We start from the raw sequence: 70,493 nt of genomic DNA on the forward strand, positions 1-70,493 counted from the left end.
GGGCAATGGCCATTTTAATGTCCTTTCAGATATCATTTCCATTGAAAGTAAAGCACTGTGTATGGATAATAACTAGATGTGCATTGGATAATGCAGCTGTCAGGCAACCACATTGCTTTTCTTTCAGTGTGATGCAAGTATGACTGAATAGACCTATGGTTATCTCCATCCACCTTCGTCTCCAATGAATCATGACCAAGAAACTATTCTCTTCAGCTGAATATGGAGGGAGCTTTTGCCCCAAAGTTGAGATTCGCAGTGCAACTGTCATAGAAAGACAGAGAGTTTTGCCTTGTCATTTGAGCAAAATGAATGCATTCCCTTTTCCATCCCCACAGATGGCCAATGAAGAGATATCATTTATGGATTATCATACATGACGTTGTTGGAATTCAGTTTGCAGGGGTCCTGAATTTTGGGGCCACACATTAATGAAGCTGATATAATATCTATCTACAAATATCTAAAAACAGGTCTGGAATGCTTTCTAATGAAATGTCAGCCAGCTGTTCTGGCTCTCCCACAATTTTCCAACTTTCCCCCACATCTGCATCTGAGCTGTGACCTCCCTCAAACCCCTGTTATAAATCTATGCTGTCTTCCTCTTCCTCCTCCCTGGAAGGGTCAGGATGGGGAGGCAGTCTCCACCATTCCTCCTCAGCCCAGTCCCTGACATCAACTAAACATCAGGAAGAACTTTCTGACAGTAAGAGCTGTTCGATATTGGAGGTGGAGGACTCTCCTTCATTGGTGGTTTTTAAGCAGAGGTTGGGTGACCATCTGTCATGTATGATTCAGTTGAGGTTCCTGCATTGCATCACAAGGGCTTGGACTAGATGACCCTTTGGATACCTTCCAACTCTATGATTCTATTATTTGCCTACTCAACAATAATTGGAGGGAACTATTTATTTATTTATTTATTTATTTATTTATTTAATATATTTATATCCTACCTTTCTCCCAAGTCAGGATTCTAAGTGGCTTATATCCTTTAAAAACAACATTACAAAATACAAAGTAATGAAAACAAACTAGTTTAAAAACAGTAATAAAAATGCATCAAGAAACATTTGAAAACCAGCAATTCAAAACACTTTGCCCTGACAGCAGCCTAGTAATCAGCCTCACCTGCACATTAATCCTCAAAGGCCTAACTGAATAGGAAGGTCTTAGTCTGCTAATGGAAGGATGACTCTCTCTCTCTCTTTCTCTTTCTCTCTCTCTCTCTCTCTCTCTCTCTCTCTCTCTCTCTCATGTTACCACCAACCATACTTCTGATGTTGATGGGACCAAGAGTAGGTGAATCTTAGCATGGGGCATTTAAATTTAAGGCAAATGAAGGTGAGGGTGTGATAAAGCTGTATAAAATTAAGTATGGTGTGGAGAAAGTAGCAGTTTGCTGTTAACAGTTAGCAGTTAGCAGGTTTGAATGATTGTGTAGGCCTTGTAGGCCTTACTGCTTCTTCTCAAGAACCTTTGTCTCATGACAATGTTGTCCCCGGAGAAGATGCTGAGTCTCAAACAGTTGTGGACCAAGCCTCATTTTTCTGCCCTCTCCCACTCCATCTAGGAATTCCCAAGACAAACAGATTTCAAGGACCAAAAGGGGTGTGATATTAATCACATTATTAATCCTGCATGATTGATATTATTTTTAAATATACAGCAGGCATGAAGTGGGTGGCACTAGATTGGGGCCACAGTATGCTTTACTACAACTAAACCAGAATGCGGTAGCTAGACTGGTGACCTGAGAGTGGCTGCCGAGACCACATAGCACTGGTCCTGAAAGACCTACATAGGCTCCTAGTAAGCTTCCGGGGGAAATTCAAAGTGTTGGTGCTGACCTTTAAAGCCCTAAACAGCAGATCTGTTTGGAGTTTCCATCAAAAATTTTTTTATTGCATTTATAACATTTCAGAAACACACACAAATCACACTAGTGATAATTTCTTTTCTATGTACTATTTCCAGTCAGTTTGCAAAACAGATTATTCATTTTATTTTGTTTTATGACATATTTTCAATTGATTCTGCCAAAATGAAATTATAATTTAACTGCATCCCAGAAGCATACTTGGATATCTTTGGAATGCTGTGCGCCAAGAATTGGGGTCCTCCTTGATCCTGCTTAGACACTGGTCATCCTGACTGGTCATTAAGGGTTGTATCCAACGCTATCTGTGCAAAAGCAGATCAGACTTCTGATAGCACAGTGGGACTTTACCATCTCCTCCTCAAAGTCTGCTTTGGATGGTTCCTCTGGAGGATATTTTGGGGGTTATGCAAGGGGAAAGAGAGGAAGGTTAAGTCACACTGTACAAATAGATGTCAATTCATGCAGTTACAGGTGGGTAGCCATGTTGGTCTGCCATATTCGAAATACCATAGTCGTAATACCCCTCCCCACTCCCTCACTATATTTAAGGATCTGGTGACTTCTGTTTCAGTGTATCTGAAGAAGTGTGCATGCACATGAAAGCTCATACCAAGAACAAACTCAGTTGGTCTCTAAGGTGCTACTGGAAAGAATTTTCTATTTTGTTTCAATTCATGCAGTGTTGGATTCTACCCTATGGACTCCATCTGTAAATACAATCATTTTAATAATTTTAATAAATTTGAATACATGCTTGGGTGTTTTGAGAGACTTGTTTCCTTCAGCCTTATTAAACTACCATCTTTCTCCTCAACCATCTTTCCTTTTTCCTCAGCAACCTGTCCACGGCTTCTTTCACCTGGTCATTCCTCAGGCAGTAGATCAAGGGGTTAAGAAAGGGTGTAATTGCCGTGTAGAAGAGTGTGACTGCCTTAGTGACTGCTGAATGAGTTTTTCCACTTGGAATCAAGTACATCGCTGCTACTGAGCCATAAAAAAGTGTGACCACAACTAGGTGAAAAGATAAGGTAGCAAAAGCTTTCCTACAAGTGTCTTGGTTAGAGGTTTTCATCAGGGTGAGAATCACAATGCCATAGAATAGTAGAACCAATAAGACATTAATTAAAAACAGAGCATGCATGAATATCTGGCAGACAAAGGGAACATTTCCGAGTGGAGGGCAGGCCAGGGACAAAATGGGCCCAGGATCACACAAAAAATGGTCAATGATGTTAGGTCCACAGAAGGACAACTTGGAGATCAAAATCACTGGGATAGGGTACCACATGAAACCAACAACCCAGCATGCACCTACCAGAGCAGAACAGGAATATTGGGACATAATTTGTGGGTAGCGAAGTGGGTGACAGATGGCCAAGTACCGGTCCAAAGCCATGGCTGAGAGGAAGAAGCATTCAGTGTTACCAAGTGAGAAGAAGATGTAGAACTGGAGGAAGCAGGCATGGAAGGAGATGAGCCCAGGAGGAGACACCAGGTCAAAGAGCATCCGGGGCACAGTGGTGGACACATAGCACATCTCCATCCAGGAGAAGTTGCTCAGCAGTATGTACATGGGGAGCTGAGCCAGGTGGTTATCTAGGAAGACCACTGCAATGATGGTGATGTTCTCAGCCATGGTGAGCATGTAGAGAATGGCAAAGAAGACAAGAAGCAAATATTGTTTCTGCTGTTCAACTTCGAATCCAAGCAAAATGAATTCCTGCACTGCAGTCCCATTGGCCATCTCTACCTGGAGTCAAATAATAGAATCACTATTGCACAGCATAAAGAGGTGTACAGTTGTTTAAATACCATTAGCTTACAATGAAAAAGAAAGGTTATACAGACTTGCTGTGGGACATTTCTTCTGCCTATCCTATGTTACAGTTCACAAGTGATTATTCACTAATATAACATAATGCACTTAAAATATAGTACTTTGAGGCTGTTTAATTCTGATATCCAAGAGTTTTGCAGTGAATAGCATCTCCCCAGTTTTGCTAAAGTCTCTCACCACTGAATCCAGAAATAACACCAATCTGATAGTGTGCCCAGCTTACTTAATTTTAAAATGACAAAGCAAGAGCAGCACAAAACCTTGATTTAAATAATATATTTGAGATTGATTGTACAATATACACGAGAAAGAGATTGTTCTTTGAATTATATCTTAGAACCAATCGCTGCTGCTGTTTTACAGAAGTTAGAGTTCATTCTACTGTTATGCATTCCCAAATGCCTTGCCCATCATTTTGATGAGAGAATAGCAGGTATTTGAGTTGCAGCTTCTACATTTGCTTCATTTACAAGTATACATGTGCAATGGAAACAAACAGGGTCCTGTAAGAATGCAAAACTGGAACTCCTGCTTCAAGTCCCCTGAAGAAGAAAACTAAACCACAAAAATGCTTCTTAAATTCAAACAACTAACTCCAACTCCACTCAGCACCCCTCTAACTACAATGAATATCACCTTCCAAAAGAGATATTTTCTAGCCATTAGAAGTGCATCTATTTCACCTATTTACAAGTTATCAGTCAAACAAAGGAGGCTTTCCAGCCATCAATTTAAGCAATGCAAATGAGGTTGCGGAGGAGGTCTTTATGAAGGTAAACAGTTGACTTAATAAAATCTGGGATCAAAAATCCAGTATGTAGCTTAGAATCATTGGCATGCCCCATGATCCTTTCTTCTTATTCTAAATTCTCACCACAATCATTTTGCAATGTTTTCTCGAAATTTCCTAGAAGAAGTCAGAGATACCCCCCACCCCGCGAGAAATGACATTCAAATCTACAGTTCCCACCCACGTTTCTATTTTGCTGGCAATGACTCCCATATGAAGATCCTTCCTGGGTCACATCAAAGGCCCACCTGGTCCAGCAGGTGGCTAACCAGTAGCCTAGGGGAAGCCCACAAGCACAACACAACTACAATAACACTCTCCATACCTCAGTAGGAGTCAAAATGGTGCTCTGTGATCCAGTAAAAACTCACTAGAAGTTCATGAAATGATTTGGGGGAAAAGGTTGTCAATAGGAGTTAAAACATTGACCCATAAAGTAGAGGTTAGTGTTTTCTGTACGTTTAGCTGGTAGTTGTCTTCCAGATGTTGTGAAGTACATAAAGAGCCATACTGCAGTTCTGGAGGAAATTAAAAGTCACCAGATGTATGTACATGCAGACTAGAATTCAAATGCCCTGATCAGTACCGACTACAGCTTTAATCAGAAACTGAAATGAATCTTGGGAATATCTCCTTCAGGAACAATATTCTAAATCAAAACAGCACCCTTTGGGATTGGGATGCAATGTAGTACCACAGGCTGCCTCCCTCCACTCTGGTATGATGCATGCCTCCTGTTTTCCAAAATACTGCCTCTTCCAAATGTTGCTCTTCTTAAAGAACAAATTGGATGGCCAAAGCTTGGAGCACATGAACCAGAGCCGGTGTGATGTATTGTTCTTAATATTATGGTCATTAATTTATAGAGTGCCAACAATTTTCTAAATTCTGCTTACTGATTGGAAACAATTTTGTCTCTGCCAGCAGGCTTCCAATTGAGAAGATGTGACACAAAAGGGGAAAGGGGATGAGGAGGGAAAAGGAAAACAGGCCAACTCAGTTACCAGTTCTAAAAAATCATGTAACTGGACATACTATAGCAACTTCATGTTACAGTACCAGCACCTTTTTTTCTAGAAGAAAAGCACTGCAATTAGCTAACTTTTTAGTTCCCATGGAACAACCAGCTCCTCTGGGCCATTACTCTAGGGTGTCATATATTGCAAAGAAGATCTGGTATATATTGTTACAAAAGTTCGGTGCACCTCCTTCTCTTTGTAGACAGTGGCATAGCAGGGTCAGGTGATACCTGGTGTGGAAATTTTTTGTCACCCACACATTGAAATTCCCCCTCCTTCCCTCCACCCCCCTGTCAAATGTAGATCCCGGCTTCTCCCCTTTCCTCCTTCCACCCCCCCCCCCTTGAAAGACAGCCACACAGGCAGCAATCTGGTGTAGATCACAGCTTCTCCCCCTTATTCCAGTCCAAGGCGATGTGTGCTCAGCCAGGCTGTCACGTGGCCTCCCTAAGGAGAGAAGGAGGAGAAGGAAAAGGAACTGTGACCAGGCTCAAGGGTTGGTGACGGTGTCCTGGAGGTTCGGGCTTGTGCTGACCTCTCCCCACCCTCAGCCTCAGCCTCCACCCCCACCCCGCTTCTCCTTTCCCACCAGGGCAACCGGCGGCAGCGGAAGGAGCATGGCAGCGTTGTTTGCCTGAAGCTGCTGCTTTCTTTCGATGGTCGGGAGCGGGCACTTTGAGCATTTTGTCACCCCCCTCGTGATGACACCTGGGGCGGCGCGCTACTACCACACCCATCTTCCTCCACTGCTGTTTGTTGAGTGGTAGCAAGAGTCCACGGGGCTCCAGGCACTCACCCAGGATCTGTGTTGCTTTGGAGAATTGAGACATGGTGGGAGACTGCAGTAGCTTTAAGAAATATGGTTTATTTACCTATTTACACCTTCAGTCTGCATGGAGGGACTCCAGATCTTATATCAAGTTCATTTCAAGAGGGGCTTATGCCCCATAGAAGTGCAGCCAGCCTTCAGCCAAGATAGATCCCTGTCTATTTCCCCCCCTTCTTTTTCCCAGCAACCCCTTCTCAAGACTCTCTTTTCCTGTTCCTTCAAACACACACCCCACCACCTTGGCATATTCTGTATCCCAGGCCAAAGGGTTCATCTCAGATGGCCCATCGACACCTTTTGTCATATTAACAGATTTGCTCTCCACTAGGCCAGCCAAGCTGGTTTGTTATGAGGAAAGTTCTGCAGGTAAAGGTTTTAATTAAACTTATGGGCCTTGACAATGTTTTATTTCCAAAAAGGAGTCAGTTTTCATGCATCTACAATTGCGGTGTGGTCCCCCCTTTCCATAAGCAATTGTTCATTCCAGAAACACCTTAACCAGAATCAGTTTTGTTTGAAGGAGAGGAATTCAGACATTTGTGCTATTTTGGCAATATTTGTTTTATTTCCATATATGCAAGTGAAGAATAAGTTGAGGCAAGCAGGGCACATGTTCTTCCCAAGCAGCAGAAACCCCGAGCGAGGCGCCCTGCACCACAAGGTCCATTCAGCCCACACTTCCCTCCCTGATGGACCTTTCTGAATCTCACTCTGCCACTGCTATTTCTTCCCACACTCCCACACACCTACACTACATCCTTTCAGGGTGGGGATTTGACAGAGGGACTTCCTGTAACATCATCAAAACCCTTAGAAGGTGTGGAGCTTAAGGGATTTGAGAGGACATGTTCTACCAATATTACTATGTTGATTGACTTAAATTAAAAGAGGGATGTGTGCACGTCTTGGGATAAATTAATTTGATCTGAGGTTGGTCAAAATGACTCTCGGGGTCCCTTCCAACTCCATGATTCTATGATCTCTTCAAAGGGCATGTTGCTTTGTTTAAACTTTATTTCCCACTCCTACCAGCATTTTTTATACCATGCCCTTTGTCATCAGCAGTCGTGACATTCTCCTTAGCAACTTGCCCAGAGCCTCCCTCACCTGATCATTCCTCAGACAGTAGATCAGGGGGTTCAGAAAAGGTGAAATAGCAGTGTAGAAGAGCGCGGCTGCTTTTCTGGCCCCTGCTTGGCTTTCTCCACGTGGAATTAAATACATAGCTCCCACAGTGCCGTAAAAGAGGGTCACCACCAAGAGGTGCATAGATATGGTGGAGAAGGACTTCTGACGGCTACCTTGGTCAGAGGACTTTATCAGGGTAAAAATGACTATGCCATATGATAACACAACAAATAATACATTGACTAAAAACAAAACATGTATGATGACCCGGCATATAAAGGGAACATTTCCAAGAGGAGGACAGGCCAAGGACAGAATTGGCACAGGATCACACACAAAATGGTCAATGATGTTAGGTCCGCAGAAGGTTAGCTTGGAGATCAAAGTAACTGGGAAAATATAGGCCAGAAAGCCAAGGACCCAACAAGAGGCCACCAGGGAATAGCAGGAATTTGGGGACATTATTTGTGGGTAGCGTAGTGGGTGGCAGATGGCCAAGTACCGGTCCAAAGCCATGGCTGAGAGGAAGAAGAATTCAGTGCTGCCAAGTGAGAAGAAGATGTAGAACTGGAGGAAGCAGGCATGGAAGGAGATGAGCCCAGGAGGAGACACCAGGTCAAAGAGCATATGGGGCATAGTTGTGGTCACATAACATATCTCAAGCCAGGAGAAGTTGCTCAGCAAGATATACATGGGGAGCTGAGCTAAGTGAGCATCCATGAAAACCACTGTGATAATGGTGATGTTCTCAACTAAAGTGATGATATAGAGGATGGTAAAAACAATGAGGAGCACTAATCGCTTCTCCTTCTCAACTCCAAATCCCAGCAAGATGAATTCCTGCACAGTGGTACCATTGACTATCTCCATCTGGAATCACATAACAGAAGCAGTATCATACACCATCAGAGAGGTATCGGTTTATTCACATACCATGAGCGTGTCTGCCTGTTTCCACCAACACACAAAGGGTAAACAGCTATGAAATTTAGGGAGTGCAGTAGGGCCTTTCCTTCCTCGCACCATGTGTATCAGATCACAAGTGAACAGTGTTCAGAAGCAATTATTTTTTCTCATTAACTATAAATTTAAAATGGAATAAGAGCAAATGCACTTAAAGCAGACAACTATGGGGAAATATAATTCAGAATAGTTATAGCAACTTTGCCATGAACAGCTTGTCCCCAAATGCACTGAATTCTTTCAACTGCCCTGCCACAAACACACAGTGAGAGAGAGAGAGGCAGGCTACTAAATCCAGAAATGGCATTGAGCCAAATCAGAGAGAGAGAGAGAGAGAGAGATACTTTACCTAAATCTGGTTAGGAGTGAAATATGTTAAGGGATGGGACATTGATGCCCTGAGACATTTTGCTGTTTGAAGAACATCAAATTCCCCCACCCATTATGCTAGGGTCAACACCTTTATTTTGTATATATTTTTATTAAATTTTCTGTTTTACAATTTAAACTACTCATTTTTACATCCTTAAGATATCAATGACTTCCCTTCTTCTCTTTCCACGGTTCATTTTACATATCATAAATCCCTGCATATTTTACAGAAACTATACCACTCAGTATTCCATTATAACACCCATCACAACTCATTTATGCTGTTGTATTTATCTTAATGCTGCCAGCATTTTCAGCTGTACACAGTTATTTCCCACATATTCAATAAACGTTTTCCAGCCTTCTCTAAAAACATGTTATTCTTGTTCCCTTATTCTATATCTGCAAGCTGTGCACATTCTGTCAATTTAAGCTGCCACTCTTCTTTGGTCAATCGTTTTCCATTTTTGGGCTAACAAAACATGGGCCACCATAGTGGCATACATAAATAACCCTAAATAAACCACAATCGGAAGGGGTGAGCTCCCATTGTTTGGTCCCAGCTCCTGCCCACCTGGTAGTTAGAAAGCACTTCAAAGTGCAAGTAGATAAATAGGTACCACTCCAGCGAGAAGGTAAACGGCGTTTCTGTGTGCTGCTCTCATTCACCAGAAGTGGATTAGTCATGCTGACCACGTGACCCAGAAGCTGTCTGCGGACAAATGCCAGCTCCCTTGGCCTATAGAGTGAGATGAGCGCGTAACCCCAGAGTCGTCCACAACTGAACCTAACAGTCAGGGATACCAATGTTTCAATGCCACTGATTATTTCTGGCTGCACTTTTAATCACTGACTGGCTCAACCCTTGGGAACACCTCTCTCAGGAACTAAGCTCTCTGCCAACACACAGTAGCATCTCTTGGGAGACACAATGCCACCCCACTTCTCCTCTCCTTGCTATGTTGCATAGATTCTACTGTGTGTTCTTTCTTTGTTCTGTATTAAGCTGTGCTGCTAATTCAAGTTGTGGTGTGGTCTCTCTTTCCATAAGCAAAGGTTCATTCCAGAACAGTTTTGTTTGCAAGTAAGGATATCAGATGACTATGTTGTTTTTTTACTTGTTTTATTTCCATATATAGAAGTGGAACATAAGTTGAGGCAAGCAGGACACTCATTTCAACCAAGCTACAGATCCACTACACATCCCTCCCTGTCTTCCATCCAGGAAGCATAGATAGATAATAAGAGTTCAAGGGCACAGCCAAGCCAGGCAGGGAGGGAGGGTATGAAGTAGGTATGGTGAAGGGCATGACCTTGGGAGAAGTGGTGTGACCTATCACAGAGTAGGGGGCATGGCATTTATAGAGTACCAACGATCAGAGATAAGGACCCAAAGGACCACATTTTGTCCCTGGGCTTCAGATTCCTCCATCTTGTTTTAGTCTGTGCAATCTGCCTTTCCTTATGGTTATAATGGAGTGTGATATTTACAACCGGCCGATGCTGTATATAATACAATGAACATGGTTTCACCAAGAGCAGAAGGCAAAACAAACAAAAAGCACGACCAGAGTACATTCCCCTGGTGTCTTCCTTGCCACGATAATGGATTTAAAGCATCCCCCTTCCTTGAAGAAAATGTTGTGGCTCTGGAAGATCCAGACTTTGGGCTGATCTAGTTGTCTTTCCCTTCTACTACGCCACCTCGGGGTCTCAAATTTCAGTAGTGCCCTGTGCAACCCCAAAATTCAGCACCCCTATCTCTCACCCTGAAGTTGAGGCTCCAGTACTTTGGCCACCTCATGAGAAGAGAAGACTCCCTGGAAAAGACCCAGATGTTGGGAAAGATGGAGGGCACAAGGAGAAGGGGACGACAGAGGATGAGATGGTTGGACAGTGTTCTCGAAGCTACTAACATGAGTTTGGCCAAACTGCGGGAGGCAGTGAAGGATAGGTGTGCCTGGCGTGCTCTGGTCCATGGGGTCACGAAGAGTCGGACACGACTGAACGACTGAACAACAACAACATCTCTCACCCTCCCTCCCAGTGGGATCTGAGACCTACTGAATATGCATTAACTTGACCCTCCTGTATCAGTTACCAGATTCTTTAGCAATTTTGCATGATGTGTTTAGTTTTTCCACAAGTCCAGAGATTATTGATCTACCTGCCCCTATGACTGTAGCTGAGAGAGTGTGCAATTTATAAACAACCACAGGGCCACTGTTGTATAAATATTCCCTACACCAAGACAAATTAGGGAACAGTCTTTGCTTGAGCCCTTTTCCCTGACATGCTGCTGTCTAAAAGATTGACATACGGAATTATCCTTCCCTTGGGAATTGAATTTGAAGCAAATAGAGGCTTTGTTCACACTCCCATTTACTGTGCACTCTGCTCCTTTCCACTGCTAGGTTTTTTACATGTTCACACAGCATTATACAAAATTGTATTCTGTACTTCGTTATAAAATACTGCTGTTTGATGCATTGTTTCTCAAACCAGCTTCAAACCCTTAAGCTGTTCCCAATTCATCTTAACTAAGGTGTGAACTCCTTTGCATAGGGTAAATACATCCCCACCCTATCAATGCCCCCTGGTGCATACACAAACAGAAACATATCTGACACTAATGAAGCCATGCTGATAATGGTAATGAATGCAACTCATAGATCTTGGGTTTTGTTTTCCTCTCTTACTGTAGTGATGATACTAAATAATGGCTAGCTGTTGGAAAATCCTTCTCCTTTCAGAGGGCCAAATTTGCCCCTTTTTGCTGCTTTGGTGCTACCTTGAAAAATGTGTGTGATGGCAAACACAATGTTACAGCCAGTCTCCATAGCCATGAAGTGAAAGGAAAGTTTACATCTTTACAGTGGCGGAGCTTCATGCTCCGGCACCGGGGGCGGCACCGAGGGCAGGAAGCAGGCAGGGGTGGGGCTGGCGTGCATTCTGGGGGTGGGGTGCACCACCCACAGGGGCGTGGCTGCATTCTGGGGGCGTGGCACGCCAAGATGGAACCCTATCGGGATCCCTCTGCCGGGAGCGTCCCGCCCCCTACGCCCCACCCTTCCTACGCCAGTGCATCTTTAGAAACAGGCAAGGAACAAACACAAATCAACAGTCAAGAGGCTCACACCTTCTGAAGAAATAAAAAGGTAATTAAGATAACGTTCTTGAAATTGCAGAATGGTAGAATATTGCAGCAGAGGAAAGTGAAAGTTTGCACTAAGCAATTAAGAATTCTAATTCATACACACACACACACACACACACACACAAACATATAAACATATTTGACATGTACACACGTAAATTGAATATCATTGGAAATGTAAAAACAAATGATATTTAAGGTTCAAATCTAATTATTTTTAGTGCGTGTATATTTGATTTGATGGAGCACACAAAAACCATTAGGAAATAATTTTAACTCTGATGGTTACCTCAAGTGTTTTAGGCCTAGCATTCTGGTTCCTAAAGGGGAAATGGAGTTTCTTGTGGTCCTGTTGACAAGTCTATGTAAAATAAAAATTAATTTTGATTTCTAGTCTCAGATGGATTTATTCTAGGCAACCCTGAGGTGTTTCTTGGCTTGAATCTTGAATGGACAATATAAAATATGGGGGAGGAAATGTTTCTGTCTTACTTAACTCTAAATATTTAAGTGTGGAGAGAGAGTTCTGAAAGACTCATTTTGTCCTACTTTTGTCTCAACACCTCATCTTATTACCTTTCTTTTCTGCAACCTGCCCATAGCCTCTTTCACTTGATTGTTCCTCAGACAGTAGATTAGAGGGTTAAGGAATGGTGTAATCGCTGTGTAGAAGACAGTCACTGCCTTCACAACCTCTGACTGACTTTCTCCACCTGGAATACAATACATCGCTCCTACTGTGCCATAGAAAAGTGTTGCCACCATTATATGAAAAGATATGGTGGAGAAGGCCTTCCTTCGACTGCCTTGGCTAGATGTGTTTATCAGATTAAGAATCACAAAGGCGTAGGACAGCACAACAAAAAAGACGTTGCCTAAAAACAGAGTATTAATGAAAATTTTGCAGACAAGAGAAATGTTCCCAAGAGGAGGGCAGGCCAAGGATAGAATTGGACCAAGATCACACATAAAATGGTCAATAACATTAGGACCACAGAAGGACAACTTTGAGATTAAAATAACTGGAATGATGTAGCCCAGGAAGCCTCCAGTCCAACATGCACCCACCAGGGCATAACAGGAATGTCGGGACATAAGTTGTGGGTAGCGCAGAGGATGACAGATGGCCAAATACCTATCCAAAGCCATGGCTGAGAGGAAGAAGGTTTCTGTGCAGCCAAATGAGAAGAAGAAGTAGAACTGAAGGAAGCACTCATGGAAAGAAATTACCCCATGATGGGATGCCAGGTCAAAGAGCATACGGGGCACAGTGGTAGATACATAGCACATCTCCATCCAGGAAAAGTTGCTGAGCAGGATGTACATGGGAAGCTGGGCCAAGTGGTTATCTAGGAACACCACTGTCATAATGGTGATATTCTCAGCCAAAGTGAGCATGTAAAGAATGGTGAAAAACACAAAGAGCAAAAATTGTTTCTGCGACTCCACTCTAAATCCCAGCAAAATGAATTCTTGGACTGTGGTTCCGTTGGCTATCTCCATCTGGAAACACACAACAGAAGAATTGTCACATACTGTAAGGAGGTATTAAAAGTTTGTGTACCCTTTTGGTTTCCCCTGAAAGACAAAGGCTTAAGTAGGCATGTCATCAAGTAGTGCAGTGTGATGTTCCTTCTCCACCTACATGTGGTACAGATCTTATGTGATTACTCCTCAAGAGCAACTATATTTCAGATTGACTCTAAATTATATCAAAAGTCTAACTCCCAAGAATGAATTTACAAAATGCTAATCTATTTCTTATCAGATTTCTGAGAGGGATTCTCCTTTGACCTGGGATGTGTTTCCATGGTAACTAGATATTAACTGCATTCCTTAAAATATAGATGGGAGAAACTGTCAATTTTGGTTTCTCCCTGTTTCTTTTTTTCAAACTTACACTCAGTTTTCCACATTTCCACATCAGTTTGTGATTATTATTTCTAAGTCCTCGTGAAAATTCATCAGCATTTTAGTGCTAACATTTCCTAATATATATTTTCTATCAATTGTTTCTTAGCATGCACATTTTTGCAAAGCAATTTCCCACAATATAATACATGTTTGTATCTTATTTCCACTAATATATCCATTTTATATGCACTTTACCTTGGTATACCCTGTATGTATTTTTCTACACATTACTTGTCCAGATTGAACTGCAAAATTTGGTTCATTAAAAGTTATCCCTTTAATGTACATTGAATTGAATTTCTCCCCATTCCTATCTGCTTCCCTGAAATCCTTAGGGATATCTAAAAGGGGGCATAAGGCAGAGCTTTCCCTGCCAACTAAGAATGGGGTAATCCTGGTGCCTTTGAAGGAAACGAAGGGATTAGCTTTCTTCCCACCCAACTTTCCATTATCTTGGTAATAGGCCCCATATCTGAACTTCCATAGGTCGCAGCATGTTTTCTTCATCCAGCAAACGGCTTACCCTAAGTCTGGTGTCAGAATCTTGTGGGAGAAATGCTGCTCTCTGAACCTTATATTGGCACTCATCTCTAGCATTGATGGAGCAAAGGACATAAAGACATACTGGTTTGGTGGAAGAAAGATTCAAGATGCATGTCCATGGGCCTGGAGGCAGACCAAAGCTTCAATGCCACTGATTAGTTCTGGCTCTGTTTTTAATCACTGACTGACACAACCCTTGGGAATATCTCTCTAAGGAACTAAGCTATTTCTCAACAAAGCATCTCTGGGAGATGCAATTCCACCTTATTCCCCCCTCTCCTCACTATGTTGCATGCATTCTTCTCTCTGTTTCTTCTTTGTTCTATATTAAGTTGTGTTAATTAAAGTTGTTGTTTGCTTCCTCTTTAACCAAGCAAAGAGGCATCTTGACTGGGACTCGTTTCCTTTGGGGGAGAGAACCCTACCAATTATTATGTTTTGGCAATGTCTACTTTACAAATGAAGGCAAGCAGGCATGTTGCCTACAAACCTTGCAAGGGTTTACTTGGTTGCCGTATTCAGGGAGGAATTTTCTCCTGCAAGCAAATCGGCTGGCTTGTACGCTTTTGCGTACCTCACAGCAACCTCCACAACTTTGGTGGATAAGGCATTGAGCTGGAACCTTAGTCAGATGGATATCCCATTAGAAAGGGATGTGGGTGGCACCGTAGTCTAAACCACTGAGCCTCTTGGGCTTGCTGATCAGAAGGTCAGCAGTTCGAATCACCGTGACGGGGTGAGTCCTGTTGCTCTGTCCCAGCTTCTGCCAACCTAGCAGTTCAAAAGCACGCCAGTGCAAGTAGATAAATAGGTAGCACTGTGGTGGGAAAGTTAATGGCATTTTCAGGCACTCTGGATTCCATCACAGTGTTCTGTTGCACCAGAAGTGGTTTAGTCATGCTGGCCACATGACTCAGAAAGCTGTCTGTGGACAAACGCCAGCTCCCTTGGCCTGAAAGCGAGATGAGCACCACAAGCCAATAGTCACCTTTGACTGGACTTAACTGTCTAGGGGGTCCTTTGCTTTTAGCTTTTTATCCTGTTAGAGGGGTCCAGGAGGGTTGTTTCTGTCTGGGGGTACACTGGGGGACCGATGGGCCAAAAACTTTCCCAATGGCAGCCTGTGCAGGGTTGTGACATCTATTCTATATTGGGGGTGAAGTCCCAGTGCAAGGTTGACTCCACCAGGTTCCTATCAGGTGGGCTGCTTGATGCTGGATACATGCCCAATGCGTTTTCCAAACTTATTCTTTCCTGTAACCAATAAAGTTGTGACCCAGTTCAACCAAATACCAGTCTCCTGTGTTGATTCTTTTGCCCCTCACTTCACCTGTTATGGCTGTTATGCCCTTGTGCTGGCAATCCAAGGATACATTCTAGCCAGACAAAAACATTCAAGAAGGGTATGAGACCATATAACACCGGTCCTGAAAGACTTTCATTGGCTCCTAGTATGTCTCCGAGCACAATTCAAAGTGTTGGTGTTGACCTTTAAACCCCTAAACGGCCTCAGCCCAGTGTCCCTGAAGGAGTGTCTTCACCCCCATCATTCAGCTTGGACACTGAGGTCCATCTCCAAGGGCCTTCTGGTGGTTCCCTCCCAGTGAGAAGTGAGGTTACAGGGAACCAGGCACAGGGCCTTCTTGGTGGCGGTGCCTGCCCTGTAGAACTCCCTTCCATCAGATATCAAGGAAATAAACAACTATATGACTTTCAGAAGACATCTGAAGGCAGCCCTGTTTAGGGAAGCTTTTAATGTTTGATGTTTTATTGTGTTTTTAATATTCTTTTGGAAGCTGCCTTGTTGTAGTAGTTGTTGAGAAGCAGGGGTGATGTAGGGTGAGCCCAGAGGGTAAGGGTTGTGGCTAAAGAAGAGTGTGGCCTACAGAGAGTACCAAGGACCATATAGCAGGTGTTCCTGAACTGTGGTCTGCAGACTATTGCAAACACTTCCCTCATTCCTTCACCCAGGGAGATTCATACTGATTCCCAGAGAATTGCTAGTGAAGGACTTGGGAAACAAGCAGTCACCAAAATGAAAAGTGGTATAAACACCACTGAGAAGCATTCTAATTATTCTTATTTTCATTGTTTTATTTTTTTCTGCCCCACTTTGATATTAAATATCAAACTTTATTACAAAAGTAAATATATATTACCCCCATGAATAATATTCCAGGATTCAGATTACATTTATTTAAAACACAATGTACCATACACATAGGATTAATAGTATTTTATTTAACATAATATTCAATCTACTATAATATATAAAATTAAATCTTTCATTTACAATATTCTTTACTTTCTATAATCTATAATCAAAACAAACAGCCCCATCAATTTGATCCACATTTCATTTTTCTTAATTCATGCATCCCTTTTTCAGTCAATTCTGTTTGCCCTTTAAAAAGACCATTAACTGAAAGTTGGCCTACCCAAAACATGTCCAGTTTTCTTTGACCTTTTATTACCTGAAGTCTATGATAGTCTTTCCAATACAGCCATTAGCCAAACTTTAGCAATGTTGAAGATTTATGTACTTAATTTTGTCTAATGTTGAGCTTTTCCTTCCCCTTCAGTTCTTTATCACTATATTCACTATATTCAAGTTCAGCAAGACCAGGATAGGAGCAATTTTTTATTTCTTGTTTTTGAGATTTCTGAAAAATCTTTCTTCCATTTTTTAAAACTTGCCACCACATGTTTAGGTAGTTGCCTATCATGTGTCACTCTCCGGCATATTGGAGAGGAGCCTGGGTTGAGGAAATCCAATTGCCTACATGTCAAATACCAAAAATGTGTTAATTTTAAGGATAACAGCCTTGCAAATGCTGATATTGATATGTAAGGTGTGGTCCATAACCTAGCCCTGTAAAACTCCCACCTGATCCTTTCTTGGTTTGGGAATGATCCAATATTTCTGTATCTCAATGGCTCACAAAAAGCTGTTCCAGCCAACCAATGACCTGATGCAGATTCATTGGTGCAAGGAGGCTTCATTATATTTTAAAGGTTTGCTCAAGTTTTCATTCACACTAAGTCAGATCATTGGTCCATGTAATACATTTGCTGGCAGCAGCTCCCCAGGATTTCAGGCGAGTGTCTCTCCCAGCTACATGGAGATGCCAGGGAATAAGGCTGAACCCCTTTGCATGCAAAAGATAGAACCCTTTCCCCTAAACAAAGTAGTAGTAATAAAATAACATGGACCACAAAATGACTGCTCTTCGTCTTGTTACAATTAATTTATTTATTGACTTCTAAACCACAGTCTCGAAACATTTTACACATGAGATAATTAAAAGCAGTTAAAAACACAAAACAACAAATAAGTCCACCCTCCGACCTTTGGCTTTTATTCCACATAAAATACCTCCCTTTCCCCTCCACTTTCCTACATCACCCTCTTTGTTCTCAACAACCGGAACAATGCTTCCTTCACCTGATCATTCCTGAGACAATAGATGAGGGGGTTGAGCATAGGGGCAAAAGCAGTATAGAAGAGAGCCATCACTTTAGCCTTGTCGCTGTGACTCTCTCCGCTGTGCCCTATATACATAGCTGCCACAGATCCATAAAAGAGTGTCACCACTGCTAGGTGGGAAGACACAGTAGAAAAACCCTTGATACCAGTGCTCTCATTGGATGTTTTCACCAGGGTGAATATTACACATGCATAGGAGACCACAACGAACAGGAAAGTAACCAGAATCACAGAAGAGCTGATAATGAAGCAGAAGAGGGGGACGTACCCCAGTGGAGGACAGGCCACAGCAAGGAGTTGACCAGAGTCACACACAAAGTGATCAAGTATATTGGAGCCACAGAAGGACAACCTGGAGATCAAAAGCACTGGTACAATGTAGCACAGGAAACCAAAAATCCAACATGCAGCCACCAGGACATAGCAGAAATCTGGGGACATAATTTGTGGGTAGCGCAGTGGGTGGCAGATGGCCAAGAACCGGTCCAAGGCCATGGCTGAAAGGAACAGGCATTCAGAAGTACCAAGGGAGAAATAGACGTAAAACTGGAGGAAGCAAGCATGGAAGGAGATGGCCCCACCTGGGAAGGACAAGTCAAAGAGCATCCGTGGTGCAGTGGAAGTCACATAACACATCTCCAGCCAGGAGAAGTTGCTCAGCAAGATGTACATGGGCAGGCGAGCCAGGCGAGCATCATGAACCACTATCATGATGATGATGAAGTTCTCGGCCAATGTGAGGGTGTAGACTGCTGTGAAGAAGATGAGAAGGAGCAGGTGTCCCTGTGGTCCAACTTGGAAGCCCAGCAGAATGAATTCCTGCACTGTGGTCCCATTGACCAGCTCCATCTGGATCACACACAAAACCGCCTGGAGGCTAGTCTTGCATTTTCAGTGGTAAATTAGATTATCTAATGTTTGGAATGGAGAAAGCCTTTGTGCTGGGTAGAGGAAGGGAAAGTTAACCAACTTCGTTTACTAATAATTGAGGTGGCAGGTGTGGGCTGACTTCAATCCTGAGTGATGTATTCCTTTAGAATCCTTTTTTTATCTGCTAATATGCTTTAAATATAGCAGGAAAAGTTTACATTGAGGATCTTTGGACAATTATGCAGTGACTTTCAGGCACTCCTGATAATCCAGTTTTGCTTGAGAATATAAAAACTGAATGAGTAGTCAGGTGCAGTATTCTTTACAAACCTCCTAGTCAATCTCCCAGCCTTCTTTCTGCCCAAACATTGTTTATGGTATGTTAAGCAAGTAGAATACAACAATATGAATTTGTTTCAGCTGTGTTTTTCCTCTGAAGCACCAAAAGTACTGGAATAGTCACAGGTTGCATCTGAAAAAACCCAGCCTTCTAAAATTCCCACCACTTCCCTTCTTGGTTTGGGAATAACCCAACATTTCTGTACCTTAATAGCACACAGAAACCTGCTCCAGCAAACCAAAGACCAGGTGCAGATAAAGTCCCAGTATTCATGTGCACAGATACTTCATGTTGGCATTCCTCTAGCTCAGAGCTGGCTTTGGTAGTTGAGAAAGAAAAGACTGCATTGCAGGGTGTGTTTGGAAAACTCACCTGCAGTTACCATACTGAATTAAAAGCTTTCTTTTAAAGGTTTGCTGAAGTTTTCATTCAAGAAAGGAAGGACTCTTGGGAACTTGCCTATCAAGGCTAATTCTGTTTTTCTTCAAAACAAGATCTCCTTGGAGATTGCTGAAGAACTTGTAATGTATAGTAGCTTTGTTTACTTATGTGCTGAACCTTCCACATTGAATGAATTGGGAACCACTGGTATTTGCTCTTTTTCATATTTTTTCCCTATTAAAATTCCCTATTTATATTTTTAAATAAAGCTTAAAATACAGACAGCAAAAAGGGTAGAACACAAACAACAAATAAAACAAGATCACTGGTTAAGGGAAATAGGAAAGTCACTGATTAGACTCCTTAGAGAATTGTGTGGAAACCTGAGGGACAATTAGAGTAAAACAGACTAAGGAGGAATTTGCAAACTATTGAGGAGGTTTGGTTGTGTATGTTATGTAGCCAGATCATTGTCAGAATACAAATGATGTTTGGGGGGCTTTTTAGGTGAAGGGGCAAACCTCAGTGGTAGAGTACATGCTTGGATGCAAAGAGTCCCAGGTTCAGTCCCTGGCGTCTTCAGAAAGGGCTGAAGACCCTTGGCTAAAACAGCCCCTGTAAAGTATGTAAAGAGAATACTGAGCTAGATGAACCAAAGTTCTGATTCCGTATATCATCATCATCATCATCAAATTTATTATCCTGCATTCACCAGCCAGTCCCAGGGTGGCTTACAACCATTTAACATTGTATACACAGTTAAAACAGATTGGAATCACAGCAAAAGGGTATGTCTAGTAAAACCAGGGTAAGTAGGTGTCTCTTCAGCATTCACCAAATGCTGTATAGTGATGCAGCTCTGTGGGGAGGGAATTCCACAACACAGGGGCTGCTGGAAAGAATGATCTCTCCCTAGGAACTCTGAGTTCCACCCTACAATACATTTTACAGAACTTCTATGGAAATTTAATATTCATGGTTTCCCCCACAGAATCTGGAACCATAGTTAACACTTCCGAGAGCTATAATTCCTAGCACCCTTAACAAATTACAAGACTTGTGGAAACAAGTAAAGGTAAAGGTAAAGAGACCCCTGACCACCAGGTCCAGTCGTGTCCGACTCTGGGGTTGCGGCGCTCATCTCACTCTATAGGCCGAGGGAGCCGGCGTTTGTCCGCAGACAGCTTCCGGGTCATGTGGCCAGCATGACAAAGCTGCTTCTGGCGAACCAGAGCAGCGCACGGAAACGCCGTTTACCTTCCCGCTGGAGCGGTCCCTATTTATCTACTTGCACTTTGACGTGCTTTCGAACTGCTAGGTGGGCAGGAGCTGGGACCGAGCAACGGGAGCTCACTCCGTGGCAGGGATTCGAACCGCCGACCTTCTGATCAGCAAGCCCTAGACTCTGTGGTTTAACCCACAGCGCCACCTGGGTCCCCTGTGGAAACAAGTAGTGGTGGACAAATACTTTCTTTGCCGATGTCCCTTCCATGTGAAAGGCACAGTAATGTGACTTCATATGTATGAAGTTCAGTCAGATATAGGCTGAGGTGTACATTATGCTACCTGAACTCAGGAGGGTTGATAGCCAGAGTGTAATCATGTGTAATCAGGTCATTAGATCAACTTGCTCCATTCCACAGCAATGATGAGCACACTCAGAAGCTATAGGGTCCATTGTTCGATCCATCTCACCAGGCTACAGCGTGAAAGGAGCCACAATAGGAGCACCAGCCATGTCATATGGAAAGTCATTAAAAGAATTCAGGAATCGGTCCACTCCTACAGCACAAAATAGACTTGTTCAGCCCAAAGCTCAGCAGGGAATTCGTCCCCCAACCCCACTTTGTGGCAAATACAAAGTCAAGGATTCCTGCAACTGCATGTGTTGGATGAGAGATGTACTGAAACAGCCTCATATTTGTCAAAGAGGCCACGATGTCATGAGACAGCCAATTTGAGGCAGCCTCAGCAAGGATATTGAATTCCCTCAACACTACTGTTATTGGGTTATCCAACACGGCATCTAAGACCACCTCTGCCAGCACAGTTAGGGCAACCTCTCTCCCCTCTTCCCCCTATCCTTGGTCCTGGCAAATGATTCCCTTAAAAGGTAAAGGGAACCCTGACCGTTAGGTCCAGTCACGGGCGACTCTGTGGTTGTGGCGCTCATCTCGTTTTAGTGGCCGAAGGAGCCAGAATACAACTTCCGGGTCATGTTGCCAGCATGACTAAGCCGCTTCTGGTGAACCAGAACAGTGCACGGAAATGCCGTTTACCTTCCCACCGGAGCAGTACCTATTTATCTACTTGCACTTTGATGTGCTTTTGAACTACAAGGTTGGCAGGAGCTGGGACCGAACAACGGGAGCTCACCCTGTCACGGGGGTTCGAACTGCCGACCTTCTGATTGGCAAGCCCTAGGCTCTGTGGTTTAGACCACAGCACCACCTATGTCCCATGATTCCCTTAACTCACTTCTAAGCACAGTGATAGAATGCAGACAAAAAAGACAGATCCAAAAATCCCAGGTGGAAACCTCAATTACACAGTAGCAGCAATAGAAACATAGGCAGCTGCGTCAGGTCATTCTTCCTCCTAACAAAGGGCTGTCTACATTGATTGGCAGTAGCTCTCATGGATTTCAGGCAAGTGTCTGTCTCAGTTGCCTGGAGATGTCTTTGATTGGACCCGGAACCTTCTGTATGCAGTCAATACTCTTCTACTGAGCTATAACACTTCACCAAATCCATAATGTGTTTTTCCTATAGGCACGACCATAAAATTGTTGTTGATATTTGTATAAATACAATTAATATATTAATTGTCTTTCAAACCACCATCTCAATGTGATTTGTACATAAGAGAATTAAAAGACGTTAAAAACAGAAGTACAACAAATATATTTAAAACAAGACGATGAGCCTAACTAATGGTAAAGACTTGTTTATTCAGCTGGGAAAGGCTGCCGGGACAAAAATGTATTCAACAGTGATTGAAGCTAAATGAATAATCAAAGCTAAAGAAAACAGAGCTGTCCCCACTGTACTGGAAACTCAAAGATGGATAGTGATATCATGAGGAGTTGGATTGCACCCAACAAGAAGAGAAGAAGAAGAAGAAGAAGAGTTTGGATTTGATATCCCGCTTTATCACTACCCGAAGGAGTCTCAAAGCGGCTAACATTCTCCTTTCCCTTCCTCCCCCACAACAAACACTCTGTGAGGTGAGTGGGGCTGAGAGACTTCAAAGAAGTGTGACTAGCCCAAGGTCACCCAGCAGCTGCATGTGGAGGAGCGGAGACGCGAACCCGGTTCCCCAGATAATGAGTCTACCGCTCTTAACCACTACACCACACTGGCTCTCCAGTGTTATCTCTTTGATGCCTTATGTAGGATCTATATAGGGGCATGAAGCTGCTTAGTGACTAATATTAAAAGTCTTCTAGGCTGTATCCTTAAAGGAGTTAATAGGGTACAGAAATGTATTAGCTCATGATTAAGGGCTGCTTGGTTTCTGGTTGAGACCAGGAAGAGCAGTGGTGGGTTTTCCTCCCTGGTCACTGAATTATAGCATTGGACAGCTGCCAGGTACCTTAGGTGCATTGAGTTAGCATGGGAACTTGAGCTATCTCCTTGGCTATTGTCAACCCTCCCTGCTGTTCCCCACTGCTATATACATAGCTGTCAACCCTCCCTGCTGTTTCCCACTGCTATAATAAAGGAATTTCCTGCAAAAAAGGGAAAGGTTGACGGCTATGTATTAGCCAGTCCTTTAAAGTCACAAGTTGGGTTTGCACTTAGCAGCCATTAAAGTAGAAGATTGGGTAGTTTCATTTTAAGATATGAAAACTGTATATAAAGCTCAGTAGTCTCCCTGCTGAATGAAGTTGCCAGACTGACCTAGAGAATAGTAAGAACTTGAGAGGATGTAACTTCACTATCAGGAGTTTCATAACATTGCACAGAAGATGATCTCCCAGCAACTGAAAGGTGATAAGTTACATCTGCTTTTCTGTGCTTTGTGCTTCATATTCTCACCTACAAATAAAACATGTTGAAGTACAAACTTGGTGTATCCTTTATTGCCTATCTGATCCCAAAACAATTCCTTGCTCCTTGGCAAGTCACCAAGTCTCCCACTTTAATTCCAGAAAAAATACCCCCCCCCTTTCCCCTCCACTTTCCTACATCACCCTCTTTGTTCTCAACAACTGGAACAATGCTTTTTTTACCTGATTATTCCTGAGACAATAGATGAGCGGGTTGAGCATAGGGACCAGAGAAGCATAGAATAGAGTCATCACTTTAGTGTTGTCACCGTGACTCTCTCTGCTGTGCCCTATATACAGAGCTGCCACAGATCCATAAAAGAGTGCCACCACTGCTAGGTGTGATGACACTGTAGAAAAACCCTTGAAAACAGTGCTCTCCTTGAATCTTTTTGCCAGGGTGAATACTACACTGGCATAGGAGACCACAATGAACAGGAAGGTGACCATAATCACAGAAGAGGTGACAATGAAGCAGAAGAGGGGGAGGTACCCCAGTGGAGGACAGGCCACAGCTAGGAGTTGGTCAGAGTCACACACAAAGTGATCAAGTATATTGGAGCCACAGAAGGACAACCTGGAGATCAAAAACACTGGAACAATGTAGCACAGGAAGCCAAAAATCCAACATGCAGCCACCAGGACATAGCAGAAACCTGGGGACATAATTTGTGGGTAGCGCAGTGGGTGGCAGATGGCCAAAAACCGGTCCAAGGCCATGGCTGAGAGGAAGAAGCCTTCAGAAGTACCAAGGGAGAAATAGACGTAAAACTGGAGGAAGCAAGCATGGAAGGAGATGACCCCACCTGGGAAGGACAAGTCAAAGAGCATCCGTGGTGCAGTGGAAGTCACATAGCACATCTCCAGCCAGGAGAAGTTGCTCAGCAAGATGTACATGGGCAGTCGAGCCAAGCGGACATCATGAACTACTGTCATGATGATGATACAGTTCTCAGCCAATGTGAGGGTGTAGACTGCTGTAAAGATGATGAGAAGGAGCAGGCGTCCCTGTGGTCCAACTTGGAAGCCCAGCAGAATGAATTCCTGCACTGTGGTCCCATTGGCCAGCTCCATCTGGATTACATAGAAAACTGCATGGAAGCTAGCCTTGAATTATCAAGTGTTAAACTGTTAATCTAATGTTTGGAATGGATGAAGTCTCTGTTGATTTGGCATGAGTTGTCCTCAGCATTAAGCTGTTTTTGAGATAAGGACTGGTATCTGTTAATTTGCAGATGAAGAAAACCAGTAGGGTAGAACTACTGTGCTGGATGGAGAAAGGGAGGGTTAAAGAAATTTCTCTGCCAACAGGCAGGGTGGGTTGACCTGAGAGATCTATTCCTTTGGAACCCTTTTTCATCTACTGCTGGGTTTGAAATGTCTCAGGACCTGTTCATATTGAGGATCTCTGAAGAATGTATAGCAACTTTCAAGCAAGTAGAATTTGGTTCAATAAAAAAATTGTCCTCCAAGGTAACAAAGAGTTCAACTCAACAGAAAGCTGATCCAACCATCCAAAGACCTGATGCAGATAAAGTCTCTGTATTTAGAGTCCATGGATATTTAATTCTGTCATTGCACCTGCTCAGAACTGGCTTTGGTAACTTGAGAAATAAAGGACTGCACTGCACGTTGTGTCTGGAAATCTTAGTTGTGGGTGCCATGCTGAGCTCAAGGCATTATTTCAAAAGATTTGCATAGGTTTTAATTGAAGAAAGGAAGCACTCTTGGGAATTGCCCTATCAAGGGTAATTCTGTTTTTCTTCAAAGCAAGAGCTCCTCAGAGATTGCTGAAGAACTTTTAATTTATAATATCTTAGTTTACTAATGCACTGAACCCTCCAAATTGGATTACTGGAAGGTGCTCCTATTTTTATTTTTTAAAATTAAAAATGGATTTCTATTTTGAAATAAATTTTAAAATACAAGCAGCAAAACACACATCACCAATAAAACAAGATCACTAATTAAAGGAAATAGAAAAGTCACTGATTACAATCGTTTGTGTATTACTATGGTTAAGGTTGTGGAACACTTAGAGTAAAAGAACCTAAGGAGGAACTCACAAACTATTGAGGAAGTTTGGTGGTATGTCATGTGCCCAAATCATATTCAGAAATAAACCAATGGGAAGTTTTTTAGGGGAAGGGTCATATGTTAGTGGTAGGGCATTTCTGGAAAGGGCTGAACACCCCTGGCTGAAGCCTTGGGGCATAGGAGCCAACTCCTAAGGGCTGAGGGGTCTTTGGCTCCCTCAACAACAACAAATTTTGGGGGGAGCAGAACCCCCCAAAGTTGATGGGCATTGCTGTTCAGATGCTGTGCATGCACCATGTCATGTGATTGATTATGTGGGGTGGGGCTTACCTACCACCCCCCATATCTTATTCAAGTTGGGACCCCTGCCCTGGGGAGCCACTATTAAGTGAGTATAAACAATACTGAGCTAGGTCTGACTCATTGCAGCTTGCTAGCTTGTTTACTGATAAGATTGCCAACATATAGAACCTGAGCAAGGCCTGTGCCCAAACTGTGGTCCTGTTTTTCAACTTGGGTTCTTTGTGTGTAAAGCTTCGGTTCATTGATGAAGTTTTGGTTCGAAGGGAAGGGAAGGGAAGGGAAGGGAAGGGAAGGGAAGGGAAGGGAAGGGAAGGGAAGGGAAGGGAAAGGAAAGGAAAGGAAAGGAAAGGAAAGGAAAGGAAAGGAAAGGAAAGGAAAGGAAAGGAAAGGAAAGGAAAGGAAAGGAAAGGAAAGGATCTTCATGTGCCCCGTCCATGTGAGGTCCACAAGGTAGCAACACAAGGATGGGCCTTTTCTGTAGTGGCCCCCGGTTTGTGGAATGGGCTCCCCAGGGAGGTTCACTTGGCTCCTTCATATTATATTTTTAGGCGCCAGGCAAAAACCTTCTTTAACCAGTCCTTGGGCTGATTAATATCCTGTTGTTGTTGTTGTTGTTGTTGTTGTTCAGTCGTTCAGTCGTGTCTGAGTCTTCGTGACCCCATGGACCAGAGCACGCCAGGCACGCCTATCCTTCACTGCCTCTCGCAGTTTGGCCAAACTCATGTTAGTAGCTTCGAGAACACTGTCCAACCATCTCATCCTCTGTCGTCCCCTTCTCCTTGTGCCCTCCATCTTTCCCAACATCAGGGTCTTTTCCAGGGAGTCTTCTCTTCTCATGAAGTGGCCAAAGTACTGGAGCCTCAACTTCAGGATCTGCCCTTCCAGTGAGCGATTAATATCCTACAGCCTTTTAAATGTATCTGTGGGAAGGAGCTGGTTATTGTTGTGTTGTTTCGGTTTAATTATTTAAGTGTGTTTTATCTTTTATTTTATTCTGTGAACTGCCCTGGGATTGCTTGATGAAGGGAGGTGTATAAGCTTAATAAATAAGTAAAATAAATAAATAAATAATCTAGTCCAAGCCCCTGCAGTGCAAGAAATTTCAGCTAGAGTCAATTAAAGCATCTTATTCCTATCTGGTAACAGGGTTCATACTGTGCTGCTATTTTAATATTGTGAATCAAATACATTATTCTTTATTTTTGTATGATTATTTGGGCAAAGGCTTGGTCTAAATCAGTGCTTCAGATCACTTCGGTCACAGTTGATTACTGCACGTTTGGCTCATTTTGCTTCAGGCTTCAGGAAGCAGAGAGTGGGGGCTTTAGATCTTGCTCCAAATTCTAAATTCCACCACAGAACCTGTTCCACAACACAATGCACCCATCTGATTACTCGTCTTCTTTTTATTTATTTGCAGTAAAGACACCATTGCAACATTTTGAAACGTTAACAATAAATAGCATTAATAAAAATGCACATTAATACAACTAAAAGCACGCAATGACAATAATAGATAGAGGAATCATAAGTGGTCTGATAACAATGGTCTTATTCAATAACATTGCCACTTGCTTTGTGAGTGACTTGTTGGAGTCCTGAAGCAAAGAGACTCATAAGAGTGGCCAGGGAGGGGATGTGTAATGGGGCATTTTGGATCTTTCCTAGCCCCTTGACAAGAAGGGAGACATGCAAGACAGAATCCATCTTTGTGTTGCTAGAAGGGAAGTATCCATTGTTCATTGGTGTTTTATTGTATCTGCCATCTAATAAATTAGAAGGGAGAACATTAAACCTTACCAGAGAGAAAACTCTGCTATATTTAGGGAATGTTAAGTATCCCAAGTATGGTATTCCATCTTTACAGGGGAGGCATGGTAACCCCAGTGACTGAGGGGAACAGGGTCACCATGAAGGTCATCGAAGCTATGTCCAAAAACCTCTGTTTAACAATTGATTTCGCACCCTTAGGCATAGTTAGCCGGTAAGAGGGTGATAGACCTGTTGAGGTAACTTTTTTCACCACAATTTTCAACCAAGGTGATTAAAAATTACCAAACATTGCCTCAGAGTCCAATGAATTGGGGGTAAATACAAGACAGCAGCAGAGCCAAAAATGGATAGAATGATGTCACACAAAACACAATCAGAATATTCAGTCCATGTTTAGCCAAAAAGAAAGCAAAGGTTTTTAACAATGGAAATTGTCTGTGTTTTCACCATGGTCGAAGGAAGTAACCTATCTCTTGGCTTTTAATAGCTAATGGCATTGGTTCTTGAGGGACACATTCCCAATGGACACCTAATATTTAACATGAGCATTCAAGATTTCTGTAGTAGATACAAAGACTCAATAATTCTCATATAGTCCATGAATATGACAACTGAACACCCATGTAAGGCAGAGGGAACAGCAACATGTTCCCATCTACAAATCCTGACACAACATTTGTGACAAGCCTTCAGCTGGATGGAGGAACTATTGAAAACTACTGAGGTAAAGAAATGGAGACTGGAGTGGGACTGGGAGAGGATCAGATCTGAATGAGTGCCACCTTCTAGAACAGGCATTGGCAACCTTCGGCCCTCCAGATGTTTTGGCCTACAACTCCCATCATCCCTAGCTAACAGGACCAGTGGTCAGGGATGGTGGGGTTTGTAGTCCAAAACATCTGGAGGGCCGAAGGTTGCCTATGTCTGTTCTAGAAAGAGTTGAAGGCTGCTTCAAGGAAATGTGATAGATCATTATAGAGGTGTGTGGTCAGAGAGGCGTGGATGAGTACTTGGGAAGTGCTGTGAGATGTCTCTAGGATTCCTAGCTGCATCCCTGATTTTTAATTAACAATCATAGCACATAATTTGGTTCTCTGCTTTCATTTGGAGCCTACAAACCCTCTTATCTTGCAAATTGACACCACCTAACTAACTAATTAACTAACTAACTAACTTAAAGTAACCTCACTGGCCCTTCTTAAAAATCTCTAGATCTCATAGGCAATAGTTTTATTAGGTCAACTGAAATGTCACAAAATAAAGTAGAAGCTTCATTGGGCTTGATGGTACACAATGAAAGGGTTGGGGGGGGGAGTTGACTGTTCCACAAGTCTGCATCTCAGAAGTGTCTTAAGATGGAACATGGGAGAAGAGTGTTAGTCACATCTCTCCTCCTCCTCCTTCCTACTCTTCATCTTAAGGCTCTTATACAAGGTGCAGGCTCATGGCTTTGCCACCACCCAAAGTTTCTTCTTCTCTCCCCAGCACCCTACCCCACAACTTTGCTTGACATCTAGTCTGATGAAGAATTCTGGAGAACATGAAGACCTGCATGCTATTTTGTGATATTTTGGTTGGTCTAATAAAGGTATTACACTAACATAGAATTTTGGAATAGATCTCACCCAAAAGTATCATTTAAATTGTTTAGCAATGTAAGATGGGATGACTTTCATTCAAGGTGTTTGACAGGTCTATGTTTGCTCCTTGTCTCAGGAAAGAGCAGAGAAGCTTTTGGGAGGGGGGCACCTATCTGCAAAAGAACAAAAGGTACAGGGGGGTTAGGCTAGGGATAAAATTGCAGGTAGATGAGTGTATTTCTAGTTGATGTCACTTTTGCAGGTGTTCCTTCATAAGTCTGTTCAGTCTTGATTCTGCATTAAACTGTACTTTAATAGCTACAGGAAAACTCCTATTTAAAACAGTATTTTTGAATGGATTTTTTTTGAAAAATACTTTTCTAAATAGATATCCTTTATGAAAGGATGCATTTCTAAATATTCTTTATCCCAAGTTTCACATTTTGTAAGTAGTGTGTGTGTACACACATGTATTATTGCAAAATTAGGAGAAGGGCTAACTTCTAAGTAGATACACAGGGTTGCAATGGAAGTAGGTAATATTTAATCCCACGTGGGATGACATGTTGCAAAAATATATATACTGTATTAAGGAATAAGTACATATGCACAAACTCCTAGTGTGACATTTTACTTAGGTGACTATTCACTACCTTTTTAAAAAAGATAGTAACTTTCAGTGATTATATAGTAGATAAATTACATTTTTAGCATTGCCTTCTTTGATTCCAGGAAACCTAAGAAATGTTTGCTGCTGGATAGCTATTTAATTTCAATGAATTAAATGCCTCAATTCAGGTTCCAGAAGAATAAGATAAGCCCCTGTGTTGCAAACTTCAAACCTAGTGTAAAAGAGGCAACATGTAGACCAATGAATGATGGGCACAATTATGTCTTTATCATTTGCAGCGAAGTAATAGCTGTACAATCTTAGTAACTAAATACATCCGGTGAGACAGCGTTCCGAATAAATACACTGTTTTGACGTGGTCTTCTTCAGTATATCACTATAAAGAATAACAATATATATATAACTAATCATATGAAGGACAGTGACCAGCATAAATAAGAGTCCAAATAGTCCAAAATAATATTAAGAGAAATAAGAATATCATACCTTAATATACATACATATTCTCTGGAGCAGTGGTCATACACTACAGTCAATTCAGGTTCCAGCAGCCAAGTGAGGATACTTCTCTGAGACTGTGAACAATATTCACAATAAGGGTCAAGGGATCAAGCTTGGATATGTTCAAGATTACACTAACCCAAGCCAGACTATTCTGAATACATTTGCAATGTTTACTTTTTATAATCAACTGTGATCTGAAAGAGAGGTTGGAAGGATCACTTTTCCTCACTTTTCCTCTGCCTTTCAGTGGTAACAGAGAGACAAGAAGGCAGATATAACCTCTATATTGTTTACAGTGATCATTCATCCATCTGATTCCAGATGGAGATGGACAATACGACTTCTGTCCAGGAATTCATTTTGCTGGGATTTGGAATTGGACAGCACAAACGCTTCCTGCTCCTCATTTTTTTCACCATTCTCTACATGCTCACTTTGGCGGAGAACATCACCATTATCACACTGGTGTTTCTAGACAACCACTTGGCTCAACTTCCCATGTATATTCTACTGAGCAACTTCTCCTGGCTGGAGATGTGCTACGTATCCACCACTGTGCCTCGCATGCTCTATGACCTGGCTTCCCCTCATGGGGTCATTTCTTTCCATGATTGCTTCCTGCAGTTCTACATTTTCTTTTCACTTGGTTGTACTGAATGCTTCTTCCTCTCAACCATGGCCTTGGACCGGTACTTGGCTATTTGCCGCCCACTACGCTACCCACACATAATGTCCCCACATTTCTGCTACACTCTGGTAGCTCTATGTTGGGTTGTTGGTTTCCTGTGGTACCTTGTCCCAGCGGTTTTGATCTCCCTGTTGTCCTTCTGTGAATCTAACACCATTGACCACTTCCTATGCGATCCTGGACCAATTCTGGCCCTAGCATGCCCTCCACTCGGAAATGCTCCCCTCTTCAGCCAGATTTGCCTAAATGGTCTGATTATATGCAATACATCCTTTGTTGTGCTGTCCTACAGCACTGTCATTCTCACCCTGATGAAAACCTCTAGCCAAGGTAATCGTAGGAAGGCCTTCTCCACCATATCATTCCACCTTGTGGTGGTCACACTTTTCTACGGCTCAGTCGCAGGGATGTACTTGATTCCAGGTGGAGAAAGCCAGTCAGAGGTCACCAAGGCAGTGACCCTCTTCTACACAGCCATCACACCCTTTCTCAATCCTTTGATCTACTGCTTGAGGAACGATCAGGTGAAAGAGGCAGTGGGCAGGTTGCTGAGGAGAAAGGTGAGGTCACTGGGGAGAAAGGAAACAACTTAAAAAGTGGGGAGAGAAGGCAACAACAACAAAGCAAAGCACCCAAGTATTTACCCCTGATTTGTACAGAGCTTTATAGAGAGAAGCAACTATTTTTCTGCTGATGTGTTTTGCACAGCACACCAAATAAATAAATAAATAAATAAAAATCTAAGGCATGATGAGAAATCAGGAATGAGTTGATAGATACCTGATGACCACATTCCCCAACAAGGCAGTTCAGTTCTTAGCTTTAAGAACAAACCCGAAATCATTTGTTGGGATATTTTCACAAGTTGTCTGATGGCCAGATGCTAAAATTATAATGAAATGAATCTCACCACCCTTGATAACATCAGGGTTGAGGAAGCCTACTCAGACCAAAGGCTATGTTGCCTTCTTGTCAAGCTTCCAGAGGAGCACATGCCATTGGCCAGGGCCAGAGGTGAAAGCAGGCAGAGCACCAAATGTGAATTCTAGCTTTGTGCTGTGGGTTTGTTTTCACACACGTTCACACATCCTTCTCTGTTCTCCAGCCAAACAAGCAAGATGCATCAGCTAAGCTCAAGGAAACATTCCATCAAGGGAAAAACACCTGGGGTGTGAAGCAGGGTGAGAGTGTGACTTGGGAAGAGGAGTGTGGCTAAGGACCCCCACCCTGCATTTGGAGTAAATTCTAATTATTTTCACTTTAATAACAAAGACAAATGTCATTGCAAAATGATGATTTTTGGTACATATCTCCCGGGGGGGGGGGGCTTATGGAAACAGTGAGGATGTTGGCATAAAGCAGACAGGGTCACTGATTTTCTTAACAAGATAGAATCATAGAATCATAGAGTTGGAAGAGACCACAAGGGCCATCCAGTCCAACCCCCTGCCAAGCAGGAAACACCATCAAAGCATTCCTGACAGATGGCTGTCAAGCCTCCGCTTAAAGACCTCCAAAGAAGGAGACTCCACCACACTCCTTGGCTGCAAATTCCACTGTCGAACAGCTCTCACTGTCAGGAAGTTCTTCCTTATGTTTAGGTGGAATCTTCTTTCTTGTAGTTTGAATCCATTGCCCTGTGTCCGCTTCTCTGGAGCAGCAGAAAACAACCTTTGATGCAACAGGAAACACAGATAGAAGCTTTGCATCATCCTAGTGAGCTGTTATTGGATGGGAAAACCTCTGTCAATTTCTCGTTCTTATCACTTATGTTTAGTCTTTATTATTCTTTGTTCCAAATCTGTGTATACTATAATTTGTGGTGGGTGGGTGTCTTGCAGAGTATTTTTTTATTTGTATAAAGGATAACAATGAGCCTGGTACTGATTGTCCCTTGAATAAATCATTTGAGTGGGTTAACTGTTCTGGAATGGTTATAAGCCTATATAGATATAGACACACACAAACACACACATATCCAATTACAGGTGGGTAGCCGTGTTGGTCTGCCATAGTCAAAACAAAATCAAAAATTCTTTCCAGTAGCACCTTAGAGACCAACTGAGTTTGTTCTGTGTATGAGCTTTCGTGTGCATGCACACTTCTTCAGATACACATATCCAAGCTTAGGTCTTTCGTTGTTTTGAAGTGATCCATATGGCAGCAATATAAGCATGAATGGTTTAAAATTGTGAATATTATGTAACATTTTGCAATTTTTCTTAATAAAAAATCATTTGAAATTGTGCTCATTGTATATTTGTGGATTTAGATTACATTTTAAAATGTTTCTTTATTGTAAACAGCTTCAAGATCTGTAGACATTAAGTGATCATGTGGTGGAGTAACTAAATAAATAAATAAATAAATAAATAAATAAATAAATAAATAAATAAATGTTACTAGTTCCTTAGATTTAATATCCATGTTAATGTTGCCAAGTACTCTTTTCTATTTGCTGTATATCTTTAGATGACCTCAACAAGTGGTTTCATACACTGTAGATGTTAAACAGCACAGAACATAAGAACTTAACTGGACCAGTCCAGGGACCCATGTGGACTAGCATCCTCTTCTCACTGACTAAGCAGATGCCTATGTGTAAACACACAAGCACAGCAGCAACTCTCCCCACTTGTGTCTTCCAGCAACACAACAGTGTTGGGAGACTGTAGCCACAGTGTCTAGTAGACATTAATAACATTAGTAGTAGTAGTAGCAGCAGCAGCAGCAGCAGCAGCAGCAGCAGCAGTAGTAGTATTTTAAATTTGTATACTGCCCTTCAATCTTAGGCGCATCAAGTTGGGCACAACATGGGGGGGCAGGCATCCCACATACATGATGTCACATGTGTGATGTATCCTCCCAGTCTGCCCAGGCCTGCCGGATTGTGCAGGTGTCCTTTTGAAGATCACCAGGGTGCAAATCTCTACATAAGTTTTAACTTCAGTGCATGCATACAAACATTACATGTTATGCACATTAAACTTTAACATTCACCCCCCACCTTGTTTTGGAGGGAGTTTTTATCCTCCCCCCACCCTCTAAGTTTTTATATACTTTGCAAATTATCCAGATACCTCCCTTTTGTTCATTGGGGTGGGTGTGATTTGGTTACAAAACGATTGGCACAATCCATCCCAAGTTCAGCATTTGAAGGAAACATATTCAAAGCAAGACTGAAGGTAGGGAATGTTTCGAGTTGTGCTAGTTATCATCATATGCATTTCTTATAATAAACAAGCAGGAGTAATAGAAAATGATGGGCTTCATTTAAACCAGCTGGCATTCTCTTCCTCTCCCTCTTCCTGCTCTGTCTCTGTAATAATAATAATATTTATTATTTGTACCCCGCCCATCTGGCTGGATTTCCCCAGCCACTCTGGGCGGCTTCCAACAAAAATCAGATACAAAAATATTACACATTAAAAACCTCCCTGAAAAGGGCTGCCTTCAGGTATTTTCTGTACTGTTTGTGCTGAGCCACTTGCTGGTAGCTGCTTCCGTAATCTGTGCCTTCCTTCTGGGGTACTAAGTTTCTCTCCCTTTCTTGCTTTGTGACACATTCAGGGAATACCATTTTTGAATCTTCCCTTAAGTAAAACAAAAACAAAACCATGCTAGTATAAACTGGTCCATGCATCATACTTCTAGCAGCAAGAATTTCGTGTAAAAAAATAATTATTTCAGAAATGTGATACACCCATCTGCTATAATAAGTGCAACAACCCATCCTACCACAATTTTTATCGTGGTAGGCTGGTGTTCTGCTTCTCCTCCCCCCTGCAATATTTTTACACTATCGATATTATCCAGGGCACCACCATTTCTTCATTCTCCTGAACAACCTCCCTGCTGCCTCTTGGATCTTATCATTCCTCAGACAGTAGATCAGTGGGTTAAGGACAGGTGTGACGGCAGCATAAAAGACTGTTGCTGCCTTTGTGACCTCTGAGTTGCTTTCTCCACCTGGAGCAGCTAAGTATACCCCTGCCACGGAACCATAAAAAATCGTCACCACCATTAGGTGGAAGAATATGGTGGAGAAAGCCTTCTTACGACTTCCTTGGCTAGAGGTTTTCATCAGAGAGAGAATCACTGCACCATAGGACAGGATGACACACAATAAGTTACCCAAAATCACAGCATTCACGAATATCTGATAGATGAAAGGAGCATTTCCTAGTGGGGGGCAGGCCAGAGACATAAGTGGCCCAGGATCACACAACAAATGGTCAATGACGTTTGGTCCACAGAAGGACATATTGGAGATCAAAGTCACTGGGACAATGTTCCACAGGAAGCCAAGGATCCAACAGGTAGCCATCAGGGCATAGCAGGCATTCTGGGACATGATTTGTGGGTAACGCAGTGGGTGGCATATTGCCAAGTACCGATCCAAAGCCATGGCAGAGAGGAAGAAGTCCTCAGTGCAACCAAGAGAAAAAAAGATGTAGAACTGAAGGAAGCAAGCCTGGAAAGAGATCTTCCCATGAAGGGTTATGAGGTCAAAGAGCATGCGAGGTATAGTGGTGCTCACATAGCATATCTCCAGCCAGGAGAAGCTGCCCAGCAGGAGATACATGGGAAGTCGTGACAAGTGGGAGTCTAGAACGACCAAGGTGATAATGGTCATGTTCTCAGCCAAAGTCAGCACATAAAAAGCAGTCAAAAAAATGAGGAGCAGCAAATGCTTCTTTGGCCCACCTCCAAATCCTAGCAAAATGAATTCTGTGACTTGAGTCTCATTGGCCATCTCCATCTGCATTCACAAAACAGAAACACAGTCACATACCAAGAGCAAGTATAATCTGCCTGTCCGCCTATAGACTCAGCAAGCTTATCATTTGAGGGTGGTGTGAGCTGAGGGGATAAATCCTCATGCTTAGAGGAAAACACTACCACAAACCATTGTCTCCCTCTCTGCTTTCATTGAAAGGCAAAGACTAACCAGGCATGCTGCTTAAGGAGGGCGGCAGAATAGTCCACCTCCTTCATTTTAGATTACATATACTTATTCTTGAGATTACATATCAGTTGTGAGGCATAACAAGTAATTGTGTTGCATCAATTTAATTTATATTTATTTATTGAGTAAAAATTATAGGCCACTTAATCAGAAGATTCTCTAAATTATGAACACAATAAAGTAGTCAATAGCACATAGATAAAGACTTAAAGACAAATATAGGTAGATGACTTATATATAGGACCAAAATATGTAAAGTTTCAGAAGAATATAGGAAGCTGCCTTATACCAAGTTAGGTCATTGGTCTGTTTTCCTCAGTATTCCTCAATACTGATGGGCAGTAGCTTTTGAGGTTTCCAGAGAGGTGCCCCAGAGATCTTCTGTATGCAAAGCAGCTGGTCTACCATTGAACTACAGTGGTACCACGGGTTAAGAACTTAATTTGTTCTGGAGGTCCATTCTTATCCTGAAACTGTTCTTAACCTGGGGTACCACTTTAGCTAATGGGGACTCCCACTGCCGCTGCGCCACCACCACTACTCAATTTCTGTTCTCATCCTGAAGCAAAGTTCTTAACCCAAGGTACACTTTCTGGGTTAGCGGAGCCTGTAACCTGAAGTGTCTGTAACCCAAGCTACCACTGTGTGGCCCTTCCCAAGTATTCTACCTATGACTGCTAAAATGTGCACCACCACATCATTATCAGAATGGTATGTGAGAACATGGAATATCTAAATGGCACTTCCCAGATGATGTTGGACTCCCCACTCCCATCAGCTCCAGCCAAGATAGCCAATGGTCCAGGATCATGAGAGTTGTAGTCCATCATCATCTGAAGTGCATCCTGTTGACTACCTATGCTCTTATTTCTTTGAAACATCCTTTTAGTCCATAGAAGTGGACTTCCTTAAGCATCTGTTGTCATCAACATAGTCATTTCTTTTTATGTGTGTAGGAATCTAGTGCAAGTGTATTGTTTGTTTGTTTGTTTGTGTATTATGTATTTTGTTTTCTTATTTTGTTTTTGTTTTTTGTGAACCATCCCGATTTAGTAAGAAATCAGGGGTGGACAAGTTTTAGCACTCTGTATGTTGTTGGATAACAACTCTGAGGAATTCGTCTGAGAGACCTGTACCTCTCTCTCTCTCTCTCCCTCTCTGACAGAGACCCTCTTGCATTATTATGTTGTTGCTGTTGTCGCTGTTGCTGCTGCTGCTGTCATTGTTCTGTAAAGATCTTTCTCTCCTACTTTCCTCTTTGCCTCAGATGATGCTCCATATTGGTGTGTCAACATTTCCTTGCCCATAATCTTACTTCTTTATAGGGCCACCACCCATTGAAATACACCCCCTCTGGTCTCTTACCACAGTGCCCTTTGCCTTGTTAAAGGTATCAGTATATGTACCTCAGTAGCATGCAAGGAGTCTATCCCTCCAGCAGAAGGCTCACCACACTGGCTGTGTTGGAGTTTGCAGATTGTGCAAAAGAAATATATTGTTGTTTCCTGTGTCTTTTAGAAAGAGATGATAGATTTGTCTGTGGACTAATGCTTGAATGCTGGTGTTAAATATTCAACAGCCCTTGGAGATGTGTCTCTAAGGAATGTTCTCATTATCCACTAACACAAACTCTCTTTTGGGACGGAACATCTTCATTTGCTATAGTGAAACATGGGTAATTCCACAGATAATTGTTGGTTATTTTGAGTTGAAGACACCCAACTGTTCAGGGTGGTAAAAACAAAAAGGGATTGTGAGGAGCTCCAAAGAGTCTTTCCCCACTGCATAAATATGCATTAAATTGGGGGGGGGGTGTAACTCAGTGTAAATAAAAATAAATTGATGCACATTGGGACCAAAAATCCTAACTTTACATGCACACTAATTAGGTGTGAACTGGCAGAGAAAGAGATGTTGGCTTAGTAGTAGACAGCTTGGAGAAATTGTGGAGCCATGTGTGGCAGCTGTGAATTAATTTCATGTTAGGGATCATCAGGAAAGGGGTTGAAAATAAAACGGTCAATTTCTTGAAGATTTGCAGTACCTAATCTTAAATGGCATAGAGAGTCTGCTCATTTACATAATATTCCTTTGAACCTGCAAGCTATGGGTTGATGGAAGATGGTAGAGTTTGAGATTTTCTACAATCACTTCCTTAACAACAACAACAAAACCAGCCATGTTGTTGTTGTTCAGTCGTGTCCAACTCTTCATGACCCCATGGACCAGAGCACGCCAGGCATGCCTATCTTTCACTGCCTCTCGCAGTTTGGCCAAACTCATGCTAGTCTCTTCGAGAACACTGTCCAACCATCTCATCCTCTGTCGTCCCCTTCTCCTTGTGCCCTCCATCTTTCCCAACATCAGGGTCTTTTCTAGGGAGTCTTCTCTTCTCATGAGGTGGCCAAAGTACTGGAGCCTCAACTTCAGGATCTGTCCTTCCAGTGAGCACTCAGGGCTGATTTCTTTAAGGATGGATAAGTTTGATCTTTTTGCAGTCCATGGGACTCTCAAGAGTCTCCTCCAGCACCATAATTATTGGTACAGCCATGTACTAGAAGGCATAATCAACCTTTTTGAAGTCAGATTTGATGGTATGGAAAGAATGGAAGGCAAAACTGTGACTTCTTGATGCACCCTGACTCCCAATAACTAAACACTTCTCATTCCATAGAGCAAGTAGATCAGGGGTAGGCAACCTAAGGCCCATGGGCCAGATGTGGCCCAATTGCCTTCTAAATCCGGCCTGTGGATGGTCCAGGGATCGGCGTGTTTTTACATGAGTAGAATGTGTCCCTTTATTTAAAATGCATCTCTGGGTTATTTGTGGGGCATAGGAATTTGTTCTTTTTTTTTCAAAATATAGTCCGACCAACTACATGGTCTGAGGGATGTTGGACCAGCCCATAGCTGAAAAAGGTTGCTGACCCCTGAAGTTGATCATGCTCATTCACCAGATTGGAATCAATGGGGTTTACAAATTAAATGATTTTTAAAACAAACAAGCAAATAAACAACAACAACAAAAACCCTTACAGCTCCAGAAATTAATTTTATATTGGGTGACATACCCTGCAGCTGGCTGCAGATTTACCAGGTCATACCCTTTCTAAAACAATCAAGTATATCAGCTCAGGCACCATGTGACCGAAATAGTTTTGAATAACTTGAAAGATCCAAGCCTTTAGGGAAGGACGTTGTTTTTCAAATATTCAAAATTGGCAGAAAAATCCAACAGTGATTTAGACCTCAATTTCAATTGAAATATAACATGATGGTGGCAATTGAATATGATAATGAACAAGACAGTTGCGTCAATTCTTTATTTTTCTAGGTTGCTGCCTTTTGTTCAGTTCAGTCCTCAACACAATAATAAAACATCTTGGGGAACATATGAAGCCCAGTAACCTAGCACTGGAGGCCGAGATCTCCACAGCAGCCATTCTGTATATCATCCTTATGTGTCAGATATGTTGGAACAGGGGAATTTAACAAAAATATACCACAGATTTATAAAGAATTATTCCTCAAGTAAACATACAGATTGCATTCCATTTACATTTTATTGAGGGAATAAAAATAGTTGCAAATATCCCATTGCTTTATCACAGCTGATTTAATATGTATAAGGGCTACAGAATGTTAGATATGTCAATCCTTTCTTCTTCTTAGTTGCTCCCTGCTGTTCAGCTGAGGCCTCACCAGAATAATATAACATTTTGGGGAAAATATACAGCTTAGTAAACCAGCACTAGAGGCTAAAATGGAAAAGATCTCCACAGCCACCATATATTTTCCTCTCGTGCTCAGATAGGTGGGAACAAAGGACAGCCACACACTGCAAAATACCAGCATGCTGAAGGTGATGAACTTGGCTTCATTAAAACTGTCAGGTAACTTCCTGGCTAGGAAGGCTACAGTGAAGCTGACAATGGCCAGCAAGCCCATAAAGCCCAAGACACAGTAGAACATGGTGACTGACCCTTCATTACATTCCAGAACAATTTCTTTGGTCACAGAGTGCATATCCAAATCTGGGAATGGGGGAGACATTGCCAGCCATACACAACAAAGAACGGCTTGAATCAGGGAGCAGGAAAGAACAATGGAGGTGGCCTGTTGTTTCCCCACCCATTTCCTCATGCTGGAACCTGGTTTGGTGACTTTGAAAGCAAGAACCACAATGACTGTCTTTGTCAACACACAAGAAACTGCCACTGAAAAGATGATGCCAAATGCTGTTTGTCGAAGGAGACACATCACTTTCTCTGGTCGACCGATAAATAACAAAGCACAAAGAAAGGTGAGAAAGAGGGAGGAGAGGAGAGTATACGTGAGGTTCCGGTTGTTGGCTCTGACTATGGGTGTGTCTCTGTGTTTAATGAAGACCCAAAGCACTAAAGCTGTGGTGAAAGAAAGGGAAAGAGCAAAAACAGTCAAAGTGATCCCCAAAGGTTCTCCGTAAGACAAGAAAATTATGACCTTTGGAATACACAAATCACGTTCCATGTTTGGGTAATGATCTTGTGGGCACTGAAGGCATTCATCCATGTCTGAAAACAAACAACAAACAACCTGATCAGGTTTCTAGATGTTGCAGCAGAATTTGTGTTCTAAAATAATCAAAACAAAATTAAAAACAAAATATTAAATATGACTTGCCCTATTTGAATCTGAAGGACAGTTCTGCATCCTTCTCTTATAACCAAGGTGACATATTCAGAGATGGTTGATTGCCTCCACCCAACCCTCACCCCCGACTGTCATCCCCACAACTGCCACCCCCCACTCACTGCATTCAAGATTTTAGGACTTAACTCAGATTTGGAAACCATGTGCTATCACTTAAGGGGAGGATTCTTAAGAATTTTACTTGTTCCATATTTTGAAACACCCCAACATGACTTCCCAGTCTATTATGGGATAGAGCACAGCTGTCCTTCAATTTTTCCTCTTCTTTAAATTTTGAGGTGCTTCAAAAATGCACCTGATTTAATTTTAAAATATTGTTCTTGATTAAAATAGAAAAATGCACATTTCAGGAAAATTTAAACAAAATGCCTATTTGAGGTTAAAATATGCATCTGGTTTATATATATATATTCAAAATAATGTAAATTTTATTTCTCAACCCTTTTAATGCACAGATTGATGCTGATGCTGATGTAGTAATGTGAAATATCAGACTTACAAATGTATTTGTCAAACTTTCATTGGCTAGAAATAGATTGATCCCTAAATAGATAAAATAAATAGATTAAATAATGTTTAAATAGATCCCTTAAAAAATGTGTTGCACATTCATAGATGTGCAAAATTCAATATATAGTTATATTCCCATCCACACATGGATCCAATCGCTTTTTTAAATATACAGCAGAGTTTTCCAAACTGTGTGTTGTGACACTTTAGTGTGTTAGCTGCAGTGTGTAGGTGTGTTAAGTGAATGCTCCCCACACTCCTCCTGGGGTTCGAAAGGAAGAGGGCAGATCATGAGATATGTTGTGTCCCCATACATTTCATTATTAGAATTTATGTATGTGTCTGTATATCTTATAAGGGGTTAGTTTAACCTCCAGTTTGCTAGTAAAACTGAATTACTGTGTCACGAAATGATGTCGCATGTCTAAAATGTGCCACCAATGTGAAAAGTTTGGAAAGCTCTGATATAACAATATAAATTTATATAATAATTTCTTTCTTCTATTTTCCATGACCTCTCACCAGATCATTCTTTGGACATTGAACATGCTCAGTCCCTTTGTGTTTTTCTTTAAAAGAAAGGGCTTTGTAAAAAAAAAAAAAATGTGTTGCAATTCTGCAATCATCATGCTTTTTTCAAAACAAACATTATACCCCCTTATTCTGAATGACTGGTGGTTTGTTTTTTCTCTCCCCCCCCCCCCAATTTGGTGTACATAATGACTAGCTCTGAAAAACAAACCACCACTCATCCATTGCTAAGTGTACCAGGCTGTATCCCCATAAGAGGAACCATAAACTTCACTGTATTCTGAGCAATGTTCTCAATTTAAGGGAAATGAATGTCTGAATACCTGAGTGACAGTACATTTGATAGGCTGTGTACATTAAGTCTCTTACCCATCTGGTTGGAAAACTTCCCTTCAGGACATAGAATGCAGTCATAGCAACAAAATGGCTCCCCTTCCTTCTTTGCTTTATGGTAGCCCACAGGGCAATTGGCATTACAAGCAGAACGGGGCTGCACCTGTCCACAAATGAAAGAAGAGAAGGTTCTCTCTTTTGCAAGATTGTATATCAACAATGTACTGTATTCTGGAAACTTGCTGAACAGTCTCATACAGAGTTGCCAATATGAGAAAAAAGACGCATAACTATAAGGCCAGAATCTCCTTGTCATGCATAAGAGAAAAACCCCTGGGAATCATCAGTTCTGTGATTTGGCCAAGTTATTTTAGTATGTCACACCTGGCTGAGTAATAATGGAAAAACCAAGAGGAAGAAGAAATATTGGCGAGGGATGACCACTCAGGCTGCCTGGCTCTGAGGAAACGCAATCCCAATATCCTCACATCAACTCCCATCCAAAGTTAATTTGTTGGGTGGCTTGGTGTTCCTCCACACCTCTTTCAATTTGTGGATTGTGGATTACAACATCTCTGCAGATGGTTTTCTGTTGATTCGCTTGGAGTGGGGAATATCCACCCCTGGAGAAGAGACTGAGACAGGTAAACAGAATTAGCTCTCATCTCATTGAAGACACTTTAATAAATGTCTGGCCCTTGTTGAACTTCAAATTGCATCTCATTATCTCTTCTTTCTCAAGTTCGTTTACAAATAGATACGGTTGATGTTAGGATTCTTTGAGGTGCTCTGCCTGCCCTCTGCAACAGATTTGGGGAGGGTACAGGACAAAAGGGGGGCAGGAGAGGAGGCAGCGTTGTTACACTAAAGGGATCCCTCTTCTAGCTTCCATTATCAAAGTATTTAGATCTATATACCTTTACTTGTTTCCAGGTGAACATTTCATGGTGAAACGGTGGTTTAAATGGATGTCATTTAACTTACACATTCAAACATTCTTCCACACCTACACTAAGGATGTGGGAGAACATAGAACTGAGCAAAGTCAGTATGTGAACTGATATTATTCTGAAAGTAAAGGATACGCTACAAAATATGAATGGACTTCACCTGGTTAAAACTGCTGGGCCACAGAATGGCTTCTTCACAAATGCTAAACGCTTCTTCTTGGGGAGCCATGAAGTCTATCTTTCCAACTTTGACTCTCTGAAAGGACTGGTTTGGAAATGTGACCCAGTTTATAACATCAAACCCAGCCTCTAGCTCTCCATTTTCATTGAAGGAAACCTTTTCCCCAGCACTATTATTAAATATGATCCTTTTAACAAAGTGGTGAAGCTAAAGAAAGTGGGTGTGAAGAAAATAAAATGAAGACAATTCTTTAGGATATGCCAAAGACTGTGATCATTCCCACTTGATTACAGAACCCTTGAAAAGCTTTATGTTGAGTAATCATAGATATAGATTCAGAAAAGGAGCAGTGTTGTTCTGACGCAGTAGAAATATATTTAAAAAATTAAAAAATGTCCAGTAGCACCTTAGAGACCAACTAAGTTTGTTCCTGGTATGAGCTGTCGTGTGCATGCACATACAGAGTGGAAGATGTGCACATACCACCTTGAGTTAGTAATTAGTAAAGCAATCTTAACCCTGACAGGGCAGCAGCATGATATGGCAGGAAGGAATAGCTGCCACTGACACCTGGTGTGGTGGAAGGCAGGGACAGCAAAATCCTACTCCATGTTCATCATTATGCCTTTTTTGAATTTACACAGATTTTCAATTATTTTTGTAGTCATTTGAATCTGTAGCCTGGGGCTTCGACAAATTCATGAAGGAAATACACACACACACACACACACACACACACACACAGTTTCCATTTTAACAATCCAATAAAAACCACAAGAAAACATTCCAAATTATAATACAATCAAAAGAGCCATTTCTTCAATGCCAAATTATATATCTTTTGGATGAATTCCCATGCTCTGAAGTTCAGGGAATGACGATCTAATGTCATACTAGGAAGCAGGATACCTATTGCTAGTATTCAATGCTGCTTTACACATTCTCAGGAAACAGAGACATCATGCATCTGAAAACCAGGCACTGGGGGGAAACAGTGGGAGAAAACTATTGCTATCTGGTTGACTGGTAAAGGAAGGCTTTGGAATGATCAAACGGGATCCTTCCTTTGTTCTTGGTGTATTCAGGACATTACCTTCCATAATTCTTGATACTGAAGTTTTACTCCTCCATCTACTATCATTCTGGCTTTGAAACTGGATGAATGCATGGCCTGCAATGCATGTGCTACAGCAAAGGCAGCTGTGTAGACACTGTAGCTGTGGCCAGTCATGCTCATTTCAAAAACAGATGCAGGAAGAGTCTCCAACTTCTCCTCTCCACTGCAGATTTTTTCATCCTGCAGGTCTACCGTAGTGTTGGGGAAATGACACCCAAATGCCTGCTCCCAGAAAACCCTAACGAAGCCATCTTCCTTCTCTGAAGTAGGATTTCTCATCAGAAGAAATTTCTGGAATCCTAAAACCTCACTGGAGTGAACAGCAAAGGATACAGCACCATGTAGGAAGTCTATGTCCCAATCTCTTTGAAGAGGAATGGAAGTGAACTCCATCTCGGCTGTCATAATCCAGACTTTACCATTTCTCTTTGTTGAGATATGCTCATATGCTGAAGCCCTGGAAAATATCCTCAGGATGAGCATGGTCTCGATTTCACCATGAATGACCAATGCAGTGACAGTGCTCTTCATAATGATTTCAGTCTTCTCAATTACATCTCCCACCATATCATTAATATCACTGGAATAAGACACTTTGAGAAGCCTTACTATGAAATCAAAGCAGATCCCTCTCTGGGCAAACATGGGGATAATATTCTGTTCAAACCTCTCACCATTCTCATCGTGCCGAGAAATTACCCCAATCCAAGTCCACTTGAAATATAGCAGTATGTGGAGAATTGTCTCATATTGAAGCTTCAAATTTGGGAACATTTGGAGATAGAAAGCAGCTTGGGTTTTCTTATCTATCACCACAGGAGAGCCATATATGATCTAATGGAAATTTTAAAAGTTAAGAAGTGAGGAGACCAATAGTGGCCAGCAGGGTAGGGCAGGTGTGCTCAGAGATTACGTGATGTTCTAGAAAGGCGAGTAGGAGGGGTGAAGCAGCAGTAAGGTTTGTGCAGTGCAAATACACTGGTGAAGTCAATATGACACTCCCACCATTGCATTTGTACCAGATTGACCTCACTGACACCTCCTGCCTCCCCACCTGAAACATTGCAATGACTCAAGTTCAGGGAGGTTAGGTGAGCACTCTGCTGATTGTTACTGATTGTCGCTACATCAGCCCACAGTGTGTGGAGCTAAAGTTTAGAAAATACTTTTTTATATTATCACTTTCCGTCCAGCTGTTTAATATCTATTTTAAAGTGTGCATGACGGGTGAGTTCAGGTGGGAAGTGGAGCTGGGTCCCAATGAGAATTGAGAGCACCTTTGAATTGGAGTCTATGGCAGATGTCAAAACAGAAGTTGCAAATTTAAGCAGTGCCTTTTATAAATGAGGGAAGAGTGCCCTGTGCTTTGTCCCTATCAGATGACATAATCTACCCCACACTCTCTTTATGGAATTAGTTTTGCCATGATTTAAATCCTCTTCTATATTCCGAGCTCTTGAATAGTGCATATTAATGTACAACAAGCTGTCTGAGGGGGAAAGAGTTTATTCTGTGTCCAGGGTGTTGTGTCGTGGGTTCTGATAGCAAGAAGTCCAGCTACACGTCTTAGTGAAAACAGCTCTTTATTGTAGGGATTAGACAAGACTGGGGAAAGGGGGTAGGGAAAGCTCTATTTATAGACACATTGGGACTGAGGGAAAAGATACATTTTAGCGGGAACCAATAATATTCAAACTTTCCGGCGGGACCCAATCAGGCTGTGGATTGTGATTGTACACTTCAAATTGACCAATAGCAATACTTTACCCTGCTGCCAGAATATCTTATTTAATACACAACACTCCCCCGCACCTAGTTGAGACTATGCACGTAATCTTTCAAGTATTGCGGAGGTCTTCGAGTCCTACCGGATCGCCTAACCCCCGGTGTGCCACTCCTTGGACTATCCGTGGTCAGACTTCTCTCTCCAATAACCTCGGGTACCTCAGCTGGAGCTGCGTCACTAGCTGACTCTCTAGGCTGACTAGTTGTTTCCGGGTTGGGTTCATCAGTGGTGATCTCGGTTTCCTGACTCTCGGAGCCCTCCACCCCCTGTGGCTCGGAGTCATCCTGACTAGACTGCTGCGATTCACCAGACGCCGGCAGAGTTGTGCGCGGCTCCTCCCCCCTCGGGCTTACCCTGCTTGGGAACCGGCGCCTTAGCTGGTCAATGTGGCGGCGCATTACTCTGCCATCCTCTAACGTCACAAAATATGACACTGGCCCACTGGGTCGGGTGACCACCCCCGGCACCCATGCGGGTCCCCTTGCATAGTTCCGGACCCAAACCAAATCCTCTGTTGACAGGTATCGGGTTCTGTCACCCTCGGCAGCCGGTGGTTCTCTCGTATCGCGGCCTGGCACCTTGTCAGGGTGGACATAGTCTAGGATTGTGGCTAACCTCCTTCCCATTAATAATTCAGCTGGGGACTTGCCTGTGGATGCACACGGCGTTGTGTGCTGCAGGAACAACATCCTTGCAATGCGAGCAGACCAATCCCCTTCCAAGAGGCGCGCTATTGCACCCTTGGCTGTGCGCACCATCCGTTCGGCTTGTCCATTCGAGGATGGATGAAAGGGAGCAGAAGTGACCCCTCTAATGAAATTATCGGCCAGGAATGCCCTGAACTCTTGGGACACAAAAGCCGCCCCGTTGTCTGATACTATGGTCTCGGGTAACCCATGCGTTGCAAACAAAATGCGAAGGGCCCTGATTACAGCAGCTGAGGACATGTTTGGAACAATTGAGACCTCCAGCCATTTCGAGTAGGCGTCTACTACAATTAAGAACACCTTTCCCTGAAACGGCCCTGCAAAATCTACATGGAGCCGGCTCCACGGGTTCTTAGCCCGCTCCCACCAATGCACCGGTGCCCTGGGCATTTCTGGGTGCACCTCCTGGCACGCTCGACAGGTGCGCACCCATTGTTCGATGTCCTTGTCCATGCCAGGCCACCACACATAGCACCTGGCTAAAGATTTCATCCGAACCATGCCCGGATGACCCATGTGTAATGTGTCCAACACCTCATTCTGTAAAGACCTTGGAATAACCACCCTATCGCCCCACAATATGCAACCCTTATGGAGGGACAGCTCATTTTGTCTTGCCATGAAAGGTCTAAATTTCTCTTCCTGAGTCCCACTTGGCCATCCCCTCCCCACCCACACAAGGACACGGGCGAGGACGGGGTCCCTTTTAGTTCTTGCTGCGATGTCGACGGCCGTCACGGGTGGTCCGGGAAGTGTCTCCATCATCATGACGTGCTCGGCCGGGGCTGGGTCGTCGTCGGCTGCTCCAGGAAGTGGTAGCCGACTCAGCGCGTCCGCATGGCACAAAAGCTTACCCTTCACATGACACAGTTCGTATTGAAATCCATTCAAAAAGATGGACCATCGGAGCATGCGTGGGGACAAGATTTGAGGCGTTTGTTTATGTGGGCTGAACAAACCCAGCAAAGGCTTGTGGTCCGTTTGAATTGTGAAAGGGCGGCCGTACACGTAGTCATGGAACTTCTTGATTCCTGTGACTATAGCCAGTGCCTCCTTATCAATCTGGGCATAGTTCCGCTCTGTGGGGCTCAAGGTTCTGGAATAGAATGAGATTGGGCGCTCCGACCCATCCGCCTCCCGGTGACTCAAGACAGCCCCCACGCCATATTGTGAGGCATCACACGCCAGCACCAGTGGTTTAGCAGCATCATAGTGGGCAAGTGTACTTTCCTTTGACAGCACGCCCCGCAGCGTTTCAAAAGCTCTCTGTTGCGGTTGCCCCCAACGCCATGCACACTTCTTTTGGAGTAGCCGATGCAGTGGTTCGGCTATCGATGCCTTGTGTGGCACAAAGGCGTGATAGAAATTGACGAGGCCCAAGAAGGACTGCAGCTCAGCCTTGTTACTAGGTGTCGGTGCTGCGGCGATAGCCTTAACCTTGTCTTCCATGGGGTGGATGCCAGCAGCATCAATCCTGTACCCTAAGAAGTTCACAGCTGCTACCCCAAAACTACATTTCTCTTTCTTTAGTTTCAACCCCGCATCCCGGAATTTGCATAGGACTGTCTGGATGCGTCCCAGTAGTTCTTGAGCATCCTTGCCCGCGATTAACACATCATCAAAATACGGCAGGACACCTGGCAGGCCCCGTAACAGGCGCTCCATAAGACTTTGAAATATGCCAGGTGCCACGCAGACTCCAAACTGCAGCCTATTCACTTTAAAGGCACCCTTGTGCGTCACAATTGTCTGGATTTCAGCGGACGCGGGAGTCACTGGGAGCTGCTGGTATGCCTGTGCCAAGTCAATCTTTGCAAACACCTTGCCCCCAGCCAGCTTCGCTAATAGTTGGGACACTACTGGAATTGGATACGAGTTGCCCCTGATGGCCTTATTAATCGTACATTTGTAATCCGCACAAATTCGTATTTCCCCATTAGCCTTCAGGGGTGTGACAATGGGTGTTTCCCATTTAGCAGAGTCCACTGGTGAAAGCACCCCTTGCTGTATTAGCTTCTCCAATTCGGCCTCTATTTTAGGCTGTAGCGCAAATGGAACCCGCCTGGGTTTGAGGCGCATTGGCGCAACCCCCGGGTCCAGTTCTAAGTCAATTGGAGGCCCCTTATAACATCCTAACTCTCCATTAAATAGCTCCCCAAATTCCGTGTACAGGGTGTTAAATGTCTCCGAAGCTATCTGGACCGTGTTGAGCCCTGAGATCCCCAACCCTAAGGCCGGGAACCAGTCCGTGCCCAGCAGGCTAGTGCGCTTCCCTTTTGCGATCACAAGCTTTAATACGGCCTCCCTCTCGCGGAACTGTACGTTCACTGCGCACATTCCCAAAATGTCTATGCGGCCAGCGGAATAGGATTGCAGAGTAGCCGGGAAGGGCTCCAATCTCGGAAGCTTACCTCTAGGAAATAACGATCTGGCCGTGTCCTCCGATACGATGGAGAATCCGGATCCGGAGTCCACCTCCATGTTACACGGCTTCCCTTCGATTAGGACCCGCACAGCTGGTTTCCCTTGGGCTGGAAATGGCACAGTTCTGCCCTCGATTTGCGTGAGGTAGTTGCAATCGTCGAGTTGGTGCGTCGCTGTGGATGTCCTCTGACCTCTTGGTTTCGCGGACCCCGACGTGCCACTCGACTTGCAGACCCTGGCTATGTGTCCCGTTTTCCCACAAGCATGACACGTAGCTTCTCGGAACCGGCACTTCCTTCTCTCATGTGATCCGCCGCAGCCAGGGCAGACCCCCTGCCGACCTTTATTTGCTGTGCTCTCCTGTCGTACCATCTCTATCCCCCGCACAGGGCTTTGGTTGGGGCTGACATGCTGGTCGTCCACGGTGTGGGTTGACGCTCCAGCTCTCTTTTCGGCTCGCTGGTCCGGGTCTTGCTCCTCTCTCTCAGCGCTTTCTGTCGCAATGGCCTCACGGAGCGCTGTCGACAGATCCATATCATGTTTTGCCGCAATCCGCCTGCGGCCCTTGCTGCTGCGAAGGCCGCACACAAACCGATCCAGCAGGGCCTCCTCCAAGTTGGCGAATTTGCAGTGTCTCGCCAGCTTCCTCAGTTCGGTGAGGAAAACTGCTACCGTCTCTCCAGGTCGTTGTTGCCTCTTGTGGAATTCGATGCGCCATGTCATCTTCGACGCTGTTGGATTAAGGTGATTGGAGAGGTGTTCCGTAATGCTCGCGAACGATGCCTCCCGCAGTGTCGTGGGGGCCAGAATTGCCCGAGCCAACTCAAAGGTCTCTGCCCCGCAGCAACTCAGGAACAACGCCTTTTTCCTTTCCTCGTCAGTGACCCCTTTTGCTGCCACGCTGAATTCAAAGCGCTCGAGGTAAGCATCCCAGGCCTCAGTTGCTCCGGGATGAAATGGTTCCATGAACCGTGACGCAGCCATCTTAGTGGACTGATCTGTCCTGTCAGTCACAGGGAGTCTTGTCGCCAGAATCAGGTCGCTAGGGTCAGCAGCTCTCAGCCGGCCTAATTCAATCCCATCCTCGTCGCCAGTATGTTGTGTCGTGGGTTCTGATAGCAAGAAGTCCAGCTACACGTCTTAGTGAAAACAGCTCTTTATTGTAGGGATTAGACAAGACTGGGGAAAGGGGGTAGGGAAAGCTCTATTTATAGACACATTGGGACTGAGGGAAAAGATACATTTTAGCGGGAACCAATAATATTCAAACTTTCCGGCGGGACCCAATCAGGCTGTGGATTGTGATTGTACACTTCAAATTGACCAATAGCAATACTTTACCCTGCTGCCAGAATATCTTATTTAATACACAACACAGGGCGGCTGTCTACCAGCTCCATCTGGTACGCAGGCTGAGACCCTACCTGCCCACAGACTGTCTCAACAGAGTGGTACATGCTCTAGTTATCTCCCGCTTGGACTACTGCAATGGGCTCTACATGGGGCTACCTTTGAAGGTGACCCGGAAACTGCAATTAATCCAGAACACGGCAGCTAGACTGGTGACTGGGAGTGGCCGCCGGGACCACATAGCACCGGTCCTGAGAGATCTACATTGGCTCCCAGTACGTTTCCGAGCACAATTCAAAGTGTTGGTGCTGACCTTTAAAGCCCTAAATGGCCTCGGTCCTGTATACCTGAAGGAGCGTCTCCACCCCCATCGTTCAGCCCGGACACTGAGATCCAGCGCGGAGGGCCTTCTGGCGGTTCCCTTATTGCGAGAAGTGAGGTTACAGGGAACCAGGCAGAGGGCCTTCTCGGTAGTGGCACCCGCCCTGTGGAATGCCCTCCCATCAGAGGTCAAGGGAATAAACAACTACCTGACATTCAGAAAATACCTGAAGGCAGCCCTGTTTAGGGAAGTTTTTAATCTGTGATATTTAAATGTATTTTAATATTTGATGGAAGCCGCCCAGAGTGGCTGGGGAGACCCAGCCAGATGGGCGGGGTACAAAAAATAAATTATTATTATTATTATTATTATTATTATTATTATTATTACTACTACTACTACTACTACTACTACTACTATTTGCTCTCCTCCTAAATTTAAATCTAGTACATCTTGCCTTTGGCTAAGCAGCTCTGACCCCTTTTTTATAACTGATTTCATCAATTTAAATGGAATTGTTCATCTTCTTAAGATTTATTTGTTCTTGCATACAAATGCATCAAACTTCATAACTATGAGTCTCCTATTCCTATAATCTTACTATAATCTTATATGGAGAAATGGGGTAGGGACAATGTACATGAATTGGCCAAGAAGAGGGAGAAACCTGAACACAGAGAGATCGCTTCTGCAGCACTGGTGGTGGAAGCAGTTAATGACAAAGAACAAAATCCACACGCCTCTCTATTTACAGAGTGGGAGAAAGCCTTTAATACCATTAAAAATCATCTAAAAAAAATAAGTCAGAAAACACAAAAAATAGAAATAACTCCAAATGAAGCTAAAGAAATGAGTGGGGGGGGGAATATGATATTTCTAAAATGCAAGAGGAGAATTTTAATTTAATATTCTGAGACACTACAGAAGATACAGCAGGATTTTTTTTTAAATCTTACTAACATGATGGGCAACAAAAAATGCCAGAAGTCCTCATAACAGTCAGACAGAGAAATTGTTCATTGCAAACAAAAAATGCAGTATTTTCCCATCATATTATTCTTTGCTTTGAGAAATTTCTCATTAAGGACAAATTCATGAAAACAGTCAGAGTGAAAGGGTGGTCAATGGGTAATAAAACAGAAATGCTGCTGCTGGAAGAGAAAAAGGCAGGCCTTTTGCTACAGAGAAATTACAGGCACCTCAAATACATTATTATTGGGGCAAATATTATTGTGGCTTCCCATGGCATCTCTGTGTATAAAGAAGGAGGAGGAGGAGGAGGAGGAGGAGGAGGAGGAGGAGAAGTAGAAGCAACAAAAACTTGTGAAGCCACTCAGTGTTGTATGTTGGAAGTCACCCTCTTCTAAGAAATGTAAACCTCACATTTGGAAAATGAGAGAAGAGCCCAGAAACATCAGTCCATTGCATTAAAATTCTTTCTCCTTATATCCCATCAATCTAAATACTAGATTTCTTAAATTCCAAAACCTAAAAATTAAGTGCTCTTCCTCACTGCTCTTATTCAATTAGCAACTTTTGGTTGATAGATTAGTTGTAATAAAAATTTATTTATATAATATAGTTAATTCCTCATGCAATCCATAGAAATAATATGATTTACTTACAAAATGCAGAGGAAGAGTAGTTCATAGTTTTTCATATATTATTCACTTTTTCCTCTTCAAGTTAGTGTTGTACCTTTGCAGGCTAAAACACAATTTAATTGTCATGTTACAGGATTCCAGGATTCTGCTTAAGGTCCTTTGCATATTGTTCATTGTTAATGTTCTCTTTTATTTGGAACCCTGACTGGACACAACTTTACTAAAAGCAAAATATATGCTGATTATCTGAATAATCCTTTTTCTACTATATGTTGGGATTTGCTATTTATTTGATAGTGTTGCACGATAGATCTCATTTTCAATTATATATTTTATATGTCTGAGTTTTTCCAAGGTAATAACTTGAAATGCTAAAGGTTTTGGCAATCAAATTGAATACATCTTAACTGTGGGATCATATGTACAAGCATACAGCATCTTGAACTAGATAATGAATGCCAATTGCTGGGTGTGACAAATGCGCTCATGTCCTGCTTGTGGACTTCCTCAAGGTATTTTGTTGGCCTCTTTGACGAAAGAATTCAGGGCTAGGTAGGTTCCTGGCCTGATTCAGTAGGACTTTCCACAGAGTCTTACTTCTGGAAGCCTCACTGCAAATACAACTGTTAAAAGGAAAACCTTTACAAGTAAATGGATGAACAAACGGTTTGTTTAACTCTCCTACTGCATTCATACCTGAGGAATTTTATAGATGCACAGGGTATCTGCCATGTAGAGACAGACTTCAGAGATAGGTCCCCCAATGACTGCTCCTAGATTGTTCTGATTATTACATTTGTAGTTGGGGGTGAATCTGTCCAATGTAGAGAAAAGTTCCAGTGATGCTTGATAGGTCCATCTTGTATCAAAATAGCTATTATAGATATGAAAGCCCAAGGTGACGTTAGGTAAAATCAGGGGGTTTTCATTTATCTCTTCTATAGCAAATATCAAGGCCAGGCTATGCTGATAGATCTGGGTCATCATCCTGTAATTAGAGTTACTTGCACTGTGAGAGTGGATTTGTTTCAGAATGTAACATAAGCTTCTCTTCAGTTAAATGCATTATTACTGAATACATTATAGTATAATGGTTCTGATCTAGATAAGCATTATGAAATATTGTCACACGCATCTGTACTTTTATCTTTTGTTTTCACCTGCACAATGCTGATACTGTACAGTATTCTGGGCATCTTTGAAATTTCCAGGTGTTGAAGGTCTTTAATTACATTATTGAAATATACTGAAAAAAGTAACCCAATTTTCTTGATTTCAATTGGTTTAGTTCACTATCACCCATAGAGTTGCTGTTCAAAATGGGATCAGATATAAATCAAACGAAATAAAATACAACTTAGGAAACCAAGAAGCTGACATATTGTCTACACTGGCTGGCTGTGGATCTCTGAAGTTTCTTTTAAAGAAACTTTCCCTGCCCTACCTCAAGATACCAGGCATTGAAACAGTGGCCTCCTGTGTACCATGAAGATGCTCTACCTTTGAATGACAGCAACTTCCACTTATCAATACTTTCTCAGAAAATATGACCAGATTAAAGAAAGAATCCAGAGAAAGCAGTAAACATAGTTGCTCAAAAATAAAAGGACCAAAATTAAAAATTAACCCTCAACCCCAGTCACAGCTCTTTCCCTACAACCTGGAAATTCTTAAATACTTAACTTAGGATAAATTGATTTTTATTGTAAATAAGTATCTTTATTACGGTCAATGACCAGAAAGCAGTTTATAAAAGTATGGTAGTGTAAGTTGTATTGTGCTACAAATAGAAATAGGAATGTGGGCCAATTCACGGAATTGGTGCTTACATTTAAAACCAAATTTCAGCCTTTTAAAGTTTAAAAATTTAAATTCATGAGTCTCTGCTGTCTATTATCGTTCCATCGGGGTTAGAATTCGAACTCCATTGCTGACATCACTACTCGTCTTATTCTTGTCGCAATGTGACACTACTTTGCCACAGACCTGCTAATTTCGGGATCTTTATCAGCTAGGAGGTGTCTGGTATAGGTATCACCTGTACTACCGGGTAATTTCCTCAGAATCGGTTCAATCAGCTCTTTTCTTGAGCCTCGATATAATGGGCAGTGTAAAATAACATGCCCGGTGGTTACGATCTCGTTGCTATTACAGGGACATAATCTTTGTTCGATCGGAATCTTGTATCTTCCCGTTAAAGTGAGCCCTGGAGAATGCCCATCGGTGTTTGGCGTTGTCTAGTATTTTGAGATAGTTTGCTAGATGGGGCCTTTGAGAGTTATACAGGGGTTTATAAATTATCGAGAGTTGATTAAAGTCATTTTGGACTTCAATGTCCCCGAGTCTTTGTTTAATTATGTTTTTGGCCCTTCCCATTTCTAGACTTAGTAAATACTCTGGGGAGAGGCCATATGTGGCCAGTTTTCTGAGAATGCCCTTCTGCCAACTAGATTGGAATTTGTCAAGAAGCATCAAGGGAAGCAGTCCAGCCGGCGAGTTGTTAATTCTTAGCCAAGTGAATAGGGTTCTTATCTAAATACTTAACTCTCCTAAGCAGAAAACAGTAGGATCCTCACAATGCTGAAGGGTAATGTGGCATAGCTAGGACAGATATATGACATTACCAAAGAACCTTTTTTATATATAAAAATAGCCTTACACAGTGTCTTCAAAGATGTCATTAGAAGGGAGTGTTATGAAACTGATTGGAACGGAAAATCTATATATCTGAGATATAATGCTGGGAATGATGAAGTCTCCAGGTTGGTAGAACTTGTGGAGAATAGGAAGAGAGTTGCTGACACTGCATTTGATGTCAGGCGTCTTGTGTGCCACCACAGGCAAAACGACCAGGACTGCCAATGGCAGTAGCTTCTGTGAAAGAATTCCTTCTCTACTCCCATTCTCTTGCCTCCACATTATACCTTATTGGGTTCTGTGTTGAGCCTGACAGCCTGATTTGAATGGCCACACAGGATGATGTGTGACTCAGACTGTGCTGTCTAAAAGTGTCCAAGATCAGATTGACAAAGCCCCCACGCAGAATTGGATTGGGGATAGTTATGGAATCCTTATGTCTTGCAGTTTTTGTCATGGTTACTACAGCTGCCTTGAGACTGGAAGAAGTAGTAGCATGTAATCACAGTTAATTAGGTAATTATAAGTGAGATAATCACCTATTCAGAATTTCAATTTATGTGAGACATTGCAGAATACACCATGTATCTCCCTGGAATAGCAAGAGATACTGAGGCTTCTACTGATTCACATAAAAAAGGTATTCTGTATAATGAGATATTCAGAACAAAAGAGTACCACAGGAAAAGTTTGCATTTGACTTAAAAGTGGATTATTTTTTTTCATTCATTCATTTATATCATTGCATGGTTAAGTTCTCTTGGGTGGCAAGAGATACCAAGGCTCCTGCTGACTGACATCAAGAATGAAGGATTTCAGTATAATAAGATATTCAGAAAGGAGTATTACAAGAGAAGTCTGCATTTGACAGACATTTTATGCATTCATGTTTGTTTGTTCATTCATTTATATTATTGTCTTTTTAGCTATTGTATGGCAAGGCCCCCAAACCAGCCCCTCGTTAGAATAAAATTCACATTGGCACAGAATTGTGGTTTAAGGTTATTGGGCAAAATTTTAGGCCACAACTTTATTGATTACAGAAATGAGAGCGGTATTGGCTTAGGCATTGGCAAAGGACAATATCGGACTCCTGCCCCCTTTGCAGGAAGTCAGTAAGGGTAAACCACCCCAAGAGGAAGCCACATCGGGGGAACCCGCCCGTAGTTCTCCTCTTGTGTCCCCAGAGGCCTGGCATGGCCCAAGCCCCTCAAGCGGACTTCGGACAGGATCCAGGCCCTGGATTCCTTTAACGGAATACCCTTGGTCAATGGAGGGGCAGGCGATGGCTGACCTCCCCTCCCCCACAAATCAATGCGCCAATGCCTAACCGCCAAAGTTGTGATGATTGCTAAGAGGTAGGTGAAAACCAAGTGGCCAGTGCCAATCTGCCAAATGGAAAAATTCCTACCTGGCCCCCGGCTCAAGACCAAAGTCCAAAGCAAGGCCAGATGACATCTAAAATAAAGGGTGGGTGGGTGTTTGGCAGCGTGAAGCAGGTGCCTGACACGTGTCACGCTGCCACTTTTCTATCCCCCCCCCAAAAAGTGATTGGTCAAGAAGCCGGGGTGATCATGGTGCCACCCTGGCATGATGGCATTACTCCGCCCATGCTGGGGGGGAGGAACCGACCTGGGGGCACGCAACCAGGACCATCATTAAAGATGATCCTACTTTTCAGAAAGAACAGGCAACAGATGTGCATCATAGTTCAGAACAGAGGAAGAAAATCTGAAAGCCCTGCTTTGACTTACTATGGAACAGGCACCTAATGTTTTAGACGTTGTTGTTGTTGTTGTTGTTGTTGTTAAAGTTAGGTTACTCATTCTCATGGCTTTATTGGGTCCATAGAAGAACAACTTGGATATCAAAGACACTGGGATAAGAAATCAATGAAATCCAACAATCCATCAAGCAGCCACCACTTGTAGCAGGCAACTAGGGACATTTTTGGGGTGGGGGCCCTTCCACATAGCTGTTACATATAAGTACATGTGATAGGACTGCCCAGAGGAGGCTGAATTTTGGAATAAGGTACTCACTGAGAGCTCTTTGACAACCAAACAATTACCCAATAATTTCGCCTAACACTTTTGTATCTGTATGTGGTAACAGAATGAGATTTGAAAAATAAAGCACACACTTATCATCTCTTAACAGCAGTCTGGGGCTCTATTGCCAAATCCTGGAAGACCTTTAATCTTAATCATTTGGTTTGTTGGTATTCAAGGGTTTGTCAAGTTGCCCTTCTTGAACTAAAAGTATCTAAAAGGCAGAGTTTGACTTAATTTGTGTGTGTGTGTGTGTGTGTGTGTGTGTGTGTGGCATGATTATATTTTTATACAAATACTGAGGCACATTGTCACTCAGTGCCATTAGTATATGTAAATGTCTGGATCACTGAAGGCTATATGGAACCTTTAGTCTTAAAAATAATAGAATTTACAGTTGGAGAAAACTTTTATTTTTCTATATCTTTATTGTTTGGAAAGGAAATATTCGTATGAATTAATTCTTTATCATCCCCTTGCAGCAATGCGGTATCTTTGTACTTTTGTCCTTCCAGCCTGTGGTGCATGATGGTTTAAATATTGGATTATTTGGTTTCTGTCTTTTTGCTATGTTGCACTTTTTAATTAACTAATCAATACAATTTTTGAAAAGCAAAAAATAGAATTTGAGTTTTATCTCTTTGGGTGACTGGCTGGGTCTTCCGCTTCATTTTCTTCTCCCAACATCTTCACACCATCAGTGTTCTCCAGTTCACCACCATTTCTTCATTCTCCTGAACAACTTCCTTGCTGCCTCTTTCATCTGATCATTCCTCAGACAGTAGACCAAGGGATTAAGGAAAGGTGTGATGGCAGTGTAGAAGAGTGCTGCTGCCTTTGTGACTTCTGAGTTACTCTCTCCACCTAGATCAGCTAAGTATACCCCTGCCACAGAACCATAGAAAATAGTCACCACTACTAAGTGAAATGACACTGTGGAGAAAGCCTTCCTACAACTGCCTTGGTTAGCAGTTTTCATCAGAGTGAAAATCACAATGCTATAGGACAGCACAATGCAGGATAAGTTGATGAAAACCACCATTTTCACAAAAATCTGATGGATGAAAGGAACATTTCCTAGTGGTGGGCAGGCCAGAGACAGAAGTGGCCCAGGATCACACAACAAATGGTCAATGACATTTGGTCCACAGAAGGACAACTTGGAGATGAAACTCACTGGTATAAGAAACCACAGAAAGCCAACCATCCAACAAGCAGCCACAAGGGTATAGCAGGCATTTTGGGACATAATTTGTGGGTAACGTAGTGGGTGGCATATTGCCAAGTACCGATCAAAAGCCATAGTTGAGAGAAAGAAACCTTCAGTTCCACCGAGAGAGAAAAAGATGTAGAACTGGAGGAAGCAAGCCTGGAAGGAAATCTTCCCATGAAGAGTCACTAGATCGAAGAGCATGCGGGGTACAGTAGTGGATACGTAGCACATCTCCAGCCAGGAGAAGTTGCTCAGAAGGAAATACATGGGAAGTCGTGACAAGTGGGTGTCTAGAACCACCAGTGTGATAATGATTATGTTCTCAGCCAAGGTGACCACATAAAGCACAGTCAAAAAAAGGAGCAACAACAAATATTTCTTTTGCCCTCCTCCAAATCCCAGCAAAATGAATTCTGTGACAACAGTCCCATTGGCCAACTCCATCTGGAATTAGAGAACAAAAACACCTTTGCATTTCAAGAGCAGGTATCATCTGACTGTTTGAGTATAGGCTAAGCAGGTTTGCCCTTTGAGGGAGCGGTGTTAATGGAATAATTCATTTTCCTCCCCAAATGTGTGTTTTGGATCCTAGTGTTGGATTCAGGCTTACATTAAGTCAGGTTTAGAGGTTTATGCATGCAGAGTTATATTCATAGGAAACAACCACAACATATCCGTTTATTGTGAGGATTGTCTGCACAACAATATTAAAAATTCATTACATACTGTCCCCGCAAGACCCTCATCCCACAAAACAGAAAGAGAAGTACAAGAACAAGTTAAGAAGACGATGGAGGGGTCTTTTCTTTGTCATCCAGAAATCTTTCCCTGGCTTTCAATGCCTTTATCACAAAGACCACTACCATGAGGGAAATCCGTGGGTTAGCATCAACTAACAAAAAATTTACTCAATCTTCTGGGTTATTTATTGGATTGGGTATGATTTGCAGAATCGCACCTCTAAAGCCCAAGTAAATAGGACAATGAAGAAGGTAATGTGTGAGATCCTCTTTAGTTCTCATGGGACAAGGGCACAAAGCAGTGCTCTACTGGGATTCTTGCAAATCTACCAGTCAGGTATGCAGTAGGTAATGTTTGAATCCGGGCCATAGTAAAAGCTCTCCGAAGGGTGGGATCAGTGATATCTGCCAAGTAGTTGGCACAAATTTTAACTGCTTTTACTCGGGGAAATCAGTAGGAAAACCCAGAATTTTTTGTCTTCGTGATGTCTAAAGAGGCGTCTCTATCAAGGATCCATTCCAGAACTTTATCAGGGCTCCGCAGTTTAAGAGTATTAAACTCGGGTAGAGTGTATCTGGATAGGATATCCAAAAGGTTTTGATGCCAAGTAGGGTTATATTGAAGAAATGCATAGGCTTGTTTAGCCAATAAGGTGTTCGAGGCATTTGTGAGATTGATGAAAAAACGCAAAAATATTAAGTGGGCCCTGGCAGACACAGAAGGTAATCCTGCCTCCACTCTTAGGAAAGCTGCTCTAGATCTATAAAACTCAGAATAAGTGAACACCGCTCTAGAATCCGAAATCACGTCATGGAGGCACCACTAGTCGAGCATTACACTCAGTACAAACATACAGAAGATGATTTTTCATTTTTTGTAATATGGAAGTTACCTCAAGCTCGCTTTCAGCGGAAGAACAATGATAGACTTCTCCTGCAGCCGGAATCCAAGTTTATTCATCTTTTTAAAACGCTACATCCGGGGGGTTTAAATAATAATCTGGACTTTACAGCATTCTTATGATTGGTTCTATGTTGTAGTGCATCTTTAAACTATACCTTGGTACTGTATCTTTAAACTTATACTGCATGATTCAGCATCTATAGATGTAGTACTGCTCTTTGAATCACTAAATGGACCGCACCTTACCTTTCCTTTAAATACTACAAACAGTGTGAGCAAGTTAGGCATACAGAGAATTGGTACACCTTGACCATGAAAATCTAGGTAAGCTGTCTTTGTTAGTTATATACTGTGTAAATTATGGATTTAGTTTGGTATAAACTGCATAACTAATGGTTTCATGAAAGGGTATAATGTATATAAGTACTTATAAGTATTATAAGTATTATTTCTAACGTAGGATTTCTTAACATTCCAGCTGAGGAAGAATTAGTGAAACAGGGCCTTGTCCTGGAATTTATTTCGACTGGAATTTGCTTCTATATTAATAAAACTGTTTGAAGACTTTAAAATTGATCTCCCGCCTGGCCAGAGTTCTTGGATTCTTTAATTTTTGACTTCGGCAGCTTTTTATGGCATAGCTCTGGAGTGGGGTCCGGGTGGGGAGGAGAATGGCACTGTGTTGTTATTTTTTGCAGACACCTTCTAAGAAGGGTTTTAAAACTGTTTAAATAAGGGAGAGAGGGTTTAGACCTTGAGCATATTCCATAGAAAGAGTGTCCATTCTTTCGCAGAGCTTCCTCTGCTTAACAGTTGTTTCCTCTTTCCGTCTCATCCTGCCCGAGGAAGGGAGGGGGACAGACAGAAGCCGTGGCTCCCAAGAGGGTGCAGCTTTGCCAGCGCCCCGGCAAAGTGGCGTGGGGGGGGGGGTTTGACAAAAAAATTCTCCTCCGGGTAGCACCTCGGCTTGCTATGCCTCTGCTTTCCCACACGCTTCCCCTCTCTCAAACCAGATTTTTCTCATACCAGAATACTCCAAACATAAGAAGGTATGAGAAAATCTGGATTAAGGGAGGGGAAGAGTTTGGAAAGGCAGCAATGTAGATGAGGACACCATATGGACAATGGAGAATTAACGGGCATTCTTACTATCCATATTAAACAACAGTATGGATGATCAAGAGACATTCCTGTTTCTCCATCATATGATACGAAAACAACTACAAAGCTTTCTAAACCAGAATGAAGAAGCAGCAAATTCATGAAATAGGAACAACTGTGAACTGGTATCAGAGGAGGATCCCTGGAACAGTGAGTGAAGAAATTTATTATAGCAAATCGGATTCTTACCTTCACGCCCCCCCAGCCCACCGATTTTGGCACCACACCCATTCAGACCCATCTCTCTTTCATTCTTACCTCATTCTCCTTTGACTGATTCTTTGCCTCCATAGCATTCAACACATTGAACCATCACCCTGAAGGCATCTCATAAATGTTGTGTTTGTGTGCTCGCTGTCCTATGTGTCTTACAGTGGAACGTGGAAGGAAGAAAAAGTGGGCCTGTTCACATATCATAGCTTTGGTGCATCAGACACATATCTAATTGGTTCGTGGGAATGAGTACCTCAATAACAATGTCATTAGTATCCGCCGAAACACTGATTGCCTCCCTCAGGCATACTGAAGCACTGGGGAACCTCTGCACATAATTGCTGTTTTCCTGGGTTCTGCTTCCTAAGCATGGACATGTTGGAGCAACCAAATGGATACAGTGTGTTATGGAAGAGGTTTTCATGGTTATCTGGAATTGTGACAGAAGGGGCTTTCTGATCCCAATCATGTCCTGTAGAAAGAAATTGTTGGCATGTTGCCTGTCACAAGGGACTGAGGGAAAGAGCCTCCCTTCCTGGAGTCTCATGTGGATATAGACCCTTGGTTCACCATCTTTCCTTTCCTTTTTGGGCTGCTGGTGGTAGAGATAAATAAGCAATGGTTTTAAAAGGAGGGACAACACAGTAGTAGGAAGGCTAGTCTTTATCTATTCTTTTTTTTAAGTTCATTATAAATCATTTCCCAATATTCTTTTACCTTTTACCACACGTGAAATAATGCTCCCTCCACATTGTTACACTTGCTACACTTATCTCATTCTGGCTTGTAAATCTTAGCCAACCTACTCGGAGTTAAATACCATCTATGAATCATTTTCAAATAGTTTCAAAGAATAACATCCTGTAAATTTCAAGTCACTTTTCCAAAGTTTCTCCCAGAGGTTAAGATCTATATTGTGTCCTATATCTATTGCCCAGTGTCTCATTGAAGCTTTAACAAGCTCGGCACGGTCCATAATCCGAAAACGCGCAACCCGCAGTGTTTGAAACCCAAGGTATGACTGTATTTGGTCTTTGTTAAGTCACTATCTTGTTTGGAGATAAGAGTAATAAGTGCATTCTTCCATGGTGCTTGGATTACTCCAGTCACCCAAATTCTACTCATGGTGTTCATCTGGCCCCGGTGCTTTTCCCATCTTCATTCTGTTTATAGCCATTTGCAATTCCAATATCGATATGGGTGCATTCAGGCTTTGTCGATTTTCCTTAGAAACTCGGGGTATGTTACAGTCGCTCAAATAAGATTCCATTTTCTCAAAGTCCTTTTTCTCACAGCGATATAGTGAAATATAAAAAATTTTAATCACTTTCCTTATTTATTTTGGGCTAGTGAAATGCTTATCCTCGTATGCAATATTATTTATTGTTTTATTCTTTCTTTCTTTTTAAAGTTGCCATACTAGCAGTTTACCAGCTTTATTAGCAAATTCAAAAATTTCTGTTTCATTAATTTAATTTTCTGCTTGATCTCTTTATTAATTAACATCAAAAATTGTGCTTGCAGGAGTTCAATCGCTTGGGAAATATCTTTGTCCTTTGGTTTTACAATTAACTCCTCCTTTTTCAATAAAACATCTAATATCTCCTGCTGCTTTTTTCCCCTTTCCTTTTTTGAAAGGCACTTTGCTGACTTAAAAAAACCTCTCATTACTGCCCCGCTGGCATCCCAGACTACACTTAAATATGTTTCTTTATTTAGGTTGAGGTAAAAAAAAAAATGTAGGGAGTGTTGCCCCCTACTCACAGTTTGTTCACTTTTCAGTATTGCATCATTTAACCTCCACCTGAATGAAGAACATTTTTCACCTGTTATTGTCACCAAGATGACATTATGGCCAGGTAATGTTTTAGGTTGAATTTCCGCCCGTTTTATCCTAATTATTAAATCTTTCAAAGACCATAAATAGTCTGTTCTGCTTGAGGAATTGTTTGCATTTGGAAAAAGTAAACTGGAGTTCTAGCAGATGCTTGCGTCGCCATAAGTCAATTTAATCAAAATTGGACACTATATCGAAAAAAGCAATTGGTAATTTCCTTTTTTTGAGTCTGTTTTCCTTATAGTTCTATCTATATCGAGGGAAACACCATTGAAATCTCCCAACATCATTTCCCCCAACACACAAATTAAGCAATTTTTCTTTCATTTTTTTTTAAAAAATCAGTTTTCTGTTCATTGAGGGTGTAGATTCCTGCTACAATGATTGGTTCCCCATCTAGATTCTCTTCAATCACCATGATTCTACTTTCTTCATCTTTAAATATGAATTTAGGGTCTAATTTGGGGTTAACATACATCATTACCCCTCTCTTTTTAGTTTTATCAGAAGAGATGAATTATTGTCCAACACCTTTATTTATTAATAATTTTCTATGCTATCTTTGTATATGTGTCTCCTGCGAGCAAATAATATCTAATTTCTGTTTTGTCAAGATATATGTTACATTATTCCTTTTCAATTTATTATTTAATCCATTTACATTCCATGTAAGAATTCTAAGATACATTTTCTATTATGTCTTGCTTTTCCCTCTGCTGCACTCCCCTTTTACTGCTTATTCTCCTCTTACTCTTCTCTCTTCTCATCATTTTCTTCTTCTCCCTGCTGAATTTCCAAAATTTCCCCAAAACGTTTTTTTATACCTCCTTACAAAGGCTTGAACTTTCATTGGTTCTGTGTATCTCTGTTTATTCATTGATGTGTATAGCAAATTCCCTCAGGGAATTCCCATCTGAAACTGATATTTTTCTTTTTAAGGGTCTCTGTCAAAAAAAATAATAATCCTCTCTCTTCTGGGTCAGACCACTCTTAACTGTTTGTTTGTTTGTTTGTTTGTTTGTTTGTTATTACTGTATGACTGGCAACCTGTCACCCATTCCCAGATGATGACATGCACTCAATCATTGATGAAATTGTACTAGAATGCAATGAAGGGTCAAATATCATGTTTTACTCTGTTTTGAGCTTCATGGGTTTCCTGGCCATTGCCAACTTAACTTTGGCTTTCCTAGCTAGGAAGTTGCCCAATTGTTGGTCTTTTGCAGTGTGTGGTTGTCTTTTGTCCTAACTTACTTGAGCACAAAAGGGAAACACATGGTGACTGTGGAGAACTTCTCCATCTTGGCCTCTAGTGGTGGCTTACTGTGCTGTTTCTTTCTCCCAAAATGCTTTGTCATTTTGCTGAGGTCAGAACTGAACAGCAGGGGACAACTAATACTAAGAAATAAAGAATAATAAAGTACCTCATCAAGTCAACCCACACAGATCTGTAATGAAAACCTATTGATTTCAATTGCATCAAAATAATTGTTGATTGACAGATACATTCCAATTTACAAATGATGTGTTTTGAGTTGCAACAAAATATTGAGATCTCAACAGACTGGGTGATGATAACCAATGTTATTCATACTCAGAGTACATCCACATAAATATAATCCATAACTCCCTTGATTTTAATGGGTGTGCTCTGAGTATGTCTTGGATTAGACATCACCCTTTCAGAATAATATGAGTGTAATTCATAATTATTAAGATTAAAGTCCTTCAGTTTTCTAAAATTTTCTAAATATCAATAGTGCACTAAAAAGAAGAAAAGAAGTGGCCTAGCATCTATCTCTCCCACTTAAGAAACGGCTTTGACTGAGATGTGATGAACATGTTTTTGTTAAATTATTACAGAGAATCTGTAACTCAAAGCAAGTGATTACTTATGTAATTACCAGATTATTCAAAATTACATCTTCTTCCCTTCCCTGGGGACCTCCTCTGCCCACATGCAAATGATAAAAATGAGACTGGAGTGTCTAATGAATAACTTTGAAATATACAGAGTTCGGTCTATAGACATATATGGAGTGATCAGTCTGGCTTTGAATCAGCTGAGTGAGTGACCATTCAAGTTAGGCTTTGCTCCTCAGGATCAATGGAATGGCAGTAACAGAAGAGGTGAACTTGTGCCTAAATGGCCAATCCCTTGCAAGATGGTAGTGTTTAGGTTGCTGGTGCTCTTACTGTTGGTGCAGGGGGTGTGCACGTTTCTCCATATTCCTCAATGTTCCATCAGAGAACCTATCCCTATTCTTCACAAATATTATCATTCAGGAGACCTCATCATTGCTGGCATTATTTCTCAGATCTACATATTTTCAGATACCCTATCCTTTGAAAAACACCCATCTCAGGAATTTTCAGATGACCATATGTAAGTAGCTGAATTTTTTGGGGGGGTGGGGGGGACCCAAAACATATGATGTTGTTGTTCAGTCATTCAGTCACTGCCTCCCGCAGTTTGGCCAAACTCATGCTAGTCGCTTCGAGAACACTGTCCAACCATCTCATCCTCTGTTGTGCCCTTCTCCTTGTGCCCTCCATCTTTCCCAACAGCAGGGTCTTTTCCAGGGAGTCTTCTCTTCTCATGAGGTGGCCAAAGTACTGGAGCCTCAACTTCAGGATCTGTCCTTCCAGTGAGCACTCAGGGCTGATTTCATTAATGATGGATATGTTTGATCTTTTTGCAGTCCATGGGACTCTCAAGAGTCTCCCCCAGCACCATAATTCAAAAAAACATATTATACCCTAAATAAATTTATAGCCAACCTAGGCTGCCTGTTGGACTTCACCTGGATTTAGCTCCAGTGGACTGAAAAATAATTGGATCCTCATTTCTTTACATCCACCGCATTTGATCTTACATTTATACAGGCAGGTATCTGATATCTAAACCTATCCTCTGGAGGTCATGTAAACTCAAGATGTCAATAAACAGTGTGCATTGGTACCTTGATTTAAGAACAGCTTAGTTTATGAACATCTTGGATTAAGAACACTGCAAACCCAGAAATAGGTGTTTTGGTTTGTGAACTTTGCCTGTTGTGTGATTTCCATTTGTAAATTGAGTCCCCCACTGCTATTAGAAAGCATGCCTTGGTTCAAGAACACTTTGGTTTAAGAACGGACTTCTGGAATGGATTAAGTTCATAAACCAATGTACCACTGTATTAGGCAAGATCATAAATGTATTCTCTCTCCATTTCACTTTGGGAGATTTGACAGAACTCCTGGAACTGATTTAAATTGTGGTATTGAAAACAAATCATTAAGTTTTAAGACTCTCCTTAAATTGGCATTGCTTACCCAATTTGGTAAAGAAAAGTAGAGGTATAATTCATCTTGAAAGATGTAGTGCATATCCTAGGACAGAGCAGCTAACCCATACGTTCAAGTTCAAGGGGGGGGGGAAATTAGCCCTCCCGCTTCGGTAAAGTCTAAGTAGTTGTTGCAGTGGGGGGGGGGAGAGAGAGAACATTAACTGCTGGTGATATTAATCATCTGAACAATAGAGAAGGAGCCATTTTTTTGCTTATTTCTCTCTCTCTCTCTCTCTCTCTCTCTCTCTCTGTGTGTGTGTGTGTGTGTTTTCATGCATATTTAGGGTGACCATATATACTACTGATTTACATACTGTTTCATGATCTAGCCTTCTTTTACACACCTGTGAAATGTGATATTACAAACTATTTTTGAATTGGATACTGAACTGAAAAGAAGTCAATGTTCTGATCTGAAGCAGATGAACTGTAATGTGGCACGTAACTCTCAATACAGGGTGCTGACTCACCTCTACCAGCACATCCTGGCCTTGGCATTTGCTGTAAAGGAGATCAATGAAACTCCCCAGATCTTGCCCAACGTCACCCTGGGCTTCCACATTTATAACAGCCATTTCAGTGCAAGATGGACCTATGAAGCCTCAATGGAGCTTCTCTCAAGAAGGGCCAAGGCCATCCCTAACTATAAATGTGATGCTGAGAGCACTCCAATAGCAGTCATTGGGGGACCTAACTCTAATGTCTGTCTTCACATGGCACCCATCCTGTCTACCTACAAGATACCACAAGTAAGATCTAAATACATTCACACCTGAATTTCACCAAATTCACGCTTTCAGAAGCAATACATGAAATGAAATGCAGCCATTCTCCAAAATTCACACTTCACTGAATTGTGCAAAGCATGTATCCAGTCAAACATTGTGTCAAAAATGCATAGATGAAGCCAAACTGTGCATAAAAATGCACGTTAGTAAAAAAATAACATTAAAATGCATTGTATTGGTGAAATTGCTTTGCAGAAATGTGCATATAAGGCAAAAGTAGTATACAAGATTTGTATTTTATGAGTAATTCGGTGGTGAATTTTCATGAGGTTTTAAAAAAATGCTAATGGATGTGGTTTTGTGGTGAATTAAACATAAGATTTAAAAATACAAAACTGAGATAAATATTGACAGATCTATCCATCGCTGACACGTGCATACGCAGAGAGAGAGAGAGCAGTAAAGAAGGCGTTGTGAGGATGGTGTGTCAGATTCAGCCAAAGCCCAAATCCTGAACTTAATTTGGCCAATTTGGGTGGAATGAGATGAGTTAGGTAGAGACAGTCCCAGATTCAGTCTGGCCCCCAGGAGTGCTCTCAGGCTGTCGGGGGCAGGGTCTTGGGTAGGAAGATTTGTCAACGCGTGGTTGTACCAAGCAGTGGACTAAAACAAGCAGTCAGATGCAACAGTAGAATCCCCTAGGCACAGCATCTGGTGAGTTGAGGATTCAGTCCTGCTAGTTGCAGGGGCCTGCTTCACCAGTGTGTTCTTTGCAGGGAATGCATACATACCTTTATGTGATATTGCCTCTCACTGATAGAAGCAATGGGCCTTCATTCACATGAATCCCCCTTATATAAACATTGAAGGAGCAAATTCAAGATGGATTGGATTTCTGTAGGTGTTAAAATATAATCACCACAATATGACAAGTCTCTCACTAAAAATTCACAAACAGAAAACAAATACACAGAAGCAAATGTTTTATATTGAAAATCACTTTCCCCCCCCCTTACTTCTTTTTTAAAATCCTTAGCTCATATATGGCTCTTCCCCAGTCATGAATCAACAATCTCAAGGAGTTTTCTTCCACCAGATGTTTCCAAATGGGGACCATCAATATAGAGGAATTATACAGTTACTGCTGCGTTTCCAGTGGACATGGATTGGAGTGGTTTTTCAAGATGGGGATAATACAGAAGGTTTTATAGAGAATGTACTTCCAATGTTTTCTCAGAGTGGCATCTGCTTTGACTTCATAGAAAAATTACCCACACAAACAACATCCAGTGGTATCACTGACATGATGGAGGAAGGCTTTCACAGTGTCAGTGTTATTATGGGAAGCACTACGAATGTTGTGGTTGTACATGGAGGAATTCAGACCATGATGGCATTGAAAATGGTGCCCCAGGTTATAAAATTTGAGTATATACCATTGAGGACCAAGGGAAGAGTCTGGTTGATGACAGCCCAGGTGGATATCACATCCTTTCCATTTCAAAGAAATTGGGACATAAGTTTCCTTCATGGTTCTCTGTCCCTTGCAGTTCATTCAGTGGATCTGTTAGCTTTCCAGAAGTTTTTTCAGATCAGGAACCCAACCACATCAAAAGAAGATGGTTTTATCAAGGACTTCTGGGAAGAGTCATTTGACTGTTCTTTCCCCAGTTCTGTGGCAGATAATATAGGTGGGCAAATTTGCACTGGGGAGGAGAAGATGGAGGCTCTTCCCATGTCTGTTTTTGAAATGAGAATGACTGCTCATAGCTACACCATCTACAATGCAGTCTATGCAGTGGCACATGCTTTGCACACCAGACATTCATCCCAATTCAAGCACAGGGGAATGGCAGAGGGAGTAAGATGGGGGCTTCCAAATCAACAACCGTGGCAGGTAATGTCCTGATCAGATGAAAGCTGAAGATACCTATGCATCTTTTGGTGAAAAAATGATGGGTGAGCTTTCTCAACCTTCCATGAGATTAACAAGAAAGTTAGTCTTGTAGAAAAACTTTACCATACCTCAAGCCTTTTATTTTCCCTCCACAGCAGAGATTAACAGAACTCCTTAGTTCCTAAAAGAATTCATTTCCATCCCTTCACAGTCAAGAAACAGGGAGTTTCAACAGGGAGTTTTGTGGAGGGAGTTTCAAAACATTGTGCTGATCTGGTATTTTGCCCAGTATGTTATTCAACTTTTCCTTGAGGAGGGTGGGAGAAGATGGTGGCATCGTTTATTTGATCTCAACTTTGGTTAGTTTTAAATTAATCTGTTCTTTGTAGTTTTAAGTTAATCTGTTCTTTGGTGGAGATATAATAATAATAATAATAATAATAATAATAATAATAATAATAATAATAATAATTATTTATTTTTACCCTGCCCATCTGGCTGGGCTTCCCCAGCCACCCTGGGCGGCTTCCAACAAATGTTAAAATACATTAAAATGTCACAGATTAAAAACTTCCCTAAACATGCCTGATGAGCATGCCTGACAAATTGGATCTGTGTGACGTCTGTTGTTGATGTTTCAGTGTTTTATTTAGCTATATCATTTAGGTCTGATTATGTATTGCACTTCACTCTAGGATTTCTATGTGTAGAGTGGGCTTGAAATATGTCTTTAAAAAACAAAATAAATAACCAAGTTGGGGCTAGGGTTTCAAAGATTTCTTTACAGTGTCTTACATTGCATAGAAAGCTGCTTTCTACCAAGTAGAGACCACTGGTCCATGTAGATCAGTATTGTCTACACTGGCAGCAACTCCCCAAGTATTTCATGGAGATACCAGGGATTGAACCTGGAACCTTCTGCATTTAAAGCATGAGTCATCAATGAGCCAAACAGCAACAGGGCTGCCACCAGTAGCATTGCCAGCCATGATATCTCTCCCCAATGAGTGCATCTCCCCAATAGGTGAATCCATACCACAGACTTAGCATTGCAGGGTAAAGGTAATAGAGGTCTCTTGACAGACAGACCTTAAGCTCTCTTGATAAGCCTACATTGTGCAAGGTTCTTTAGTGTAAGCCAAAACAGTGGAAGTTGAAGTAGTGGTGCAGTTGTGGCCAATGTTCCATGATGTAGGGTTTTATGTGACCTTTTGCTGTTTCTAAC

The 70,493-nt window shown here is 42.2% G+C and overlaps 10 protein-coding genes across 10 annotated transcripts in view; 2 read left to right on the forward strand and 8 right to left on the reverse strand.

Moving 5' to 3' along the window:
- Positions 1 to 2,672: 2,672 nt before the first annotated feature.
- Positions 2,673 to 6,661, reverse strand: LOC117057454 (olfactory receptor 11H6-like). Its single transcript, XM_033168300.1, has 2 exons — positions 6,596 to 6,661; positions 2,673 to 3,632 (listed from the first exon to the last, which is right to left on the reverse strand). Exons 1-2 carry the CDS (start codon positions 6,659 to 6,661, stop codon positions 2,673 to 2,675), a joined length of 1,026 nt encoding a protein of 341 aa, XP_033024191.1.
- Positions 6,662 to 7,395: 734 nt separating this feature from the next.
- LOC117058995 (olfactory receptor 11G2-like) lies at positions 7,396 to 8,355 on the reverse strand. Its single transcript, XM_033170434.1, has one exon. It carries the CDS (start codon positions 8,353 to 8,355, stop codon positions 7,396 to 7,398), a length of 960 nt encoding a protein of 319 aa, XP_033026325.1.
- Positions 8,356 to 12,541: 4,186 nt separating this feature from the next.
- On the reverse strand, positions 12,542 to 13,480 carry LOC117057455 (olfactory receptor 11H6-like). The gene has a single exon (XM_033168301.1). The coding sequence runs from the start codon at positions 13,478 to 13,480 to the stop codon at positions 12,542 to 12,544; it is 939 nt and encodes a 312-aa protein (XP_033024192.1).
- A 4,351-nt stretch (positions 13,481 to 17,831) lies between these two features.
- Positions 17,832 to 18,773, reverse strand: LOC117058997 (olfactory receptor 11G2-like). The gene has a single exon (XM_033170436.1). It carries the CDS (start codon positions 18,768 to 18,770, stop codon positions 17,832 to 17,834), a length of 939 nt encoding a protein of 312 aa, XP_033026327.1. The 5' UTR covers positions 18,771 to 18,773.
- A 4,925-nt stretch (positions 18,774 to 23,698) lies between these two features.
- Positions 23,699 to 24,640, reverse strand: LOC117058998 (olfactory receptor 11G2-like). The gene has a single exon (XM_033170437.1). It carries the CDS (start codon positions 24,635 to 24,637, stop codon positions 23,699 to 23,701), a length of 939 nt encoding a protein of 312 aa, XP_033026328.1. The 5' UTR covers positions 24,638 to 24,640.
- A 71-nt stretch (positions 24,641 to 24,711) lies between these two features.
- On the forward strand, positions 24,712 to 31,672 carry LOC117057456 (olfactory receptor 11G2-like). The gene is made up of 2 exons (XM_033168302.1): positions 24,712 to 24,720; positions 30,713 to 31,672. The coding sequence occupies exons 1-2, from the start codon at positions 24,712 to 24,714 to the stop codon at positions 31,670 to 31,672; spliced, it is 969 nt and encodes a 322-aa protein (XP_033024193.1).
- Positions 31,673 to 34,887: 3,215 nt separating this feature from the next.
- On the reverse strand, positions 34,888 to 35,841 carry LOC117057457 (olfactory receptor 11H6-like). The gene has a single exon (XM_033168303.1). The coding sequence runs from the start codon at positions 35,839 to 35,841 to the stop codon at positions 34,888 to 34,890; it is 954 nt and encodes a 317-aa protein (XP_033024194.1).
- A 3,858-nt stretch (positions 35,842 to 39,699) lies between these two features.
- LOC117057458 (vomeronasal type-2 receptor 26-like) lies at positions 39,700 to 45,184 on the reverse strand. The gene is made up of 4 exons (XM_033168304.1): positions 44,339 to 45,184; positions 43,225 to 43,452; positions 42,151 to 42,277; positions 39,700 to 40,601 (listed from the first exon to the last, which is right to left on the reverse strand). Exons 1-4 carry the CDS (start codon positions 45,134 to 45,136, stop codon positions 39,700 to 39,702), a joined length of 2,055 nt encoding a protein of 684 aa, XP_033024195.1. The 5' UTR covers positions 45,137 to 45,184.
- A 12,771-nt stretch (positions 45,185 to 57,955) lies between these two features.
- Positions 57,956 to 58,900, reverse strand: LOC117057459 (olfactory receptor 11G2-like). The gene has a single exon (XM_033168305.1). It carries the CDS (start codon positions 58,898 to 58,900, stop codon positions 57,956 to 57,958), a length of 945 nt encoding a protein of 314 aa, XP_033024196.1.
- A 6,576-nt stretch (positions 58,901 to 65,476) lies between these two features.
- The window catches only part of LOC117058994 (vomeronasal type-2 receptor 26-like), a 9,702-nt gene continuing 4,685 nt past the window's right edge, over positions 65,477 to 70,493 (forward strand). Inside the window, exons 1-3 of the mRNA XM_033170433.1 lie at positions 65,477 to 65,697; positions 67,215 to 67,392; positions 68,408 to 69,268. Coding sequence (XP_033026324.1) covers positions 65,477 to 65,697; positions 67,215 to 67,392; positions 68,408 to 69,268 — 1,260 coding nt within the window. The remainder of the gene's footprint in view (positions 65,698 to 67,214; positions 67,393 to 68,407; positions 69,269 to 70,493) is intronic.

Source organism: Lacerta agilis, chromosome 14 (genome assembly GCF_009819535.1).
Source record: "Lacerta agilis isolate rLacAgi1 chromosome 14, rLacAgi1.pri, whole genome shotgun sequence".
In the NCBI taxonomy this organism is placed as follows: Eukaryota; Metazoa; Chordata; class Lepidosauria; order Squamata; family Lacertidae; genus Lacerta; species Lacerta agilis.

Bases quoted from the DNA above. Each gene is read 5' to 3' on its own strand.
- LOC117057454 (XM_033168300.1), bottom strand. From the start codon at position 6,661: ATGACAAAAGGTGTCGATGGGCCATCTGAGATGAACCCTTTGGCCTGG. The intron at 3,633-6,595 runs GTGGTGGGGTGT...ATTTGACTCCAG, and splicing joins GGGATACAGAATATGCCAAG to GTAGAGATGGCCAATGGGAC.
- LOC117058995 (XM_033170434.1), bottom strand. From the start codon at position 8,355: ATGGAGATAGTCAATGGTACCACTGTGCAGGAATTCATCTTGCTGGGA.
- LOC117057455 (XM_033168301.1), bottom strand. From the start codon at position 13,480: ATGGAGATAGCCAACGGAACCACAGTCCAAGAATTCATTTTGCTGGGA.
- LOC117058997 (XM_033170436.1), bottom strand. From the start codon at position 18,770: ATGGAGCTGGTCAATGGGACCACAGTGCAGGAATTCATTCTGCTGGGC.
- LOC117058998 (XM_033170437.1), bottom strand. From the start codon at position 24,637: ATGGAGCTGGCCAATGGGACCACAGTGCAGGAATTCATTCTGCTGGGC.
- LOC117057457 (XM_033168303.1), bottom strand. From the start codon at position 35,841: ATGGAGATGGCCAATGAGACTCAAGTCACAGAATTCATTTTGCTAGGA.
- LOC117057458 (XM_033168304.1), bottom strand. From the start codon at position 45,136: ATGTTCCCAAATTTGAAGCTTCAATATGAGACAATTCTCCACATACTG. The intron at 43,453-44,338 runs GTAATGTCCTGA...CACTTTCTTTAG, and splicing joins AGTATCAAGAATTATGGAAG to CTTCACCACTTTGTTAAAAG. The intron at 42,278-43,224 runs GTGAAGTCCATT...ATTTGTGGACAG, and splicing joins GGCCCAGCAGTTTTAACCAG to GTGCAGCCCCGTTCTGCTTG.
- LOC117057459 (XM_033168305.1), bottom strand. From the start codon at position 58,900: ATGGAGTTGGCCAATGGGACTGTTGTCACAGAATTCATTTTGCTGGGA.